At 44.0% G+C, this 71611-nt stretch overlaps 1 protein-coding gene and 1 long non-coding RNA gene across 6 annotated transcripts; one reads left to right on the top strand and one right to left on the bottom strand.

Annotated features, from left to right (window-relative positions):
- Positions 1-45013: 45013 nt before the first annotated feature.
- Positions 45014-51419, bottom strand: CDKN2AIP (CDKN2A interacting protein). Of its 4 annotated transcripts, none has more exons than XM_032298726.1 (3): positions 48450-49104; positions 47849-47979; positions 45014-47118 (listed from the first exon to the last, which is right to left on the bottom strand). In XM_032298726.1, exons 1-3 carry the CDS (start codon positions 48719-48721, stop codon positions 45779-45781), a joined length of 1743 nt encoding a protein of 580 aa, XP_032154617.1. In that variant the 5' UTR covers positions 48722-49104; the 3' UTR covers positions 45014-45778. The 4 variants fall into 4 exon arrangements, with proteins under 4 accessions (XP_032154617.1, XP_032154618.1, XP_032154619.1 ...); XM_032298727.1 differs by having other exon boundaries at positions 47880-47979; positions 48450-49088; XM_032298729.1 differs by having other exon boundaries at positions 47048-47118; positions 47880-47979.
- On the top strand, positions 50935-60275 carry LOC116565235. Of its 2 annotated transcripts, none has more exons than XR_004275340.1 (2): positions 50935-50963; positions 60211-60275. It is a non-coding gene; the product is annotated as an uncharacterized LOC116565235 (long non-coding RNA). The 2 variants fall into 2 exon arrangements; XR_004275341.1 differs by lacking the exon at positions 50935-50963 and adding an exon at positions 53901-53916.
- Positions 60276-71611: the final 11336 nt, after the last annotated feature.

Below are 71611 nucleotides of genomic sequence, written 5' to 3'. Positions count from 1 at the left end.
GAGGCCTGCGGGACTGCGCGCCCCGGCGGGCGGCTCCCGGCATGCGCGGCGGCTGCGTTCCCGCCGCCGCTGAGCTCGCCTGGGGCTGCCGCCCGCCTCCTGCCGGGCCCTCGGGCTCGCCCGGCCCTGCGGAGCTGATCGGGGAGGTGGACAGTGCTCCCTCCGGCCCCGGCGTCGTGCGCCCTGCGCAGGAATCTACCGTGTCATTTAGGGGGACGAGATGCGGGACAGCCTCTGCCTGCCAACGCGTTGGTCCTTAAAAACTACTACGTTTGGGGGGTGCCAGAACATTTAAGCATTGGACGTCGGCGAGGCCTCCAGGGGCACACGCCAGCTTTACGGGAGGTTTTGCTCAATCCTGTCCCGGGACTACAACCGGAGGGGACCGGGGGCGTGGAGACGCGAGTAAAAACCTAGCCACGGGCGGGCCCTCGGCCCCACGGTCTGCGTGATCTCCTAGTGGGGTTTCGTTTCGGTGTAGTGTAAACGAGATGCCCCGCGGAGGAGCTGATTTTAATTACAGATAGACTTTTTTGGAAGAAACGGGTGTCAATAGAACCAATGCCTGGAGAATTTTAATGGAATGCCTATGTAAACACGCCCTATTGTGAGTACTACCTTGGAGTTAAAAAGAAAATGTGAGTGAGCGGCGACAAATTTGGATCTTAGATCCGGTTTGCAGCGTTGGTACACCGGAATGGTGACCTATTTAGAGCACTTTTGAAACAGCTGGTAATAGTAAGTCAAACAGCCTTTGACTTGCAAGAGAAATCTAGCTCTTTATCGAGAGGAAATTTTGTATTTCAAACAGAAATAAAGCACTCCAGGCAATTTGACGTCTTGGGACGTCAACTATGGCAAAGGACTGGGAAGTTGTCTTGGGTTATTATCCTGGACACTGAGGTTTGGGCCAGTATTAAGTCAACCCAGGCATTACAATGTATTGTATTTCTGAGAACGTTTAGGGATTTTATAGTTCTTTAAACCTTTCGGCCGGGTCTCGTCAAAAAATGGCCTCTGTGAAGAACTGAATTGTACTGGTTTTTACTTGAACCCTACTATTTTTGTTTTCTCACAAATTTGAATAAGCTGGTGTTTATCAAAGGCCCAAAATAATGCATGGTGCCTTGTTACAGGTCAAACACCGAATGCACCTATGGATTTTATTCACCCTGATAAGCGATCTGCAGGTAGCTATGTGTTTAGAAACTAGAAGGGAGGGCCAGGCGTGGTGGCTCACACCCGTAATCCCAGGGCGATTTGAGAGGCCCGAGGCGGGCGTATCACAAGGTCAGGAGTTCGAGACCAGCCTGGCCAAAATGGTGAAACCCCGTCTCTACTAAAAATACAAAAATTAGCTGGGTGTGGTGGCGGGTACCTGTAATCCCAGCTACTTGGGAGGCTGAGGCAGGAGAATCGCTTGAACCCGGGAGGTGGAGGTTGCAGTGAGTGAGATCATGCCATTGCACTCCAGCCTGGGCAGCAGTGGGGGACTACATCTCAAAAAAAGAAAGCAAGAAACTAGAAGGGAAAAAAGACAAAGATGCGGAATACCTAGAGCACTTCCTCTAGAAACAGGGCAAGGTGAGAGGAGGGATGAGCATGGGATAGGAGGCATTTTATAGCATTATTTTCACCTTTTATAATTCCGTTGAACAGGCTGGAAAAAAGCAAAAATATCCAAAGAATATTTTAGCTGATACTGATCTAAAACTATAAAACATTGTAACATAACATGTATATGTATGAATTATTTCAGACATGCTTTTCTTGCTAGGTTTATTTTAAAAGGTTAATCTAAGGCTTATTCTTGCCACCCTGTGAAAGCAGCCTGTGTCGGGAGAGCACTTCAGTGGAAAAAAAAAATCACCACAATCCCTAAACCCAACTCTTGACCTTGGTTATTTAGCGCTGTCCTTCCCTTCTGAGTGGTCATTTAACTGGAAATATGGGACCTCTTCAGATTGAATTTCTCGTCTTCTAAATGCAAAATTAAAAATCTCCCATTCTTAGCAACTGAAGTTAATTTATGATATTTAATCCTGTGGGTAAAGCAAAAAGGAATTTTATTTGCTCTACAGTGTATTATCTACCATAAAGCAGCCCTAAGAAAAAGATGAGTAACTGATCTCCCCAAATTAGTCTGAAATTACCTTGAATTTCTAAGTCGGCGACTTGAAGAGGTCCCCGGCAGGAAACGTGTATGCCTCCATACCTGTGTCTTGGGAAGAGCAGCAACTTCAAACTGCTGGAAAACAAACTGGAAAGTTGGTGTGAGAGAGTCATAAAGATGGCTGCTGAGAAAAGTCAGCTTCTGTGGAGTCAGACCAAATATATTTGAAATCCTTTTCTTTTTTCTACTTTTTAATATTTTTAAACTTTAATATGGAAATTTTCAGACAAAGGCAAAAGTAAAAATAATAGCACAATAAATCCTCGTATACCATTTACCCAGCTTCAACAGTTAGCAACATAGGGCTAAGATTAATATACCTCCCTTCACGTTCCCTCACCCTTGCTGGACTTTTATCATTTTATCTGTAAATACTTTAAATATGAACAGGGAAAAGTAACAGTTTTTTGTTGCTGCTGTTGTTTTTGAGACAGTTTTGCTTTTGTCGCCCAGGCTGGAGTGCAATGGCGCGGTGATCTCGGCTCACTGTAACCTCCACCTCCCAGGTTCAAGTGATTCTCCTGCCTCAGCTTCCCAAGTAGCTGGGATTACACATGTGTGCGACGACGCCCAGCTAATTTTTGTATTTTTAATAGTGACGGGGTTTCACCATGTTGGTCAGGCCAATGTCAAACTCTTGACCTCCAGTAATCAGCCTGCCTCGGCCCCCGAAACTACAGGGATTATAGGCGCGAGCTACCGCACTCAGCCAAGGTAACAGTTTTTTAAAATATCCATAATACTATTCTACCTCCCAAATTTTCTTACTATTGTTTAATAACTACACAATTCAGATTTTCCTATTGTCTCATTAAGTCTTTTACATTTGATTTAACAGGATCCAGCAAATCCCATGCTTTTTATTTGGCTAATGAGGTCTTTTCTAAACCAGTAAGAGGCAGTTAATTCCCTGTTTAATTCAGTGAAGCAGAGAGCAATGTTTTTCTGAGGAAAAGATTCGAGTAGTTGAAAATCACTGCTTTAAAGATGGAGACATTCAAGAAGAAATCTTCATAGGATAGGGTCACCAATTGATAGCATGTTGTAAGAAATATAATTGTACCTGATGCAAATAAATAAATCCCTCCTAATTGTCAGGTCTCTATATGCAAGCCTGGAGCCTGAAAGTCTGAAGTCCTGCTTGTCTCCAGCTGAAGTGTCCCACACCCTGTCTGTGTTTGCCATTATCCTGATCGCCCACTGGAGCTTCCCACAAGCCCCTCACCCAACCCTGCCACGTTAACTGTTCTTATGATAATGTAAATACCTCTTACCCAACCTGCCGTTGTAACTGAACTTGTATACTCCTTGCTCCTACCCCCCACCACTATAACTGAACTTACTCTGCAACACCCCCGTCCCCCAAAAAACTACCTAAACCTATAAAACCAACTCCTATCCCACTGCCCTTTGCCAATGCTCTTTTCAGCCTTAGCCCACCTGTGCCCAGGTGAGTAAGCAGCCCTGTTGCTCACACAGAGCCTGTTTGGAAGGCCTCTTCATTCAAAGCGCACTGTTTTTTCAACATTTGGTGCTGAAACCCAGGACAGGGGAACTTCTACAGGAGACCAAACCCCTGTTCCTGTTCTTGTGCTCCCTCTATGAAGAGATCTACCTACCGACCTAGGGTCATCAGACTGGCCTACAGACGCACACCACTGGCTGTTTTGGTAAGCAGTCTCTTTTTTGCTTTCCCATCCTTTTGTCTTTTCCACTTCCTCCCCCTTTCTGTTTTGTCCTTTTTCCACCACAAAGACAAGGAAAATCAGGTAAACCAGGTCCTTCTGTGAGGTTCATGACCGGAAAATCCTATGTAGGTCACAGATCCGAGGACCCAGTTTCCCCAGGGGTTTGACTATCGTGGAGACCTTCACCCTAGTCACTCGCCCACCAGCCTCATGGCCGATATTGGTGGCAGGTCAACAGAGAGGATGCTCTTTGACCACCCACCAACAATGAGGTTCAACCCAGGCTCAACTAGGGACGCCTTTTGAGCAGCTGGGTTGTGTGCCCATTTTCCTTGTCTCTGCTGCCTTTGCAGAACCGTGGGCAATCGTCCGTCCTCTATCCCTCCCTCCTCTCCACTGGCCTGTGTTCTAAAACACCTCAAGCCTCTTCAACTGTCTCCTGACCTAAAACCCAAACGTCTCATCTTCTTCTGTAACACTGCATGGCTACAATACAAGTTAAACAACAGTTCCAACTGGCCAAAAAATGGCACTGAAATTCCCTACGTCCAGGCTTTTTTTACACACCAATCCCTCCCTAATCTCTGCTGCCAACTTAGAGTTTAGTCCCTCGGCTACCTCCTATGCCCCTCCCCAATGATTCCCCCTTGCAGAGGTGGCTGCAGCCAAAGACATAGCTAGGGGGCACATTCCTTTTCCTTTATCCAGCCTTTCCAAATTGGCCACCGGTTAGGCTCCTTTTCATCAAAGCCTCCAATACTTAACCCAGTCCTATAATCTCACCTGGATTGACTTAAATGTCACCCTTACTTCTACTCTCACCCCTAAAAAACGCTTAATATGCATTTTGTCACCCAATCAGCCCGACATTACAAAAAGGTACAGAAATTAAAATCTGGCCCTCAAACCCTACAACAGGAATTAAGCAACCTCACCTTCAAGGGATTCAATAATAGGGAAAAATCTGCCCGGCGACAGCACATCTCAGAGCTACAAATGCTTGCTTGCCTCTTCCGTAAGACAAACCCCAGCCACACCACCGGCTCACAAAGACTTCAAAGCGCCCAGACTGCAGCGCGTCCAGCCACCCCTCCTGGAGGCCACAGGACCAAGGAATGCCCTCAGCCCAGGACTTCTCTTAAGCCCTGCCCTGTCTGTGCAGGGGCTCTCACAGAAAGTCAACTGTCTGACTCCCAGAGCTCCTGAAGCTCTCATCCTTGGCTTGGCGGGTAAAGACTAACATTGCCTGAGCAATCTTGGAAGCCCCCTGGACCATCATGGACACCAAACTTCGGGTAACTCTTACGTGGAGGGTAAGTCCATCCCCTTCTTAATCAACATGGAGGCCACCCACTCCACTCTGCCTTCTTTTCAAGGACCTGTCTCCTTGGCCTCCATAACTGTTGTGGGAATTGACGGCAAGGCCTCCAGGCCTCTCAAAACTCCCCAAATCTGGTGTCAATCAGGCCAGCACCCCTTTCCACATTATTTCCTAATCATCCCCACCTGTCCAGTTCCCCTGTGAGGCCAAGATATCCCAGCAAAATTGTCTGCCTCCTTCACTGGGCTACACTTCATTGTCCCCCTCCTCCCCGAACCATACCTCCCTCAATAGCTCCCCTTATGTCTCTTCATTCAAAGCGCACATTTTTCAACACTAATCTAGGATTTTGTGTTAATTTAGAGTGTAATTTGTTCTAGAAGGTCCAGTGAAGCATCTTAAATTATAGTGAAAAAAACCTAAAACTTTAAATCAATTCATGAGTACAAAAGGCAACTGAAAACTAGTAGTTTGCATCGCCACTGAATTCAGTTTTAAAGCATTTTAATTGGCCGGGCGCGGTGGCTCACACCTGTAATCCCAGCACTTTGGGAGGCCGAGGCGGGCGGATCACGAGGTCAAGAGATCAAGACCATCCTGGTCAACATGGCGAAACCCCATCTCTACTAAAACTACAAAAAATTAGCTGGGCATGGTGGCGCATGCCTGTAATCCCAGCTACTCAGGAGGCTGAGGCAGGGGAATTGCCTGAACCAGGAGGCGGAGGTTGCGGTGAGCCGAGATCGCGCCATTGCACTCCAGTCTGGGTAACAGGAGCGAAACTCCGTCTCAAAAAAAAAAAAAATAAAATAAAATAAAAAAAGCATTTTAATTATTATGTAAGTATTACACACTATTGTAGAAAAATATTTTAATAGAGAGAAAAAGAAGATATATAAAAGGCACCACAAACTGGAGATAACTCTTCTCAATATCTAAATATACTCCAAGATGTAATTCCATTTTAGCAGTTCTTTTGCTTTAAGAAAACACTTCGGCTAGGATTAAAAGACAAAGTTAAGAAACTATCAGATTCTCCAGAAGGAACATTAGAAATCTGAGCAATGTCATCCTGTGCGTGGAGTTTATGTGATAGACCGCACAGATTTAACCAGTGTATGCAGTCAATCCTATTGCTTTAGGTTATAGTACTATTCAGCATTTAGGATGACTACTAAAAGCAAAAAAATGATCCTAAAACATTTTAACGAAGGGACTGTGAATGACTGGGACCGTAGTCAAGAGGAAATTTGGTCTAATAAAATATCATATTTCCCATAACCAAGAAAAAAGGCAAACATAATATCGCCTTAGCTATGCCAAAGAGAAAAAAATAACACATATGGTATACTTTGCATATTGCTGACCAGAAAAACATTCAGTTTTCCCTAGATGGGTTACCATAGTTACATGAGCCCTTTATAACATCAAGAGGGGGAACTAGGTCACAGTATTGAAGGAGTTTGAATTATGCAATTATGTTTTCCAAAAGCAGGGGAAAGGGTTTTTAATTTAGAGAACAGAGATTTATACTCTGATCAAAATTGAAATTTTGATCTAATTTTGCCAGTGAAACCTAAAAATTTGTCCAAAATTAAATAGTGGATATAGTACATATAAATTATTCAGCCTATACAATTAACATAATAGCTAGATCCAAGATGCCAACACGTTCTGTCTTTGTAGAGATCCCTTTTTCTTAGTGAGCTGTGTTACCCTAAAATGTTGTTGCAGGTAATCAGTACACACGACAATTGCCTAGCATCTGAGAGTAGCCAAACCACATGTAAACTAAAGCCTTGAATTCTTCCAGTCTTTGAAAGTGTGGGGTAAAGGTTGGCACAGTGCCTGTCAGATGCCACTCTTTGTTGTACAGTAATATTCCTATTAATTTCATCAAATGGAAGTACATGGCAGGAAGGGAATATATTGAAAGTTGTTGTAGCATAGCCTTCACCCTTCCCTTATGTGTATTATTATAATTATGTTTACTAAGATGTTTTTATTAAAAAAGAAAACATGTCTTCTTTTTTAATAAAAAGTAAACATATGTTTACTAAGAAAAAGATGTTTTTATTAAAAAAGAAAAGAAAAAAAGGCCTGCCCTTGTGGCTCACCTGTAACCCCACCACTTTGGGAGACCAAGGTAGGAGGATCACTTGAGGATAGGAATGTGAAAGGAGCCTGAGCAGCATAGGGAGATGCAGTCTTTTTTTTTTTTTTTTTTTTTTTTTTTAACGGAGCCTTGATTTTGTTGCCCAGGCTGGAGTGCAATGGCACCATCTCGGCTCACTGCAACCTCTGCCTCCCGGGTTCAAGCGATTCTCCTGCCTCAGCCTCCCGAGTAGCTGGGATTAGAGGCATGCCCCACCATGCCTGGCCAATTTTTGTATTTTGTTTTGTTTTGTTTTGTTTTGTTTTGTTTTTTTGAGACGGAGTTTCGCTCTTGTTACCCAGGCTGGAGTGCAATGGCGCGATCTCGGCTCACCGCAACCTCCGTCTCCTGGGTTCAAGCAATTCTCCTGCCTCAGCCTCCTGAGTAGCTGGGATTACAGGCACGCGCCACCATGCCCAGCTAATTTTTTGTATTTTTAGTAGAGACGGGGTTTCACCATGTTGACCAGGATGGTCTCGATCTCTTGACCTCGTGATCCTCCCGCCTCGGCCTCCCAAAGTGCTGGGATTACAGGCTTGAGCCACCGCGCCCGGCCGGGAGATGCAGTCTTTACAAAAAATTAAAAAATTAGCCCGGTACAGTGGTGTGTACCTATAGTCCCAGCCACTTGGAAGGCTGAGGCAGGAGGATCCCTTGAGCCCATGAGTTTGAGGCTGCAGTGAGCTAGGATCGCACCACTGCACTCCAGTCTGGGTAACAGAGTGAGACACTGTCTCAAAAAGAAAATGCATCTAAAGGTTGCATGATTTCGAATGGTGGCTTTCAATCTCAGGATAATTCTAGACTCGTACATTTTTTAAGGCTGATGTAATCTTAGATCAATGATTTCTCCACAGTAAGGAAGACCAGGCAACAGGCAGCCCCACTGAGTAGCTGGAGGAGCCAGCGCTGCTGATGGTCGTTTATCCTAACCATCATCTATGTAGGGATGGGGAAGAGGATGGAGGTCACTATTACAGATTACCTACAGACTAGCTTTTTTACAGGTGACAATAGTGGAACCCAGAGAAGTTAACTTGCCCAGCTTCATAGAACAATCCATAAAATAAGTATACACCTAAAAGTTTAAGAGTAAAACAAATAATTATGTTTTTTTTCTGGCTAATTGTTGTTGAAGGGAGGAAAGAGCCCACGGGAAAAAATTAAGAACTCGGGATATCATAAAATATTTTTCTGTGAAGTCTTGCAGCAAATTTAACATCTCCTCTGAAGGAAAATTAGAATTCCCGCCGGGCGCGGTGGCTCACGCCTGTAATCCCAGCACTTTGGGAAGCCGAGGCGGGTGGATCACGAGGTCAAGAGATCAAGACCATCCTGGTCAACATGGTGAAACCCCATCTCTACTAAAACTACAAAAAATTAGCTGGGCATGGTGGCACGTGCCTGTAATCCCAGCTACTTGGGAGGCTGAGGCAGGAGAATTGCCTGAACCCAGGAGGCGGAGGTTGCGGTGAGCCGAGATCGCGCCATTGCACTCCAGTCTGGGTAACAAGAGCGAAACTCCGTCTCAAAAAAAACAAAAACAAACAAACAAAAAAAAATTAGAATTCCCTGAAGAATAATGTTTGAGGGAATTACTAAGTCAAAAGTACTAGAAACCGTATCCTTTAGACTTATTTGAAAGGATTAATCCCTTATGCCTTCAGCACTAGCTAAAGAATGGTCTTTTAAAAATGAAACTGCTATTGGCTAGGTGCTTTTTGCTAAGTCTATTGTTTCTTTGAAGTACTCGATTATTTAATGAGGTCATATTGGAGCTATTGTTACATTAATTGCACTTAGCATGGTTAATTTAACATTTGGTAAGTATTGATTATCTTTTATGGGTAACAGATTTTTAAAAATTATTTATTTCCATAAATCAACATTCTCTTACTCTTTTATACATGAAACCAGTATATCTCACTTTACACAATACATGTGTTTCTGGAAAATTGTATTTAAACTATCTGATTTTCTTTCTTTTTCTCTGTTGTTACCTTGAGAAAAGATAGGTAGTGTTTATTATGTAACCACAGTGTAGGTGTAATTTCATTTTCTTGTTCTAACTGTAGTTTACATTGCAGACATTTTAGTACAACGTCTTTTCATCATAGAAATGATATCTTCAGGGAAAAGACTTTGAAAAAGTGCCTGAAGTGACAGAACACATGTTTTCTTCTGGTATCTGGCTAAAGTAAGTACTGGAATTAAAAACAAAGATATAAAAGATATGGGGGAAAATTATATGGAAAGTATTAGAAGTTTAAAAGCTATATTAAGAGAAAATAGAAGAATCAGAAAAAGAAATGATTATTTGAGCCCTTACTGATGGTGGTAGAATATTAAAATTAAAATTTAGGGACTGAGATAAATTTTATTTATGGAGACTATTTGTGAGGCTTTTTTGCAATAACAAAAAATATAGTTGCTGGCCGGGTGCAGTGGCTCATGCCTGTAATGCCAGCACTTTGGGAGGTCAAGGTGGGCCGATCACTTGAAGTCAGGAGTTCGAGACCAGCCTGGACAACATGACGAAACCTCGTCTCTATTGAAATGCAAAAAGTAGCTCAGTGTGGTGGCGGGCTCCTCTAATCCCAGCTACTCGGGAGGCTGAGGCAGAATTGCTTGAGCCCAGGAGGCAGAGGTTGCAGTGAGCTGAGATCACACCACTGCACTCTAGCCTGGGCAACAGAGTGAGACTCTGTCTCAAAAAAAAAAAAAAAAAGATGTGTAGATGTGTGTGTGTGTGTGTGTGTGTCTGTGTGTGTAGATATGCGTGTATATGTGTGTGTATATAGATGTGTTATGTGTGTGTATGTATGTGTATATAGATATGTGTGTGTATGTGTGCGAGTATGTGTGTGTATATATGTTGTGTGTGTGTGTGTGTGTGTGTGTGTGTGTGTGTTGTAATGCAGGGTTAGAGCAATAGCATATCTAACCTAGTTTTGATAATTGGCATGTTGATTCAAAAATAATTTCAAAAAGCCAAGTGACTTCCTTATATGACATTATCTTTAGGAATCCTAAATAATGTTAACTTCGTATTCAGGTTAAATATCTCTGGAAAAATAGTCTAGCAATATCTAGAGGCTTCATTTATCCTTTTACACATTTGGCTGTTTTTTTTTTTCTTTTTTTGGTATATGTATTATTTTAACAAAATTGTATGCTTCATCTTATATATTAAAAAAACAAAGAACTGGCCAGGCGCGGTGGCTCACGCCTGTAATCCCAGCACTTTGGGAGGCCAAGGCAGGTGGATCACAAGGTCAGGAGATTAAGATCGTCCTGGCCAAAATAGTGAAACCTCATTTCTACTAAAAAAAAAAAAAAATACAGACGATTAGCCAGGCATGGTGGCATGCACCTGTAGTCCCAGCAACTTGGGAGGCTGAGGCAGGGAAATCGCTTAAACCCGGGAGGCAGAGGTTGTAGTGAGCCGAGATTGCGCCACTGCACTCCAGCCCGGATGACAGAACAAGCCTCTGTCTCAAAAAAAAAAGAAAGAAAGAAAAGAAAAAAGAAACAAAAAACTTTATGCATCTTCTGGAATAACAAGATGCAAATGTTGTATTATCTAGGAAAAGAGTAGTTAAGTAGATACACTAAATATTTGGATTTAGTTCACTTTTATGATAACTTTTTTTACTTCTATTATTAGTAATGTCTGTTCTTTGTATACCAGCATTCTAATAGCACATAAATTATTACACAAATTAAAGCCAAGAAGTACCACAATTGGTAAATTTGAAGCTTCTGATGACTTCTCACTTTAACAATTAATCTGGGCAGTTTTGGCTTAGAAACATATTTTTTGTGAAAAATTTTTAGCAGTATGAGAGAGGTTTTCTCATTCCGTATAGCCCTCAACTTGCTGCTAAGAGCTTTTAACAATTTTTGCAGGATCTCACTTGAGATCAGGTGGAACACTTCTTATCATTTTTATAAACCAGTTAGAATTCATATTTAGATTGATGTTATATGTTAACACCATCTGTAACATCTGCCTACAACCTCAGAAGGGACCTATGAAATATTAACTAGCCGAGGAATCCTTGTCTGAAGTCGTCTGCTGCACTGTGGTCTTTTCCGTAGGAATGAAATTTGGCAGAAATGTTTAATGAAGAGGAATCTGAACATAGCAGTTGAGAAAGGAAAAAGATTGGGAGAAGACTCCAGATATCAAAGCAAAGAGAGGACGAGGCACAGGAAGCAGCTCTTATTATTCCTGCTGCGTGGCTCAGAGAACTCCAAGCAGTTGAGTCTATCTTAAGGATATATATTTTTTTCAATTTGAGATATAATTAATTTGTTTTCCAGTAAAATAGATGTTAGTAGATCTATAACATACAGGAAACAATAGAAAATGGAGACAAGTAATTATAATACCTCATTACATAAGACAGAAATCCTTTTCAGAAAATTATTCTTCAGTGTGTAGTGCTTGCTTTCCAGGAAAGAATAGGAGGGAGAACCCTGCTGAAATGCATAAAGGCCTGCAGGGAGAGCGAAAGAGAAGCAAAAAAGGAGCAGTTAGCAGGGAGATGAGGTCGAATGGAAAGAAGGAAATGGATCAGGGCATTTTTAGGAGGCAATATCAAGTGGGTTTACCGACTGTATTTAGAGGATGAGAGAGAAAGGGATCATCTAGGTTTTGGCTTGGGCCACAGGTAGATCTTGTTAAGGCTGTATGAAATCAAAAATCCAGGAGGTAACTCAGGTTTGTGGGGAAATGATACAAATTTAAATCATGTAAGGATATGAACCCTGTAGATTTTACAACTTTAAGCCATATCCTTCTTAGGCCTCCTCTTCTAAGCACCATAAACTACTGCTTCCTGTGTATTGCCTGTTCATAAAGAACAGCTAGCTATAGAAGTCGGAGGTTAGAATATGTTGGGTAGAGTAGAGAAACTAGAGGGAATGATTTAGTAATAAAATAGTTTAACTATCTTCCCACATCCCAGACTTCATTAGCTTTGTATTATTCCTATTAGTAAGCAAGGATTCGCGGGGGCTTGTGAGGAAAAGAGTTACTGTAGCAGTTCTGGTGGCTTACCCCTTGCATGTCTCCAGGGCACCCATCTTTACCTTGGCCAGCCCCTGGAATGCAGCCCTCAAAGTGTCCTTTATGTTCCTGATGATGATTTTGTTATATATGCTTGGAGGAATGGACCATTCCATGCTGGCTTGCCAAGCTGCGTTGCACAAATAACAAGATTGATAATATGCATCTGGTTTTATTCTTGGGCCCCTGAGCTTTGGTTGCCATAGCCAGTTCCGTAGCAGAGTATGCATACGTGAACAGCCTCCTGCAAAAGCCTTAGAACCCGAGACTCAAGTGGGCTTCTGTGGGCAGAGACATTCCACACATGTCTATAGTTTGCTGAGAAAGAGAAGGGGGGCAGAGAGGGAGAAAAATAGAGAATTCCTGTGTAGTTAGAGAAAAGGACGACAGAATCCCATGCTGGACCTCTCTGGACTCCACTGATACATCTTTTCCTGTTGCATTTGCTCTGTATCCTTTGCTGTCGTAAATCTCAGCCACGTATTACTATATAACCTGCCATTGAGTCTTGTGAGGCCTTCTGTGATCACCAAAGGAAACAACCATATACCTAGTACTCAAGAGATTTAAAACCCAATTTGTTTATTTGAGTCTTGATAGGATTCACTAGAAAAGAATAATCAACATATGTGAGTATCTGCTGTGTGGGGGTTTAAATGAAATCAAGACTTTGGTCTTTGTCCATAAGACATTTACCATCTTTATAGGGACATGACACATGTTAGGGAAATGCCTGTGGGCATAAGTGTAAATAAAAGCAAATTGGCAATGACGGCAGAATTAAAGAGAGATTAAAGTGGTAAAAGTCAAGCAAGGGTAATGAAACATGGTGGGTATTTAAGGAGAGACACAGGACTGCATTATCAAATGATAGCCATAATTTTTCCCCATATGTACTTTAGCAGTATGTAAAAACTATAAAATAAAAAAAACTTTTTCCCTAGATTTTATCCAATATATTCCAAGCTCAAGTTTGATGAATTATTTGTATGGAATCAAAATTTATACTGAACCAAAGTATAAGTGTTTTACGTAACACTTGTTAATGAGCCCGCCAGTTATGGATTTCAGCTGAGATAATGTTCTCATTGTTCTCGTGTATTATTATCTCAAAGACTCCACACCAAGTCCTGTTATAATTAGTCACACCTGGTAATTCCTTTGGCTGTGTGGTTAAGCTGCTTGTGTCCAAAGCAGTTTCCCTGAACTACCCATGTGTGGGGCAGACCCTCAGCAGCCCAGATTACGAAGGAACTTTGAAAGTTCTGCTTCCTGTAATGGCCAGATAGCTCCTATCAGATCAGTGTTCCTGCAAATAACAGCTATAAATTCTCAACGGAATTTAAAAATCTACCAAAAGGCAATGGAGAACAACAAAGAGAAGGCAAATTCTGGACAGGAGTTTGTAGGGGCGAGACCCCATAAGTGCCGAGGCAGGAGTCAGAAGCCTCAGCCTATTTCCATGTAAATAATAAAGAAGAAAATAACTAGAGATGTAACTGTAGTAGTTATTCATACGTAATCTTTGTTATTCATAGGTGATCGTAGTTCTATGCCTTTCAGGTCTCCAAGTGTGAACCTGGGGTGACCTTGTGAAAGGAATGACAGGGTCATTCCTTTAAGCCCTCTGTCACACCCCTGTAAGGGCTGCTGGAGGGTGTCTCGGCTGTGTGGCAGTGCCAGCGCTGGGAAAGCACCCGCTGTTTAGCCAGCTAGGGAAGGAGATGTCCAAGATGGCCGAGACATCTCCTTCCTCAGGGGATTTAGGAGAAAACTCCGCTCCTCCAAGCTCTGGTGGTAGGCCTGGTGGCTCTCAGGTAGGCCTGCAGACATCTGGGGGCTTAATTGTCTCTATGTGATGCTGTGCTTCAGTGGTCACGTTCCACGTCTACTCTCATGTTCCGCTTCTGCACCTGGTTTCTTTTTTCTTAGATAATCAGTAAAAGTAACATAAACCTTAATGTCTTTGTTCTTTCTTGACAAGTATGGAAAAGTGCTGATGCATTATGGTCCTTACCTCATCTCATCTATCTGAAAGTCTTGGGACCCTGCCTATATGACACGTGATGTACTTGACCCAATCACCAACCACCAATGCCATGCCCCACCTACCCAGCCCCCAGCTTTGCACTGTGCCTTACTTACCCTGCCCTCAGCTTTGTACTCAATAAAAGTCAGAGCGTCCAGGCACCCAGGGCCACCGCCGGACTCTGAGCTTTGGTTGGCAGTGGATCCCCGAGCCCAAACTCTTTTCTTTATCTCTGTGTCTTGTGTCTTATTTCTACAGTTTCTCATCTCCACACCAGCAGAGAGGGGCTCAGAGGACCCGGTAGGGCTGAACCCTATAGGAGTTCACACTTGGAAGAAGGGAATGGCAGTTCATGAGTTTCATATAAAAATGTCATTTAGCCTTCTGGCAGGCCCTCATCAGTACCATGTAGAATGACTATAACTTTCAAACGTGCAGACTTACTGGCTTGAAGAGCCAGAGATTGTAGTCCATGTCAACCACAGGGTGGTGCATGCTCTAAAGTTAATACCATGTATTACCTTAATATCTGGTAAAATCAGGAGGCCTAACTACAAGTTCCTGTCCACACTCTGCTCCTTAACTCAGGGATCAGGCACATTTCCTGCTTATTCCTGAGTCACAGGCTTTTGCTGTTCCCTGACAGCTCATGGAATTACTCATTCATACCAGTCATGTCCTCCCTCAGGAACCAGAAGCAACCTCATCCTCTTGATACAAAGCCTGCTCCTGTGGCCGTTCACTACTTCAAAGTGCAGGCTCCACCTGGACCTGTGTGAAGTAGCTGTTCTCCTCTGCCAGGCTGTGAGTATATGTGACTAGTACTGGGCTGTCAGTCCCATCTGTGTAGTGTCTAGTGTCATGTTTAGCCTATTCCCATAACCTTATAGTAGAAATCCCTCCCTCACCAAAGAGATGAGGAGGAAGGGTGCAAACACACAGCAACGGGAAGTAGAGGGGAAATCACAGAAAAGGGAGATCCACAAAGGAGGAAACTTAAGACTATATAGAAACTGCCGGAATCTCTTGCTGAACCTACACTACACATATGGAGAGCAGACTCCCAAGCAGCCCACTTAAGGCTTAAATAACTGAACTGAGAAGTTTGAGTTCATCAAAGTGTCCGGGATAGAATCTAAAATTTCCAGGCATGTGGAAAAATAAGAAAATGTGACTCAAAGTCAGTCAGTTACCCCAGGATGAACCAGATGGGAGAATTAGAGGCAAAAATTTTAAAGCAGCTGCCAAAACTATGCCCAAGGATTTAGAGGAAAATATAGTCATAATGAATGAAAAGATAGGAAATCACAGAAGAGAAAAAGAAACCATAAAAAGGAACCACAGGTTAATGCTAACATTGAAAATATAATATTTGAAATGAAGTTTTGCTGGGTAGCCTTAAGATCAGAATAGAGGCCAGGCGCAGTGGCTCACATCTATAATCCCAGCCCTTTGAGAGGGTGAGGTGGGCAAATCACCTGAGGTCGGGAGTTTGAGACCAGGCTGACCAACATGGAGAAACCCGTCTCTACTAAAAATAATTAGCCAGGCATGGTGGTGCACGTCTGTAATCCCAACTATTCAGGAGGCTGAGGCAGGAGAATCACTTGAACCCAGGAGGTGGAGGTTGCAGTGAGCCAAGATCACGCCATTGCACTCTAGCCTGGGCAACAAGAGCAAAACTCCATCTCAAAAAAAAAAAAAAAAAATCAGAATAGAAATAACAGAAGAAAGTATCTGTGAATTTGAAGGTAAAGCAATAGAAATTATTCAATCTGAAGATCAGAGAGGAAAATAAAATAAGAAACAGTGCCTACGAGACAGGACAATGCAAAAAGATCTAATATGTGTAGGGTTCCAGAAAGGAAAGAGAAAATGGATGCTTATTATTTGCTGCTGCCATGGCACGGGGTACCCCTGTCCCCAGACAAATTGCGCCCAAAAGGCAACATAGAGGAGACTGAGGAGGAGCTGGAAGAGGACAGCCACAAAGAGCTAAATGAGACCCGTCATGACAATGGCGTCTAACAGAGATGATCCCAGAGAGGCCTGATCTGTAGCTGGATCCATTTCTGATCTCTCCCTCTTCATGACTCGAAAGATACACAGATTTTCCAGAGCAGCCTTGTGGATTGCAACCACTTTTTTTATACTCCTGGTTCTTCTGTTGTCTTTGAGACTAGCTCACAAGTGGAACAACAGCAGGAGCCAAAGCAGCAGGAGATACTTTCCAGGGCCTGCAGGGCCTACCGCAGGCTCTCCCTTCAATCGTGGAGAGGTCTCGATTCTTCCTGCCATATATGAGCCATCTCGGTGGGAGGTGTTTGAAATTCAAGTCTCTAGATTGCTGATTATTTGGATTTTTTTTTGTTTTCTTTGGCACATTAATCTATCTAAAACAGGCGAGGAGAATCCTCCCCGCAGTGTTTCACAGAGAGATTCCCAACCTGCAACCGTGCCCTCCCTGCCTCTCTGCCTTATTCTGTGTCTCCTCACTCGGATCCCACGTGCATCAGTGCAGAGGGTTACTCCATCCTCAGCCACCCCACCCCTTTTACTAGATTGTTCCTAACTGGTTGACCTCCTCACTGTCCCATTGCAGGGCAGGAACGTTTGCTAGTGGAGGGATGTACCCTTGACCATCAGTCGGAATGAAGAAGGATGTGCACACAGCGTGAGGCAGACGAAATGCGTATCAGCTGGAGTGTAAAGTGGGTGCTGTGGATTCCTGTGTGTGTCGTACCGGAGGAAGGTCAGCAGCAGCTGCAACCACAGAATGGGAACCTGGGAGGACAGAGTAGGAAGCAGCTCGTTTCCTCTGCGCATTTTGGCTGTTAGACTTGTGTGTATGTTTTTTTTTTTTTTTTTTTTTTTTTTTTGGAGACGGAGTTTCGCTCCTGTTACCCAGGCTGGAGTGCAATGGCGCGATCTCGGCTCACCGCAACCTCCGCCTCCTGGGTTCAGGCAATTCTCCTGCCTCAGCCTCCTGAGTAGCTGGGACTACAGGCACGCGCCACCATGCCCAGCTAATTTTTTGTAGTTTTAATAGAGACGGGGTTTCACCATATTGACCAGGATGGTCTCGATCTCTTGACCTCGTGATCCACCCGCCTCGGCCTCCCAAAGTGCTGGGATTACAGGCTTGAGCCACCGCGCCCAGCTTGTGTGTATGTTTTATTTGCTTCTTTTTTGAGACGGAGTCTCACTCCCTCACCCATGCTGGAGTACAGTGGTACAATCTTGGCTCACTGTAACCTCCACCTCCCAAGTTCAAGCAATTCTCCTGCCTCAGCCTCCCAAGTTACTGGGATTACAGGCACCTGCCACCACACTCGGCTAATTTTTTTGCATTTTTAGTAAAGATGGGGTTTTGCTTCCTTGACATGTACAGGTTAAAAAAAAAAGATAGGGTTTTGCCATGTTGGCCAGGCTGGTCTCGAACTCCTGGCCTCAGGTGATCCACCCTCCTCTGCCTCCCATAGTGCTGGGATTACAGGCGTGAGCCACCACGCCCAGCTTATGTGTATGTTTTTAAAAAACCAGTGCTCAGGCCGGGCGCGGTGGTTCAAGCCTATAATCCCAGCACTGTGGGAGGCCGAGGCGGGTGGATCACGAGGTCAAGAGATCGAGACCATCCTGGTCAAAATGGTGAAACCCCGTCTCTACTAAAAATACAAAAAATTAGCTGGGATTACAGGCATGCGCCTGCATGCCCAGCTACTTGGGAGGCTGAGGCAGGAGAATTGCTTGAACTTGGGAGGTGGAGGTTACAGTGAGCCAAGATTGTACCACTGTACTCCAGCATGGGTAAGGGAGTGAAACTCCATCTCAAAAAAGAAAAAAAAAAAAAAAAAAAAAACAGTGCTCAGTTTTTTGTATTTAAATTTCAAAAATGAGGCTGGGTACAGTGGCATGCACCTGTAGTCCCAGCTACTCAGGAGACTGAGGCGGGAGGGTCACTTGAGCCCAGGAATTTGAGACCAGCCTGGCCAATATAGTAAGACTTCATCTCAGAAACAAAAACAAAACAAAACAGAGCCAAACTATTGAGAAGAAAACATAAAAATAACATTTTTAGAGTAGCCAAAGGAAAATGACACATGAGGGTAACAAAGATTTGAAATGCCTTTGACTTCTCATCAGAATCAAGTGAGATGATGTATTTAAAGTTCTGAAAAAAAGAAAACGTCAACCCTTTACCTGGAAATAATCTTACAGATGAAATGAAAATATCATACAATCATGAAGGCAAGTTAAAGACATTTTTACTTAAAACTTAGACTCTGTCACTTGCAGACCTGTGCTATAAGAAATGCTAAATGAAGTTCTTTAGACAGAAGGGAAATAATACCAGATGGAAACCTGGATGTTCAGGAAGGAAGGAAGAGCCTCAGAAAGGTAAATATGTGGGTAAATATAAAAGACTCCTTTTCCTTGTAATTTCTTTAAAACATGACTGTTCAAAGCAAAAATTATAATACTCTGTAATGAAATTTATAATGTGAAAATGTAATGCATTTGACAACTATAGCTTAAAGTACAAGTAGGGTGCAAGGTTCTTGTATTTTATGTAATACGGCACAATATTAACTTTAAAAACACTATAAAACGCCAGGCACGGTGGCTCACGCCTGTAATCCCAGCACTTTGGGAGGCCGAGGCGGGTGGATCACGAGGTCAGGAGTTCGAGACCAATCTGGCCAACTTAGTGAAATCCTGTCTCTACTAAAAATACAAAAATTAGCCAGGTGTGGTGGCACGCACCTATAGTCCCTGCTACTCGGGAGGCTGAGGTGGAAAGATCACTTGAGCCCAGGAGGGCGAGGCTGCAATGAGCTGTGAGAGAACCACTGCCCTCCAGTCTGGGTGACAGAGTGAGACTGTGACTCAAAAACCAAACTAACAGTGGTCCTCAAGGTCCAAGCCAGGCTTCTCTCTACCACGCTATGAGGTACGGAATTTTTCTTTTTTTATTTTTCAGAGATAGGGTCTCTTTCTGATGCCTAGGCTGGAGTGCAGTGGCACAATCATGGCTCAGGGCAGCCTCCAATTCCTGGGCTCAAGCCATCCTTTTGCCTCAGCCTTCCAAGTAGCCGGAACTACAGACACAGGCCACCACACCTGGCTAATTTTTAAATATTTTGTAGAGATGGGGGCCTCACTACCAAAGTGCTGGGATTACAGGCGTGAGCCACCACACCTGTTAGGTACAAAAGGTTGAGGGCTGTAGTTGAGAGCTTTTTTTGCTCAATACAGTAGATCTAAACCTATTATTGAAAGCATGGCTGGGTGCAGTGGCTCACGCCTGTAACATCAGTACTTCGGGAGGCCAAGGCAGCAGATCCCTTGAGCCCAGGAGTTCAAGGCCAGCCTGGCCAACATGGCGAAACCCTATCTCTCATAAAAATACAAAAATTAGCCAGGTGTGGCACATGCCTATAAACCCAGCTACTTGGGAGGCTGAGGCACGAGAGCCACGTGAACCCAAGAAGTGGAGGTTGCTGTGAGCCAAGATCGTGCTGCACTCCAGCCTGGGCGACAAAGTGAGACTATCTCCAAAAAAAAAAAAAAGGCCGTTGTCTCTCTTTTGCAATCCCTCTGCAGTCTTCTTCCATGTGGAGCCATGCAGGCCTTCCACCCTGCAGGAAACACAAATTTCAGGCCCTTTAATTTACATAAAGAAATTTCCTGCCAGGCGTGGTGGCTCATGCCTATAATCCCAGCACTTAGGGAGGCTGAGGCGGGTGGATCACCTGAGGTCAGGAGTTAAAGATAAGACTGGCCAACATGATGAGACCCCATCTCTACTAAAAATACAAAAATTACCAGGGCACAGTGGCAGGTGCCTGTAGTCCCAGCTACTCAGGAGGCACTGGAGAATCGCTTGAACCCAGGAGGCAGAGGCTGCAGTTAGCCAAGATTATGCCACTGCACTCCAGCCTGGGAGACAAGAACGAAACTCCATCTCAAAAAAAAAGAAATTTCCATCTTACCACCTACAAATCTGAAACCTGAAATGATTAGATCTCCTTTAATCAATTTAGATATTTTCCATGCATTTATTTTTTTCAATAACTTTTTTGTTGCTTTTTTTTTGTTTTTGTTTTTTTAAAGATGGGGTTTCACCATGATGGCCAGGCTGGTTTTTGAACTCCTGACCTCAGGTGATCCATCCACCTCGGCTTCCCAAAGTGCTGGGATTACAGGCATGAGCCACCACACCCGGCCGATTTTTTTTTTTTTTTTTTTTTTTTTTTTGAGGGTAGAGAGATCATAAAAATGATATTGGTTACGAGTAGAAATTTTCAAAATAGGAACTAAAATGAATATTGAAATTCCACAGTCATAATTTATCACATAAAAATTAAGTACTTGTAGTGCTGTTTTGTATTTCTTTCTAGTTTTTTTTCATCTGTATCCTTTTTAAAAAACAATTGAGTTGATAATGTATATACTAAGTTGTATTATTTATAATGGCTAAATAATATCTCATGGCCACCTATGTGCTTGTTTTTATGTATTTAGGATTATTTCCTTAGCATAGGCCCCTTAACGCAGAATTATTGGGTAGAAGTTCTTGCTACATGTTAAGAATCAGCCAGGGCCGGGTGAGTGGCTCACGCCTGTAATCCCAGCACTTTGGGAGTCCGAGGCAGGCGGATCACAAGGTCAAGAGCTTGAGACCATTCTGGCCACATGGTGAAATCCTGTCTCTACTAAAAATACAAAAATTAGCTGGGCATGGTGGTGCAGGCCTGTAATCTCAGTTACTCGGCAGGAGAATCGCTTGAACCTGGGAGGCAGAGGTTGCAGTGAGCGGAGATCCCACCACTGCACTACAGCCTGGTGACAGAGTTAGACTCGCTCTCAAAAAAAAAGAATCAGGCAGATTCTCCTCCTTCCCTTCCTGCTTTCTGCCCTCTGAATCCTTCAGCAACATCCACAATGGTAATTGCCTCCTTCTGTGCTTTTATTTTATACTCATTGGGATCTTATATTTTTTTCAAATTCCTCTTTTGGCTGCAAAATCTTGTGCAAAGCCTACCAGCTAGCACGATGGGACCCCTGGATACACCTATGGCACCCCCACCTAAAGGAAAAGAGAAAAACGCAAGACTTATATTTTATCCATCCAGCTTTCTAAATGCACCTCTTTCTAACAATCTTAGCCACAGAGATACTCATCACAATTTAGGAACTAAATGTTACCCATCTTCAACTTTGTGCTAAGTATTTTACATGTTTCATTTTACTGGACCTTCAATAGCTGTTAGAATAAATAGGCCTCATCTTTGTTTTACAGATGCAGAAATTGAGGCACAGATTTAAATAACTTGCATTAAATAATAGGTTCGAGATTTCAATCCAGGTTTGTGTAACTTCAGAGTTCTTTCTCCTTCACCAGTATCCCTTCATAGTTAAAAGAAAACTGTGGTTGGGTGCAGCAGCTCATGCTTGTAGTCCCAGCACTTTGGGAGGCCGAGGCTGGAGGATTGCTTGAGCTCAGGAGTTTGAGATCAACCTGGGCAATACAGTGGGACCCCATCTCTACAAAAAATTAAATAAAAATAAATTAAACAGGCATGGTGGCACGCACATGTAGTCCCAGCTACTAGGGAGGCTGAGGCAGAAGGATTACTTAAGCCCGGGAGATTGAGGCTGCGGTGAGCTATGATTGTACTGGACTGCAGTGCAGCCTGGGTGACACAGCAAGATCTTGGGGGGGAGAAAAAGAAAAGAAAGAGGAAAAAAGAGGAGAGGAGAGGAGAGAGAAAGGAGGGAGAGAGATAGGGAAGGAAAGAAGGAAGGAGGGAGGGAAGAAAGGAAGGAAGGAAGAGAAGTAAGGAAGGAAGAGAAGGAGGGAAGGAAGGAAGGAAGAGAAGGAAGGAAGGGGGAAGGAAGGAAGGAAGAGAAGGAAGGAAGGGAAGGAAGGAAGGAAGGAAGGAAAGAAGGCAGAGAAGAAGGAAGGAAGGAAGAGAAGGAAGGAAGAGAAGGAAGGAAGGAAGGAAGGGAAGGGAAGAGAGGGAGGGAGAGAGGGAAGGAAAGACTGTGAGCTAATGTCCAGTGGATTAAGTTCTGAAATAATATTGTAGGGGATGAAAAACTTTTCCTGTGTCCACTTAAGTTCAGTAACTGGCCTGTGAATTAAAGTGGCAAAAGACACAAGCATACAAACTTATTTGATGTTAATATTTTAATTGTTTTTTATGTGCTCAAAAGCATTCATAGAAGTAAAGACCCACAGAAGTGGTTAAACTCGGGGCACTTCAGTACCATCTTAAAAAGGGCAATAAGATGTGGAGAAATGATAAGACAAAGGACAGGGGAGCTGAGCTTCCAGGGTGGCAAATTATGGGGGAAACTCATGGGAAGATAAGGTTAATTCACACAGCTGCATCTCGGGACAGCTCCATCTCCAGAGATAAAGGTTGTTTTTCGCTTCCCGGTACAATGGTGGGGATACTTTCACAAGGGAAAACTTGTGCCCTGCTTTTAGGTAAAAAGGGGAGGACAGAGCATATTTCCTGCACCTGCTGCATCACAGTTGCCTTCAGTTCAAAATAATGCTTTCACAAAGCGGCATATCTTGGGATACCAATTCTGCGCTTCTTAAATTTATAGCTGTTTTTTTGGGGGGTAGTGGGGTGATTTTTGTTTGTTTGTTTTTGTTTTTTGAGACAGAGTTTTGCTCTTGTCACCTAGGCTAGAGTGCAATGGTTTGATCCTGGCTCACTGCAACCTCCGCCACCCAGGTTCAAGTGCTTCTCCTGCTCAGCCTCCTGAGTAGCTGGGATTACAGGTATGTGGGACCACAGCCGGCTAATTTTTATATTTTTAGTAGAGACGGGGTTTCGCCATGTTGGCCAGGCAGGTCTGGAACTCCTGATCTCAGGTGATCCACCTACCTCGGCCTTCCAAAGTGCTGGGATTACAGGCGTGAGCCACTGCACCTGGCCTATGGCTGTTTTTTTTTTTTTTTTGAGACGGAGTTTCACTCTTGTTACCCAGGCTGGAGTGCAATGGCGCGATCTCAGCTCACCGCAACCTCTGCCTCCTGGGTTCAGGCAATTCTCCTGCCTCAACCTCCTGAGTAGCTGGGATTACAGGCACGTGCCACCATGCCCAGCTAATGTTCTTTTTTTGGATTTTTAGTAGAGATGAGGTTTCACCATGTTGACCAGGATGGTCTCGATCTCTTGACCTCGTGATCCACCTGCCTCGGCCTCCCAAAGTGCTGGGATTACAGGCTTGAGCCACCGCGCCCGGCTTATGACTGTTCTTTAATGTGCTTCGATAAATAACTCAGATCCAGCTTCCTCTTATTCTTTGCTTTCTTCTATTACATTTTCCTCATATTCAGGTCACTTATTCTTGTGGTTTTCCCTTTAGCTTTCGCTCTATCACTGTAAAATTGAAACTTTAATTGGTAGCATAAAATAATTTTCTAAGAAGATTGCTGTTGATTGCTGTTAATTGCTGTTAATTAATAAAAAGCATTGCTGATGTAGGTGCTGTTTTTAAATTAAGAGGATGCAGGCAAATTGTGTTTGTGTTCCAGCAGTAAACAAGCTGATGCAAAAGAAACGACTCTTACCAAGACGGATCATATTTTCTTACATTTTTCTTCATCCTCAGTAGTATTAAATTGTCACTGTGTCATTATAAACTGCTCAGGCCAATGCCATCTGATTTTAATGATACTATTCATGCTCCTGGAAACCGACCAAGTAGTCAGAATTTACAAAGACCATGAAAACGAATCATAATCACAGGTGAGACCATAGAACAACATGTGATCATGAAAGCTCATGGGAAGAGTGTGTATCATCAAAGCAGAGAATGAAAAGAAAGGCCGTGTGGAGTTATGGTATATTTATCTGGTTGGTACATGAAAATCTTTACTGAAGAGAAAATCTTTACTAAAAGGCCAAATGTTAAATAGCCAAATCCAGGGAACAAATTATGGCCAAACTTAGAAAAGGGGTTTTCAGCCAGTGCTGCCCTCATTGGGGTCTCAGACCGCCTGCATCAATCAGAGTCACCATCAGCACTTATTAGAAGTGCATGTTTCTGCACCTCAGCCCAGGCCTAGCCTGAAGTCTCCACAAATGAGGCCCAGGAACCTACTTTTTAAACAAGCTCTTTCTGGGCCTGGCATGGTGGCTCGTGCCTGTAATCCCAGCACTTTGGGAGGCTGAGGCAGGAAGATCACTTAAACCCAGGAGTTCGAGACCAGCCTGGGCAACATGGTGAAACCCTGTCTCTACAAAAAATCCAAAAATTAGCCTTGTGTGGTGTACACCTGTAGTCCCAGCTACTCAGGAGGCTGAGGTGGGAGAATCGTTTGAGCCCAGAAAGTGGAGCCACTGCACTCCAGCCTAGGTGACAGAGGGAGACCCTGTCTCAAAAACAGAGTTCCTTGCGATTCTTTCACCAAGTGGAGAACCATGGACACAGTCGCTGAGTCTCTACCAGTTGCTGAAAGAAGTATAGTCACCTCCTAGTCCAACAATTTTTATCTTGTTAGTGGCTAATTGTTGACAAATATTTTCCTTCAAACTTTGCATTCTTGAAATAATCAGACATTGAAAAATTCTTCTAAAATATTCAATTTAAAATTTGTATTATTAATGAAATGCTTTCTACCATATTATATGACAAATTTGCAGATATGAATCTGATACCAAATTCAGCTAAGAAAACTCTTCCTCATAAAATGTTAAGACATTCAAACCCTTTACTAATCTGTTAGGGAGACATTTGAAATGCAGACAACATGATGTGCTTTGCTTCACAACGAACTTAGTTGCCCCCAGCTTAGCAATTATATGTGGGTATGATGTATTGTATTTTGTATATATATATATTTGATATACTCCATAATTTAAAAGTAAAAAAAAAAAGCTGTCCACCGGAAAGCTTTGTAAAGACTCTGTCATTAAGATATATAATGTACCTGGTATTTGTTATTAGTCCCCTTGTTTTGCTAGTTAGTAGGTATTTTGGATAGAAAATTAAGCACATACTAACTGAACATTGATTGTAATTGTTAAGTTCAGTTAAGCCAAATGGCATTTAAAAGCCCCAGGGAATGTTTACAATTGATGAGATGATTATTATTATTATTTTGAGACAGGGTCTTATTCCATCACCCAGGCCAGAGCACAATGGTGTCATCATGGCTCAGACATGTAGCCTCCATCCCTGAACTCAGGCAATCCTCCCTCCTCAGCCTCCTGAGTAGCTGGGACCACAGGTGCACAACACTGTGCCCAGCTAATTTACGTATTTATTTTACTTTATGTATTCTTTATTTTCTATCGTTGTTGGTACATCCTTGTAGAACACGACTAATTTTTTTTATTGCATTTTAGGTTTGGGGGTACATGTGAAGAACATGCAAGATTGTTGCATAGGTACACACGTGGCAGTGTGATTTGCTGCCTTCCTCCCCATCACCTATATCTGACATTTCTCCCCATGCTAACTCTCCCCAACTCCCCACCCCACACTGTTCCTCCCCTATTTCCCCACAAAAGACCCCAGTGTGTAGTGCTCCCCTCCCTGTGTCCATGTGTTCTCATTGTTCAACACCCGCCTATGAGTGAGAACATGCGGTGTTTGATTTTCTGTTCTTGTGTCAGGTTGCTGAGAATGATGGTTTCCAGGTTCATCCATGGACAAACCTGACAAAAGGAATGGGGAAAGGACTCCCTGTTCAATAAATGGTGTTGGGAAAACTGGCTAGCCAAGTGCAGAAAACAGAAACTGGACCCCTTCCTGACACCTTACACTAAAATTAACTCCAGATGGATTAAAGACTTAAACATAAGACCTAACACCATAAAAACTCTAAAAGAAAATCTAGGCAAAACCATTCAGGACACAGGCATAGGCAAGGACTTCACGACCAAAACACCAAAAGCATTGGCAACAAAAGCCAAAATAGACAAATGGGACCTAATCAAACTCCACAGCTTCTGTACAGCAAAAGAAACAGTCATTAGAGTGAATCGGCAACCAACAGAATGGGAAAAAATTTTTGCAGTCTACCCAATCTGACAAAGGGCTGATATCCAGAATTTACAAAGAGCTAAAACAGATTTACAAGAAAAAAAACAAGCCCATTCAAAAGTGGGCAAAGGATATGAACAGACACTTTGCAAAAGAAGACATACATGAGGCCAACAAACATGAAAAATGCTCATCATCACTGGTCATTAGAGAAATGCAAATCAAAACCACATTGAGATACCATCTCACGCCAGTTAGAATGGCGATCATTAAAAAATCTGGAGACAACAGATGCTGGAGAGGATGTGGAGAAATAGGAATGCTTTCACACTGTTGGTGGGAGTTCAACCACTGTGGAAGACAGTGTGGCGATTCCTCAAGGACCTAGAAATTGAAATTCCATTTGACCCAGCAATCCCATTACTGGGTATATATCCAAAGGATTATAAATCGTTCTACTGTAAGGACACGTGCACACAAATGTTCATTGCAGCACAGTTTACAATAGCAAAGACCTGGAACCAACCCAAATGCCCATCGATGATAGACTGGACAGGGAAAATGTGGCACAAATACACCATGGAATATTATGCAGCCATCAAAAACGATGAGTACATGTCCTTTGTAGGGACATGAATTTTTTTTTTAACTTTTTTTGTAGAAATAGGGTCCCATGACATTGCCCTGTCAGGTCTCAAACTCCTGGGCTCACACAACCTCCAATGTCAGCCTCCCCAAGTGCTAATCCTAAAGTGAGATTACTGGTGTAAGCCATTGCACATGGCCAATTTTTTTTTTTTTTTTTTTTTTTTTTTTGAGACAGAGTCTCGTTCTATTGCCCAGGCTGGATGCAGTGGCATGATCTCAGCTTATTGCAACCTCCACCTCCCAGGTTCAAATGATTCTCCTGCCTCCCAAGTAGCTGGGATTACAGGCATGTGCCACTACGCCCAGCTAATTTTTGCATTTGTAGTAGAGACAGCATTTCACCATGTTGGCCAGGCTGGTCTCAAACTCCTGATCTCAAATGATCCACCCACCTTGGCCTCCCAAAGTGCTGGAATTACAGGCCTGAGCCACCACGCCCGGCCCAAGATTATTTTTTAATACTGAGAAAGTCTTACAGTGTCCACTGACAGATGAATGGATAAACCAAATGTGGTATGTACATAAAAAGGAATATTATTCAGTCTTAAAGAGAAAGTAAAGTCTATACATGCTATAACATGGATAAACCTTGAGGATATGATGCTAAGGAAAATAGGCCAGTTGCAAAAGGACACCTATTGTATGATTCCACCTATGTGAGGGACATAAAGTAGCCAAATTCTTAGAGTGTAGAATGATGGTCGCCAGGGAAGGTTGGAAAGGATGCAATTGGAAGTTATTGTTTAATAGATTGAGAGCTTTAGTTCGGGAAGATGAAAAGTTCTGGAGATAGGCCAGGCACGGTAGCTCACGCCTGTAATCCCAGCATTTTGGAGGCTGAGGCAGGCAGATCACCAGATCAGGAGTTCCATACCAGCCTGACCAACATTGTGAAACCCCGTCTCTACTAAAAATACAAAAATTAGCCGGGAATGGTGGCACGCGCCTGTAATCCCAGCTACTCAGGAGGCTGAAGCAGGAGAATCGCGTGAACCCAGGAGGTGGAGGTTGCAGTGAGCCGAGATTGTGCCATTGCACTCCAGCCTGGGTGACAGAGCAAGACTCTGTCTCAAAAAACAAAAACAAAAAACAACTTCTGGAGATGAATGGTGGTGACGGTTGCATAACAACTTGAAAGTACATAATGCTGCTTGCTGAATCATACACTTAAAATAGTAACTTTTGTTATGTACATTTCACCACAGTTTAAAAAACATATTGAGCACCTGTTATGCGCCAGTCACTGTTGAAAAAGACAGTGAGGTGCCTGAGCTCATGGATCTTGCATTCCAATGAAGGAAATAGATAATGGTTAAGTAAAAGATAGATAAATGAGATAATTATGAAGGAAATAGAGAGGGTGATTTTGCAACAGAGTAAGTAGGGAGGGGGATATTTACTCTAGATAGCTGTGTTTGAGATGAGGTTTAAGGGGTGAGAATGAGCCTTTAAAGGCATTCCAGATAGAGGATGCAGCAAGTCTAAAAGTCCCGAGGAAGGGAAGTGTTGTATCTGAGGATGAGCAAAGAGGCCAGGAGGTTGAAGAAGCAGACACAGCGCCTCGAATCTTCTGCTGTGCAAAGAAGAGAAGATGGTGGGGCAGATCGAGGGGTTGGCAGGCTTTTTCTGTAAAGGACCAGATGATAAATAATTTAGGTTTTGCAGGCCAAGAGAAAAAAAAAGGAAAAGAAATTTCCGTAATGACATTGGTAGGAAAAAAGTCTGCCATGGTGTCTATAATTTTGAGAAAGGAGTGGCCAGTAGCGACAGTTTTTTGCTCCACATAGGAAATGATCAGAGCCTCACTTGAACTATTATCTATCCAAAAGTGGGATTAATAACAGGGAGAGGGACTAGACGTGAGAAAGAAGTTAAAAATATGTTTGTTGAAAGACCACCATAGGTATTAGGAAGAGGTGATGCTAATGAGGTATTCGTAAAATTGGAGGTAGGCAACTTTGCTTTTGATACCAGTTATCCATGCCCCCGTAAATGTAAATTCCTTAAGGGTTTGGCACATAAGACATCCAATGCATATTTGTTGAATAAGATGTTATCTTTTTTCATTCTTTTTATTTTCTGAGAAATAAGTGCCCCGGTGCTGCCCCCTGGTGGCTAAAAGATCCCTTCATTGGCCCTTGCTCCTGAGCCTAAACCCTCCTGGGCAGTTTGCTGGGCTGGGGAACCGTGGCTCTGTTTCACTGTGTAGTTCCCCTTCCCTACAAAGGATATTAAGGATGTTAAAGGTTATTGGTAGTATAGATAAGAGACTACGATTTTCCTTCTTTTAAAGTTTGTATTTGACTTTTAAAAACTTTATCCAAGTGGGTCTGAAAGTCTGAATAAAAATTTCTACTAATAAAAGGGTTAATGGATATGTACAAGAGCAGTTCCTCCTTCCATTTAAAACTAAAAATTACTTTTTAGCCAAACTTCCTTTTTACAAAACTGCTATATTTAGCTTTCCTTTCTTGAGATGAATCTTTCCTTTCTGTGTGTGTGTGTGTGTGTGTGTGTGTGTGTCAGAGTCTCGCTCTGTCGCCCAGGCTGGAATGCAGTGGCACAATTTCGGCTCACTGCAACCTCTGCCTTCCAGGTTCAAGCAGTTCCTTGCCTCAGCCTCCCCAGTGGCTGGTATTACAGGTGCCCACCACCATGCCCAGCTGTTTTTTGTATTTTTAGTAGAGATGGAGTTTCACCATCTTGGCCAAACTGGTCTTGAGCTCCTGACCTCGTGATCCACCCACCTCTGCCTCCCAAAGTGCTGGGATTACAGGTGCAAGCCACCACCCCCGGCCCTTTTCATAAATTTTTAAGACAAAATAAGTAACTGGCTTAAGCCAAAATTGGGATTTAATTTTTTATTATTTATTTTTTTTATGTATTTTTGAGACAGAGTTTCACTCTTGTTACCCAGGCTGGAGTGCAGTGGTGTGGTCTCGGCTCACTGCAATCTCCACCTCCCAGGTTCAAGTGACTCTCCTGCCTCAGCCTCCTGAGTAACTGGTATTACAAGTGCCCGCCACCCCTCCTGGCTAATTTTGTATTTTTAATAGAAGGGTTTCACCATGCTGGTCAGGTTGGTCTTGACTCCAGACCTCAGGTGATCCGCCCACCTTGGCCCCCCAAAGTGCTGGGATTACAGGCATGAGCCACCTCGCCCAGCTGGGATTTAATTGTTTAAGAGTAGTTTCAGTAGATGGAATTAAATTAAGGTTGTAAATTGACTTAAATTACTGTTATTGGCAATGTTGAACAGTAAAGCTACTGAAACCTAAGTCAAAGCAATACTAATAAAAATCAGTTCTAAAATTCAATTTTATATTACTTTGAAAAACATTTTCTATTGAGTGACGTTATCAGACCCACACATAAGCCCATCCATTACAAAATTATTGTTTCTTGATCTCTTTTATAGGCCTGTTTATGCATGAAATATTACTTTTGAGATTAAAAATAAAGAATAAAATTTGCCTCTTTAAGTGGATACCTGTGCTTAGTTTTGGTACCACAAATACTGGATCCTGGGATGGATTTGAGCTAAGCACCCACAGATTTCATTTTCAATTGAAATGAGAATTTCTGTCTGTGTTCTTCAGGCTTGTTAAATTGGAAAGAGCTTGCTTATATAAGAAATTGAACATTGCAGCAAAACTTTCATGTTATGCATATGAATAGCAGGATACTCTTCTTTCACAGAAACCCAGAACTTGCCTCAGGAGAGATCAGTGATCTCATCTTGAACGTACTATCAGATTGCAGTTTACAATGTTCTTTCTCTTCTCTCAAAGTCAAGTTCTCAAGCTGAGTAGGTTTAAAGAAAAGGCCCCTTGGCCGGTCACTCTTTGGTGTTGAAAGGCAGAGAAAATGCCCTTTCATTTTGTCCTGAACTTTCTCCAGGAGGTTTTCAGTAAGATGTGAGACTTACCGATATCTTGCCTTGCTCATAAGGCCAAACAACATTGGAAGCATTTTAAGATTTGTTTAGCATGATTTTTTCAAAAATTCCGTTTCCTTTTAAATCCAAGAATCTCATGACTTGGAGTCAAAACATTTTCTCCTGGGGCCTAAAAGATACTTGTTCAACTAGTTTATGTGATGAAGATTTGCTGAATAGGCTAGTTTCTGCTGACTTTCTTATCTTCAAAGCACTCAGAAAAATCTGGCTTTCCATTTTCTTGAAAGTACTCCTGCAAGTCACCTTTGAGCTCAAACACCGAAGAACTCTGAGAACTCTTCCTCTGTTAAGCCACATGATTTCTCTATGTACTGTTGTCTAGGTTTTCATAGTTTTTAAAGCATACTCAAGTGAACTGGGCTTTTTAAAATGTAGTTTGTCATGTTTGAAAATCACTCAGAACCTTTGTCACTTCACCTCCAACTTCAATTCCTTTCTATCAAGAAAGTAATGTGTTGTGACATTGTCAGAATTTGCTTTTCTTAACAAGAGGTGAAAATTATGGTTTTTTTTGAGACAGGGTCTCGCTCTGTTGCCCAAGCTGGAGTGCAATGGTGCAATCTTGGCTCATGCAACCTCTGCCTCCTGGGTTCAAGCGATTCCCCTGCCTCAGCCTCCAGAGTAACTGATATTACAGGTGGCCATCACCACGCCCAGCTAATTTTTGTATTTTTAATAGAGACAGGGTTTCACTATGTTGGTCAGGCTGGCCTCAAACTCCTGACTTCAGGTGATCCCCCCACCTTGACCTCCCAAAGTGCTGGGATTACAGGTGTAAGCCACCACGCCTGGCCGAGAGGTGAAAATTCTTATGGAACCATCCATGCATGACCCTACGGGTCAGACTGAGCATAGTTCCTCTAAGACAGAACTTTTGTTTCCGGTAGGAAGACAGAACATTAAATGTATCTTGGCCTTGAGGTGAGTTTTCACAGCAAGAAAAAGGTTTCTTGAGATTCATCATGACTTACAAATCTTCCCAGTGCTACCCAGTGATATTCATTGGTGACGTCTGTTGACTCATCAACCTGAATAAAGAAGCTACTGTTTTTCAGTTCATTACACAAAATTCTTCAGCATTGTAGGGAAGGAATATAAACTTTTTCCTCTACTCCTTTAGGTTCATTGTCTGGGGCCCTGAAGATTATACAGATGAAAGACAGATTAATAGGAAAAAAGACATACAAATCTTATTTGATCTTAATCTTTATATATAAGGGCCTTCCTGGAAAAGAATGGAAGAGACAAAGAAGCAGACAGATCTGAGAGCTTATATGCCATCTTCAACAAAGAGCAATAAATTGTAGAAAAGCGACAAGACAAAGGACATTTTTTTAAACAGAGATGGAGTCTTGCTGTGTTGCCCAGGTTGGCCTAGAACTCCTGGACTGAAGTGATCCTCCCACATCAGACTCCCGAGTAGCTGGGACTGCAGGTAGAGCCACCACCAGCAGGAAAAGGGTTTTAAGCTTCTAGGGGCTGCACTCTGTGGGATCATAGACATATGGGGGAAACTAATGGAAGTTAAGGGTTAATTTAGTAAGGTTGGTTTGTGCAGGTCCATCTTGGTGTCAATGTTCTGTTTTCTTCATCGTCATAAAACATCCCTGGAAGAGATTTATGGCAGTCCTCATTTCTCAGGCATTTCTGCTTTTAGTCGGATAAGGAAAGCCCCAGGAAGGTTCTCTCTGCATCTGTTGGTTCTCAAATGCCTTCAGCTCAAAATAATTCGTATGCCAAAGTGGCACATTTTGGGGTAGCATGTTCTAATCCCCTTCCACATCGCATGACAAGTCATTACTATGTTGATGTATACTGCTGAAAGTGGAACCTTGTTCACTTCTCATACTGCATCTTGTCTTATTTTACTCACTATCATTTTACATGCTGGCCTAATAAGATTCTCACCAATGTTGTGACATTTCCTTTTTTGAGCAATTAGTCCAGCTAGTAAATAAATTGCTGTGAGTCTTTCCACTGAATGTGATTTTCTTTTTTTTCTTTCTTTTTTTTTTGCAAGAGCCTTCCCTGTTTGGAATTTCCAATAGCCATTTTTTTTTTTAAATAAGCACTTTCACTATCAAATGGCTGTGATTTGTAGGTAGGTTCTTTTCCAATTTTTGGAGCCACTGCTATATTTGTAAGATGACACACAACATATAACAGACTAGGCCAACTTGAATTACCAGCCCACCTAAAACTCACTGACAAGTAACTTCCATTGTTACTTTTTGGTACATCCTTAATCATATTAATGCTGAATCATGAAATGACTCAGAAGGTTTTAATTAGCTTTAATCAGAATAATCCACAGGCATAAGCCTATGAATACTGCTCTTCCATTTAATATCTTTGCCTTAAAAACTGCCACTTTGAATCATTGAACTTTATTTTATTTTATTTATTTATTTTTTTTTTTCTGAGACGGAGTTTCACTCGTTACCCAGGCTGGAGTGCAATGGCGCGATCTCGGCTCACCGCAACCTCCGCCTCCTGGATTCAGGCAATTCTCCTGCCTCAACCTCCTGAGTAGCTGGCATTACAGGCACGCGCCACCATGCCCAGCTAATGTTTTGTATTTTTAGTAGAGACGGGGTTTCACCATGTTGACCAGGATGGTCTCGATCTCCTGACCTCGTGATCTACCCGCCTCGGCCTCCCAAAGTGCTGGGATTACAGGCTTGAGCCATCGCGCCCGGCTATTTTTTGCAGACTTTTGTGTTCACTGAATGCAGCATAAAGTTGTATTTTTCTTTGTGATTCAATCTGAAAATAGTTTTCTGTACATAGGTAGGTTTATTGATTTATACTTTTGATGAGCCACATACGTTCGGTGTTGATTCTATCCTTTATTTTGTGCTTTCTCTTTTTACATCTTTCAAAAGATGTCACTGTATGACCTATTTTCTATGTTGTGTGTGTGTGCTTTTCTTTTGATAAGTAGTAAGATTTGGGTTTTTCCTCCCAGAGGTTACTTTTATAAATGTGACTTTATATTGTGCCCTTAATCTCTCACTTCTTTAGATAGTATCCATTTATTTATTCTTGCATTTGTGATAAAGGAATACATGAGGCTCGATAATTTATAAAGAAAAGAGGTTTAAGTCTGGGCATAGCGGCTCACGCCTGTAATCCCAGGACTTTGGGAGGCTGAGGCGGGCACATTACCTGAGATCAGGAGTTTGAGACCAGTCTGGCCAACATGATGAAACCCCATCTGAACTAAAAATACAAAAATTAGCTGGGTGTGGTGGTGAGCTCCTGTAATCCCAGCTACTCAAAGGCTGAGGCAGGAGAATCACTTGAACCTGAGAGGGTTGCAGTGAGCCAAGATCGCACCACTGCACTCCAGCCTCGGCGACAGAGCAAGTCCGCCTGAAAAACAAGAAAGAGAGAAGAGAGAAAGAGGAAAGAAAGAAAGAAAAGAAAAGAAAAGAATAGGTTTAATTGGTCCCTGGTTCTGCAGGCTGCACAGGAAGCATGGTGCCCGCACCTGCTTCTGGGGAGGCCTCAGGAGGCTTGCTATCATGGCCCAAGGCGAAAAGGAGTCAGTGTGTCACATGGTGAGGGGGGACAAGAGTGACAGGGGGCAGTGTCACACTTTTAAACGACCAGATCTCATGTGAACTCAGGCACCACTTCTAAGACTGGGGATCACATTTCAACATGACATTTGGAGAGGCCAAACATCCAAACTATATCAATACTATTCCCAAATTTAGTTGATTATCTTTCTCAGTATTTGCCTTTCAGTGTGTTTTTTAAAAACCTAAAACCCTCTATTATTTGACTTGCCAGCATTGAATGGTAAATGCTGACCCCATCTATGAAAGATTAGTAAATTTGCACACGTATTTCTATCTTCTTTCTTTTCTGCTCCAACTTTTATTAATTATATCATTTCTACATTATCAGAAAACATGATATTTACTTTCTTTCTGTCACTTTAATCCCTGAGTTTGCTTTCATCTTGGTTATACTAGAGTCAATGATTGCTTCCCATCCCTTTGCTTTTGCTGGCTAAAACTTCCTTACTTATGCAGAGTTCATGGAACAATATCCTTGAGTTCTTGGGTGTTAAAAATTTTGTCTGTATTGGAATCATTGTTTGCTTGGATATAAAATAATTCTTCACATTTTTTTCTTAGTGTCTTCTGGTGCTTTGTGTTGCTATGAAGAAGTTTGAGGTTACCCAGAGTTTTTTCTTATACATGGCTTGATCTTTTTGCCTGGACACCCAAAGGATCACTTCTAAAATCTGTGAAGTCCAATCACTTCATTAAGATATATGTAAATATTTAGAGCTGGTGTGACGGCATGCTTCTGTAGTCCCAGCTTCTCAGGAGGCTGATGCATGAAGATCTCTTGAGCTTGGGATTTCAAGACCATTGTGGGCAATATAGCAAGACCCCATCTCAATATATATGTATATGTGAATATTTAGTATTTTAGGCCAGTTTTCCCTGGAATGTGGCGTGCTCTTTCAGTATGTTGATCCTACTTTTTTATTTTATACAATTTTTTTTTTTTTTTTGAGACGGAGTTTCACTCTTGTTACCCAGGCTGGAGTACAATGGCGCGATCTTGGCTCACCGCAACCTCCGTCTCCTGGGTTCAGGCAATTCTCCTGCCTCAACCTCCTGAGTAGCTGGGATTACAGGCACACGCCACCATGCCCAGCTAATGTTTTGAATTTTTAGTAGAGACGGGGTTTCACCATGTTGACCAGGATGGTCTCGATCTCTTGACCTCGTGATCCACCCGCCTCGGCCTCCCAAAGTGCTGGGATTACAGGCTTGAGCCACCGCGCCCGACTATTTTATACAATTTTTTTGGCCAGGCACAGTGGCTCATGTTTGTAATCCCAGCACTTTGGGAGGCTGAGGTGGGCGGATCACCTGAGGCTGTGAGTTCAAGACCAGCCTGATCAACATGGAGAAACCCTATCTCTACTAAAAAATACAAAATTAGCTGGGCATGGTGGCGCATGCCTATAATCCCAGCTACTCAGGAGGCTGAGGCAGGAGAATTGCTCAAACCCAGGAGGTGGAGGTTGCAGTGAGCCAAGAGCATACCATTGCACTCCAGCCTGGGCAAAGAAAGCAACACTCCTTCTCAAAAAAAAAAAAAAAAAAAAAGGAAGTATTATTAAATACTTGTCCTGTTCAACATTTCAACTTTCTTGAGACTCCAGTTATGCTGTTCATCTCCTCTATTTTCTCGATCATTTCGCTGTAACTTTAAAATCCCATACTGACGTTTCCTTTGATCCACTTTTATGCTTTCTACTCCCTGCTTCTGTGTCGTTGGCAGCATCTTCCCTGCTGGTGCTTCTTACCATCTCGTTTTCAATTCTATGCTGACTTGACTTCTTCCTCTCAGTTCCTGAGTTCCTCCAGCCTATGTTTTATGTATTCCTGTTGCGCGTTCTTTCCTCCCGAGCTACTGCACTTCTGCTTTAAGCTCTTGCTTCGTAGGACTGATTGCTGTTTTAAGTTGCTGCTGTGTTGTTTTGAATTCATGAAGTAATGTTTGGCCCCAATTTTCAGACTGATGTTGTTGGCTTATGATGTGACCCATAGGGTAGAAGAATACAGGACTGCCTGCTGTATATACCTCAGGGCTCTGCAGGCTCCTAGGTTTCTGGGATTTTCTGATAAGTGAAGTGTTTTGGAGGACATGGGTGAATATGCCTGATGTTAGGACAGGCACCCTGTGCACACTTAGGACGTGCTAGCACGCCATGAGCATCATTAACACTCAAGACTGGTCAGTTTCTGCCTGCTAAGTATTCCAGCCAGCTCCTGAAAACAGTGTTGCTAGAATACTAACCATGTCTCGTAGAGGGTGGAAGAAAACCGAAGAGTTATGCCGCTACCAGACTCTCCTGAGATAGACTTTGTCTAAAAGGGCATAATGTTGTGAGTCTGGCTCTTTCATCTCTTGAGGAGGCAGCAGTTTTCATTTTCATCAGTGTGACACCCATTGGCTGTGAGTGATCGCACAAGTAATTTTTTGCTAATGATAGAATAAGGGAGATTGAACGATCTATTCTTTTTATGGATTACATCAGATTTAGAGGCACGTACTGTATTTGTGATGACCATCTATCTAACTGTTGGAAGAAAGAAAACATTAGATTATCTTAGTAGAAACAGCTTTCCAAGGAAGGGAGTGATAACGAAAAAATTAGAGCAGGGAACTAAGCGAGACCAAGTCAACTGTAAGACAATTGTTGGCATTGTTCAGCGGCTGTTTGTTCACCTTGAGTCATTCTACGGGACATCTATTTTGGTCTACCCAGCACATTTTTCTTTTTATGGTTAACAAATCCCTCTGGAAAGTCATCCCTGAGGCAATAAGAACTTTCAGGAACTCTCCCCACCACCGCTACTGCCCAGTCACCGACACCCAGGTCATACAGTCTCAGTGGGGATGGCAGTCAAGGTGCCCAGCAGATGGGCACTTTAGCTGGTTCAAAGGTATGTTGTCCAACTCTCAGGGACAGATAAGTTAACGAACCTTTGTTCTGGCCCCATAGCTTTGATTTCAAGTATGTTCTTGGCTCAGGCCATGTTATATTGGGAAAGCTAAGAGCAATAGTTGAAAATGAAACTGAGCAAGAGATGGTGGATTTACACCAAATGTTCAGAAACAAGTGATGTGATAAATTAAGGTACATTATCTATTTGTAAGAGAACACAAAGCAGACACCCAAGTTTTATTCCATATCTGAGCCAACACAACTCTTCATCTGCCTAGTTCCTGAATTTCCCCCAAGGTTTGGGTATAGAAAACAAAACAAAAGAAACATAACATAACCCGAGCAGCCTCCCATTATCCCACATCCTTTGATTTTAGGACTATCTTGAAATAATCCCTCCTGTAGAAGAATGTGTTGGGCAAAGTAATTCATGACCAAGTATAAATAGCATCAGCACATAACTAGCATATGCTACTTCCAAGAAGAGTTTCTTAGAACTTATGTACTATCAATGCTGCATAGACCATTAATACTATTTTTTTTTTCAAATTCCTTTCTTTAGCAGCTCTTTCCATACTACAGAATCAAATTTCTTTTTAAAGTAAGGTTTTAAAAACAGCAATTACAGGGATTCCACAAAGGGGCACCACTCGTGGTAAAATGGCGTCTATTACATTCCTTGTGAATGGCTCCCCCTGGTGTGTACAGCTCTGTGGCTTTGTATGTACGGTCCTGATGCTTTCACTATTTCTTACCCAAGCCCTTTTTGCTTTGCTCTCTTGGACCCTCCTAAGAAGTGATGCATTCTTTAATTATAGCCAGGGAATAAAAGCAGCAGGCTCATTGGATGAAAATTGTCATTATTCCCATCTCTGCAATATTGACACAGGTAAAATTCATGCTATACCACAGAGCGGGGCAGGGCAGAGCCCAACCCCCAAGCCTCTGGTACCAGGATGTGGCCTGTTAGGAATGGGGCCACCCAGGCAGGTGAGTGAGTAAAGCTTCATCTGTATTTACTGCTGCTCCTCATTGTTCACATTACTGCCTGAGCTCTGCCTCCTGCCATATCAGCGGTGGCATTAGATTCCAACAGGAGCACAAACCCTATTCTGAACTGCACATGCAAGGCATCTAGATTGCACACTTCTTATGAGAATCTAATGCCTGATGATCTGTCACTGTCTCCCATCACCCTCAGATGGGACCATTTAGTTGCAGGAAAACAAGTTTAAGGCTCCCACTGATTCTGTGTTACGGTGAATTGTATAATTATTTCATTATGTATTACAAAGTCATAATGAGGGAATGTGTTCTTTCCGGGTCCACAAGGGGACATTGTTTTAAGGGCAAGAACTTCCCAGCGCCATGCCCCCCTCCCATCTCTCTCCACCTGGGAGATTTAACGGTTTATGTTTAAATTTCGCGGGTGCTGGAAGAAACTAAGAGTCAGTCATCCAGCGGAAGTTCTAAGGAACTCCTTTCATTGCCTGGGGTCTTAGAGAAGGTGGGGGTTCCTCCAGTTTAAAAGTCCCCTTCCTCTACACCCCTTAGGACTCCATGTTTGGGTCCCCTTCCACGAACACTCCATGGAAGCTGTTTTTCTCTCTCCTGGATTTCCCCTCTGGAGTCCCCTTCCACACTCTCTCGTGGAAGTCTGTCTTCCCCTCCTAAACTCCATCTCTATTCCCTTCCACTCAGTGTGGAAGCTGCTTTCCTCTCCTGGATTCCATCTTTCTGGATTCTCTCACTTAGTTTGAGAGTTGGCTGTTTCTCTCTCCTTCTCTGGTTTCTCTCTAAATAAACCATTCTACAAACACTTTTGAGTCCGGCATGTACTGTGCACTGCACCGTGGTCCCCTCTCTCATTCTTGAGAAGGCAGGATACCAAGAATGTGGAGAAACGTCCTCTCAGGGGAGCTGAAGGCACCCTGAACCCCGATATAACAATAATAATAGAAATAAAATGTACAGGCTGGGTGTGGTGGCTCACCCCTGTAATCCCAACACTTGGGAGGCTGAGGCAGGTGGGTAATGTGAATTCAGGAGTTCAATCAAGACAAGCCTGACCCCAACATGGTAAAACCCCATCTCTAATATACAAAAATTAGCCAGGTATGGTGGCTCGTGCCTGTAATTCCAGCTACTCAGGAGGCTGAGGCAGGGGAACTGCTTGAATCTGGGAGACGGAGTTTCCAGTGAGCTGAGATGACACCACTACACTCCAGCCTGGACAACAGAACGAGACTCTGTCTCAAAAAAAAAAAAAAAAAAAAAGTGCATAATAAGTGTAATGTGCAGTGTAATGTGCTTGAATCATTCCAAAACTATCCCCCACCCACCGTCCATGGAAAAATTGTCTTCCCTGAAACCAGTCCCTGGTGCCAAAATGGTTGGGGACCCCTGTCATGGAGGTCAGGATCCACAGGGCTCAAATGTCTGCCTCCTTAACCTCCTCGACATCCTTCCCTATGAGAACCACTGTGTCAGAATGACTGCTAGAGAATGCAAATTACGGGGGAGTGGAATGAATATTTTCAAAATAGTATCCTTATTGTACCCCTATCTTATTTTGCTTGTTAATCACATTTAATGTTATTTTGAAACAAAAAACAAAGACAGAAATGTGCACATATTTCTTCCCCATACTGGTTTCCAAATAGCAGGCTGAGCATGCATGATAAACTCCTGCATTAAGTATATATGACCTACTATCAGTACACATAGGTAAGATACACTAGAAATGCTTCCCGGGAACTCTGTTAGATTTTATTTCATGAGAATCATTTTTTCCTTAGCTATTATAGAAAAATATTTAATAATATGCAAATGGTGAAGACTAACAGACAGCAATCATAAGACACATCATGCATCTGGAAGCATTGGTTTTATCATTGCCTCTGTAAATTGTCCCTGAACTCTACAAATAGAATGTCTAGAAAAATTTTCTAATGATTCAGATAATATTTTTCTTTAAAGTTTACTTTTTTAGAAGCTTCCTAAAGAGTTGAACATAAAATTTCTCAGATTTTGCTCTAAGTGTGAATTCCACTTACTATTTTCTGGAAATAGGAAACAAGTATCACGGGACAGCATGTCTCACAGGCATTCACATTCAATGCCCCAAATTAGAACCACACCACGGCTTAAGTCTTCTGTAAGAACACTGGATGTGAGTCCCTGCAGTGCTGATACGGTTTTATTTTTTGGTCTACATAATTATTATGTGGGTATCAACTGTTGGACTTTACATGTGTGGACTTCATAGTGGTTTTTTTCCTGCAATTGTATTTCACAATAAAAAGAAATAAAAGGCAGTTATTCTCAGTATTACGTAAATGTTAATGTATGTAATAATCAATTAAACCTGACCTGAGTCCCCACTCGGCTAAATTTTAATATGGCATACTACTTTGAACACTAATTAGTTCCATTTTGTAGTAAACTGGCCGCTTCGACCCACATCCACTCTAGAATCTGCTGGAGGAGGCTGGCTGCTTACACTAAGCCTCTTTGTTGCTGCATCCCATCTGCTCATAGTCCAAGGAGGTAGCTCAGAAACTTGAGAACAGAAGCTGGGGGCAGTGGCTCACACCTGTGATCCCAACACTTTGGGAGGCTGAGGTAGGAGGATCACCTGAGGTCAGGAGTTTGAGACCAGCCTGGCTAACACGGTGAAACCCCATCTCTACTAAAAATACAAAAATTAGCCAGGTGTGGTAGTGCGCACGTCTAACCCCAGCTACTTGGGAGGCTGAGGCAGGAGAATTGCTTGAACCCAGGAGGCGGAGGTTGCAACGAGTCACCGCACTCCAGCCTGGGCGACCAAACTTATAAATTGAGTTGTGGGGTGTGGCCATCCTCTTTTGACCAAAGTAGTTCCTCTGTTTTATGTATACAATACCCCCATTTTTCTTTGAAGAAATATGACTAAAATAAAGTTTTAAAACCACTGATCACATATTCAGAACTTCGGTTTTATCATTTTTAAGTGTCTAAGCCCTGGTACACTGAAAACAGTATAAGGCAATCACTAGGTAATTCTTAACCTTCTAAACCACCTTCTTGTACATTTGTCTTCAGATTCCTTTTCAAGTTATATACATTGCACATAATAGTCCCACTTCAATATAATGATAGTCTTTAGCATATTTACTGTTTATATTGTTTAGTTTGGTTGCTTCCTAAGACTTCCAAGGATTCTGATTCTATTCAATAAAGTTTTAGTCAGGATGTATTTCTGATTGCTTCTTGTTAAGTATTAGCATATAAAATCTCTAGTTCTTACTAAAAAGAATGTCCTGTATCCAGCCCTTTGTTTTTAGTATTACTTTCTTTTGACACGGAGTCTCACTCTGTTGCCCAGGCTGGAGTGCAGTGACATGATCTCGGCTGACTGCCACCTCCACCTCCCAGGTTTAGCGATTCTCCTGTTTCAGCCTCCCAAGTAGCTGAGATTACAGACATGCACCACCACACCCAGCTAATTTTTGTGGTTTTATTAGAGATGAGGTTTCACCATTTTGGCCAGGCTGGTCTCCAACTCCTGACCTCAGGTGACCCGCCCACCTCTTTCTCCCAAAGTACTGGGATTATAGGCATAAGCTACGATGGCTGGCCTAATACTATGTACTTTTCTTTTTTCCCTTCAAAGTTAAAGTCCATTTAGTTTGAGGCCCTGTCTACTATTTTTCTGGCTGAAGAGCCAAGAAACAGAAAAAGAACTTTAAAAACTAATAATTTTCAGATAATGACCTTCCTTTTTTTAAAGGAGAAAAATCAAGAGATATTAAAATTGGTAATAAGAAACGGTTCTAACTGGATAGCAACACTAAGCTGTATTTAGGGACGCCAAGGAAATGTGATCGGTAATTTTCTTGGGGAAGAGTAGTTTGGACAATAAATGGCTTGACTTCATTCAGCTTGAACATTTTGTTCTAGTAGAAAGTGAAATAATCTATTCGACAATATTAAAAATATTGCAAATAATGCAAGAATGGATAAACAATGCCTAGATTTGCCCATGTCTAGAAAGTAGGTCAATATAGGACTCTAGCGCAATTTTTGAGGACAAAGCCCACAAAGTAGTAACACAATACCTATAGGACTGACCTGGTTCCCAACTGCTGCTTGCTTTCGTTACTTTCTGCTATTACTCAAAAATCTAAACAGCAAGGAGAAGTGTGTACCAAGAAAAGCTGCATTTGGCAGGGAAAACAATGGCCCTGTTACACATAATTCAAATTAGAACAGGCTCTTGATAATACATATCAAAGGCCTTAAAGTTACACATATCCCTATGACAATTATCCTAGCCAATGACAGCAGTGACAGGTTCCAAGAATTTAGGTCAAAAACTCATGACAATGCCATTTTTCAAAGTCAACTAATTTTACCATCAAAAAAAAAAATCTGGCCGGGCGCGGTGACTCAAGCCTGTAATCCCAGCACTTTGGGAGGCCGAGGCGGGTGGATCACGAGGTCAAGAGATCGAGACCATCCTGGTCAACATGGTGAAACCCCGTCTCTACTAAAAAAATACAAAAAATTAGCTGGGCATGGTGGCATGTGCCTGTAATCCCAGCTACTCAGGAGGTTGAGGCAAGAGAATTGCCTGAGCCCAGGAGGCGGAGGTTGCAGTGAGCCGAGATCGCGCCATTGCACTCCAGCCTGGGTAACAAGAGCGAAACTCCATCTCAAAAAAAAAAAAATAAAAAACAAATTCTGATTTCAGCATCAAGAAAAATCTTGATGTCAAAGAAAATGATCTCACCTCACTGACCTAAAAAAAAAAAACATTCTTTTGCATCTCAGTAACCAACTTGATTCACTAAACTTGATTATATGCTATTTTGGGCAGGTATGTTTGGTTTTTTGGTTTGGGAGGGGACGGTTTGTGTGGATTTGGTGTGTGTGGTCCTTTTACAAACTTCCACTGCATCCATATGGGATGGTTCACTAGTTGAGAATATTCAACATCTGCAAGTATTAGAAGCAACAATAAAGAGACTCCGAAGTGACCCATTTCAAGGAGGCTTCAGAAAGATATGATCACTTAATCTGGCAGAAAACCATGTTCTAAGGGGGATTTTCAGAAATTTCAGCATATGGAGAAGTGATAAAGATAATAAGCAATACAACACACTTGGGCTTTAATCTTTGACCAAATTACTCGGTGTGCTTTAGTTTCTCCATCTGAAAAGTAGGCCAAATGAGAAAAGCTCCTCATAAGGTGGTGAGGAAATGAGAATATATCAATAAACTATGGGATGCTTGCACCGTGCTGGGCACTAGAAATGTATCATCTCATCTGACTGCCATAGCTCTATGAGACAGCTATTAGTCCTATTTCACAGATAAAGTAAGGTTAAAAGGTGAAATTCCCAGGTTACATGTCCGGTAAGAGGCAGAGCCAAGATTCACTTTCAATAATAAAATTCTAAAATATGCACTTCTCTTAAATCAGGATTCTTTAAATGTTATAAACAAAGAGCATTTTTCTAGGTTTTTAAATAGGATCACTACAAATTTACACAATTTCCTCCACATTAAAGATCACTATAAAATATTTTCAATAACCTTTGTATTAACTTGAAACAAGCCAATTTAGGAAGTTACCAAATCACCTAATTATATTACACAAATTTATTTGTTCTTTGTAATTTTTTGCTTTTCTGATCATCATTATCCCACAAAATACACATTCCAAGACTGCGGAAAGTGAGGTAACTAAAAGTACATTCACAATGCATTCCTGTTACTATATCCAGCCATCTATAAAGGCAATCCACTTACAGTATATGGGATTTTGGCTTTGGTATCCAATTAAATATTATATGGTAAAATAAAAACATCTCTGGTTATTTAATTCAAGCATAAAAAACTAAATTATCTTGTTTTTATTCCTAGAATACAAAATAGGAATAACTTCTACATGCTTAAATTGCGCTTAAGTTCAATTTTCCTATTCCAACACAATTGGCCCATAAAAGGTCGCTTCTGTTCTCTGTATATTATCACCATTATTGCTCATTGTGCAGGAACTAAAAATAGAATCTAGAAAGCCAGAAACCGCAAAAATAACATCTTGGGGCCAGAAGCAAAACAAACAGAATATACAACAGACAAACACAGACAGAATCTATCACCTAAGACAAAACCAAATTCCACTTCATTACTAATGAATGTAGTTCAATTAAATAGGCTCATTATTAAGAGGTGAACATGGCTCTCTATTCTTTCCAGTATCCTACAAGATTTGTAAACACAAAAACCATCCAGTTCTAGATTTGAAAATTAAAGGGAATCACTTTGAATCTATTCTGGTTCAGGGGGTTGATGTAAAAAAATAAATAAATAAAAGTATATACCACAGAATTACCTGGTTGTCCAATTTATCATGACAAGTCATGGGAAACCTATTTGCAGGAACTGGTTCTGACTTGGGGGAGAAAAAAAACACAACTTCTTGAAAAGGTAAAATAGCTTAAAGCATTTAATGTCTAAACAAATCAATCTGTTAATAGTAGTCACAAAATATGCTTAATATAGAAACCCACATTCATGTCTTTAAGAAAAAGTGTAAATTGTATTCCACCTCAAAACATAAATTAACCCGCCTAAAGAATCTGCAGCGGTCAAAGTCATGGTGAATTTTAAACAACTTCAGAATAAAATAACAATAAGTACTTTATACTGCTTTATCTCTAAAAAATGCTTACAACTTCTCATAAAAATAGTCTGAATCAACTATTTTTTCTTTTATTTTTTAACAGACATGTTCAACATTACAGTCAACATTTTTAAAACCTTAAGCTTTACAGACTTTCAAACATTCAAATACTGTGGTCCCTTTTCTTTGATGTGGTTTATTCAGCTAGAAAAGAAAACATGGTAGACAACTTAATAGGTTTTCACCAAATTTGAAAGTAGTACAAAAATTTTAGGACTCTACTGAACTACACATCGTACCTAAGGTATCATTAAAAATAGAAGACAGTATTTTCCTCAGCAAATCAAACAGCATACTGATATGCTGTTAATGCATACCTTGTAATGTGTACTGTCACTCATAAATTATTCACAACTTCTACTGTGTGAGAACTAGAATGTAAATTTTCTGCAAAACTGGAAAAAAGCAATACAAAATTTGTGAAAGCCTGTTTTATACTATACAAAAGTCAGTTTTTCTCTTCAAACACCAGATACTGTATGCAGTGATACTCTGGACCCATTACAGTAATTCTTGAGGATGTTTTAATGCTGGAGGTAAGTTTACAGGCCTTGATTCTTCATCAAGGAGTACTAGATCTTCTATTTCACTGCCTCTGTATTTCCTTTTACATATTTTTACCACCACCTTTTTCTTGAGAAATAACTTCAATGCTTCTCTTGATGCAACTGCTTTTGCATTTTCTTTGCTTTTTCCACAGCCAGTGCCCAAATATACAGACTTGCACCTCAATTCACAAACAATACTTTCTTGAGAGCTCTTATTTTGAGGCAGATCTGCCAATTCTTTTAGTGGGACAAAAAATACATCCAGTGTTGCTTTCAGAGCCTCAATAGCTGCATTTAGGAGCTCTCCATGATTCACATTGGGACTAAAGCCACCAACAGCTACCAACTTCCACGCCACCGTTTTATACAGTCTATTGAAAAAAGGCTGCTTCTGTTTCACATCTTCATTGGTTAACTTGCAAGAGAATTTGACAGAACTCTCACTTGACTGTGAAGTACTTTTAGAAGGCAACTGTGAGGTGCTTGTCTGAGAACTACTTTTAGAAGCCAACTGGGACACACTTGCTAAGGAAGTGCTTTTGGAAACCAGAGATCCACTGGTCTGGGAGCTGCTCTTGGAAGCTAATAGTGACGCAGCTACCTGGGAAGTGCTTTTGGAAGTTAGCAGCGATGTATTTGTTGAAGAGCTGCTCTTGGGAGTCAGTAAGGATGTGCCTGATGAGGAACTGTTTTTAGAAACAGATGATGAAACACTTGCCTCTGAACTAGGTTTGGAAGTTAACCCACTTGAAGCTGTCTCTGAACTAGGTTTGGAAGACAATAATGGCAACTCTACTTCTGAGCTTCCTGAGGAGCCCAACAAGGGCACCTCGATCTCTGAGCTGCTTTGAGAAGCTGGGGCTGAAGAGCTTTCCAAAGCACTCTTTTTAGGTGATCCACTTTGTTGTCTAGAATCAGTGGATTGGGTCATGTGACTATTCACACTGGATTTCAGCAAGGAAACAAATGATGCAGAACCGTGTTTATCTGGAGCTTCTGCTTCAGAAGCTTTCCCAGATCCTGCCGATGTTACCTGAGAGGAAACGCTGCTGCTGCTTTGGCTGGAAACAGACCGATCTCCATCACTTGTAGAGCTATTCTCACTGGAGATGCCAGAGCTCCGAGTTGAGTTCCCACTCTCTGATTTGGCGGCCGACGCTGTACATGCTGAACTGTTTTCCTGCTGAGCTGATGCACGTTCTGTCTTGGCAGGAGTTTTTGCGTGATCTTGCTCAACTGCAGAACTGTTTTTTCCTTCTAGAACTCGTTTTTTGGATGGCTCTTCTACCCCTTCTAAAAAGAAGAAAAACATAGATACGTGACTAAGAATACCTCGTACAAAATAGGTGATGAGACAAATACACATTAAAATAAAGGCATGAGGTGAAAATATTTCAGGACTAATCGTTTCTTTAAAAAGTGTGGAATCATTAATTTCTTTTTTTTTTTTTTTGAGACGGAGTTTCACTCATGTTACCCAGGCTGGAGTGCAATGGCGCGATCTCGGCTCACCGCAACCTCCGCCTCCTGGGTTCAGGCAATTCTCCTGCCTCAGCCTCCTGAGTAGCTGGGATTACAGGCACGCACCACCATGCCCAGCTAATTTTTTGTATTTTTTAGTAGAGACAGGGTTTCACCATGTTGACCAGAATGGTCTCGATCTCTTGACCTCGTGATCCACCCGCCTCGGCCTCCCAAAGTGCTGGGATTACAGGCTTGAGCCACCGCGCCCGGCCGGAATCATTAATTTCTTAAAACAGTGTTGAATAACATCACGAATGTCAAATTTTAAAAAATTAACAGCACCAGACAACAGTAGACACTTCAAAATCTAAAGCAGTCAAAGCAAACTATCAAATTCAAAGCCTAAAGATACAGATATATAGTTTAGATTTAACGTTCCAACTTTATTAATAATATTAGAAAAATTCTAGCTTGTTAAAAAATTAGTAACAATCATTCCTAATTACATCAAACTTATGCTCTAAACTCCTATGTATGTTCACATCTATGATCTGCTAACCATTGCTACTCGATATCCCTCTTTTCTTCACCTTGGCAACCAGTTCGTCTCTTGTTGTATAGGTTGGAGCATCTGTCACTTTGATGCCTTCAGCCATACTAAGTATTTTATCCATAACTTTTTGAGGGTATCTGAAAAAGAAGGAAAAGTCACTTTAACAAAGTGTTTTCTCTAAGGTACTACTTGTGCTGTGCAAACACAGGCCGCAGGAACTGCATTTCCTGGCTGCAATCAAGAAAGTGCACCAACCGCCAAGAAGTGTTTCCTGGAACCCCATCAACAAGCGCCCTAAGGTCTGGGAGGCAGGGTACCTCCTCACTAATCTTAAACCTAGCGCCCGTCCCCGAGAGCATGGTCAGCCAACACCAGCAACCCTACCAGCAGCCCCCCACGGCACGGGGCACACAGACGTCCGGGAATCCCGTCGGCTCCTCGCAGGGACGCCCTTCTCACCCTTAGAGGGCAGCCGGGCCTGCGGATTCCCGCGCTTCACAACTTCCCCTTCCCCGCCCAAGCCGGTGCCGCCGAGGGCGCGACGGGCCCCGGTCTGCAGGTGGCAGACAAAATGGGGCGTGCTGTTTAGGGACGCTGCCTCACTCACCGGCACCCGAGGAAGACGTGGTTCGCCCAGGCCATGGAAAAGGAGATGAGCTGCTGCAGCTGCCGGTTCCGGGTCCCGCTCTCGGCGTCGGCAGCTTCATCCGTGCTAGCGCAGGCAGCGCCGCCAGCGGGGGCCAGGTCCCCGGCGTTGCGGAGCAAAAAATCCCGGCGGTGGCGCCAGTGTTTGTCAGTCTCGCCGTCGCAGCGCAACGCCTCCACCCAGGCGGCCACCCGCGGGTTCTGGCTCAGGTACTCCGACACGTCCTGCGCCATGTTGGGCCTACAGGCCGCGAGCACAGCTGCACCGGGAGACAGGCGCGGCGCGCGGGAGCGAGCGGCCCTGTCACTGCGGCCTGCACCGGCGGCCCTCTAGAGAACGCCCCTCCGGAGGCCCAAACACCAAACAACAGCGCCCGGAGCAGCCGAACCGCCCACTTCCGCCCGCCGCCGGCTTCTTCCCTTTTATAACCTCGCCGCCGCCGAGCGCCCTCGCGTTCTTCCGGCGCGAGCCGGCGCTCCCAGGATGCTTTGCGGCGTCGGGGCGGCCGCGACGCTGCGTCCCCGTCTGGCCACGGAGGGGATCGGGGGTGGGCGGAGTAGGCGGGCGTGGGGCGTGGGGCGCCTCCCGCCCGCCGAGGGCGGGCTGCAGGTCCCGCTGGCCCCGGACGCCCAAGTCTCGGCGGAACCCCAGGCGTTCTGGCCTCGCTTTGTGACGCCGCGCTCTCCTGCCGCCCTACCCCCACGCCGGGCCAGCTGCGGCGCTGGGAGAAGAGGCCAGCGGGGCTGGGCCGGGGCAAGCGAGGCAGCCGGGCGCGGCGGGCAAAGTCCTCCTGGGCGGCGTCCCGGGGGACCTTGAGCCGCCGGCAGCTGCGGGGCCTTTGGTGTCCGCCCTGAGACTGCCTGTGGGTGAGCTGGGCCAAGACACACAAAAGCCGGCCTCCATGTTCGTAGAGTGTCGGGCACGGCGTGTCGCGCTGCTTTCAGTGTGCCCGAGCGGAGCGTTCCGAGGCCGCCGGGTCTCGGCGCAGTCGGGAGGGCGGGGGTGCCGGTCCCCTTACACAGCAGCCGTAGACAGTAAGGTCACAAGAGGCCCGGCTCCGTGTTACCGTGAGGCTTGCAGCCTTTGAGGCTGTCCCCGGCCCCGCAGCGGTTGCGCTTTTCTCGCAGTTCCTTAGGTCTCTAGTTAAGGCAGGCATTGCCTTCCTGTTTTGGTCAGTAGCAGAACGACTCCACTCCGACAACGTTCTGTCTCTAGGATTTCCTAACGTCAACAACTTTACCTCCGACCGGCAGATGTCCGGAGGTGGAGTGGAAATGTGCCTATTTTATCTGTAGGGCCCCAACCCTGTCCCTCTTACAGCTATTTTTTCCTTCTGTATATATTTTTAACACTATACATTTCCCACAGTTATGTACTCTTACGGCTGGCTTGCTTATTGTTAGGTTTTCTATTTCGGGTATACGTGCGCTCTAAGATTAATTTTAATACAGTGATATAAATTATGAAATTTTTCTTTCAATAAATGTAGACTTTCATGTAAAAATGCTTGAATCAGAATAATCAAGCCAAAAAAACGGTCACTTTAGGTAAGATCAGAGTTTAACCGGGTAATTTATGTACATACTGGAACAATAAAATACAGCTATTATAAGAAACCAGTATTGTCTCTTCCTGTCATACCAAACGAAAATGCATAAAAATGGGGGCACAAAGAAATTTTGAAGCTTATGATTTTTCCTTATAGTTTGCTATTCTTTCCTCCTTTTCACAGATAATTGCTGCAAATGTAGAGGGGTGGACGGATTGCAAAAATCTGGCTGTTTAAAAGATGGAGAAATCATGGTTTCTCCTTTCATGAATTCATTTGCTGTTCAGTTCCTTTCACGAATTCATACCATAGCAAGTGAAGAAGCTGTGTTCACATACCTGCGTGATATGTGTGAGGTTTTTTTGTTTGTTTGTTTTGTTTTGTTTTTTTTTGAGACGGAGTTTCACTCTTGTTACCCAGGCTAGAGTGCAATGGCGCGATCCCGGCTCACCGCAACCTCCGCCTCCTGGGCTCAGGCAGTTCTGCTGCCTCAGCCTCCTGAGTAGCTGGGATTACAGGCACGCGCCACCATGCCCAGCTAATTTTTGTATTTTTAGTAGAGACGGGGTTTCACCATGTTGACCAAGATGGTCTGGATCTCTTGACCTCGTGATCCACCGGCCTTGGCCTCCCAAAGTGCTGGGATTACAGGCTTGAGCCACCGTGCCCGCCCGATATATGTGAGTTTTAAATCAAGGATGTTCCCACAGCTGGGCACCGTGGCTCACGCCTGTAATCCCAGCATTTTGGGAAGCCGGAGCGGATCACGAGGCCCGGAGTTAAAGATCAGCCTGGCCAACGTAGTGAAACCCCATCTTTACTAAAAATAAAAAATATTAGCCGGCGTGGTGGCACGCGCCTGTAGTCCCAGCTACTAAGGAGGCTGAGGTGAGAGAATCGCTTGAACCTGGGAGGCGGAGGTTGCAGTGAGCCCAGACCATGCCATTGCACTCTGGCCTGGGTAACAGAGACTCTGTCTCAAAAAATAATGAATGTTCTCAGCTTTTTTCTTGTTGCCTTATAGTCTTCCTCCCACTCATGGGCTTCATTGCCTTGAAGGGAGAACAAATAGAGCCTGAATTTCAAAATATTTTTTTAATTATAATAAAAGCAATAAAGTCTGAAAGGTGGCATACTCATTTGCAAAAGCCAGGTGCTTGGCAGAAAAATGTACAGGTATTTTTCTTTTTTGATTCTTAAAAAGTTGACTTTCTGTGTAAAGATTCAGAGACACTGAACCACAAGCAGCTGGGACTGCAGGCAGGCGCCACTATGATGGGCTAATTTTTTATTTTTTTTGTAGAGACAAGGTTTCACTATGTTGCCCAGGCTGGTTTTGAACTCCTAATCTCAAGCAATCCTTCTGCCTCAGCTGCTGCAGCTGCTTTTTTTTTTTTTTTTTTTTTTTTAATAGAGACGGGGTTTCACTATGTTGGCCAGGCTGGTCTTGAAATCCTGACCTCATGAGTCTCCCACCTCGGCCTCCCAAAGTGTTGGGATTACAGGCGTGAGCCACCACACCCTGCCCTCAGCTTCTTAAAGTGCTGGGATTATAGGCATGAGTCACTGTGCCTGGCCTCATTTTTTTGGCCTCTTTTTTTTTTTAAAGACCTTCCGGGCCAGGCGTGGTGGCACTCACGCCTGTAATCCCAGCACTTTGGGAGGCTGAGGTGGGCGGATCACAAGGTCAGGAGTTTAAGACCAGCCTAACCAATATGGTGAAACCCCATCTATATTTAAAAAAAAAAAACCTTCCCACCTACAGAGACAAATTACTCTCTAAGCTGGGGAAGACGTTCAGAGAGAAAGGATGAGAGGAGAACTTAGATGATAACTAGGAAAATCTATGGAAGCAGGAAATAAGATGCAAGGAGGGAAGTGTTGGCTGTTATAAATTGCTGGATAGGCCCGGCGCGGTCACTCACGCCTATAATCCCAGCACTTTGAGAGGCCGAGGCGGGTGGATCACGAGGTCAAGAGATCAAGGCCATCCTGGTCAACATGGTGAAACCCTGTCTCTACAAAAAATACAAAAATTAGCTGGGCTCTCTACCCTTACACAGCATGTATATATATACACACACACACACAGACGCGTGCAGATATATCTCACAGGGCCTAGAGGAGATCCAAAAAGTTCCCAAAAGAGAGTTGAATGGTGAAGTGCCTACCAAGTACCAAGGTCAAAGGTGAATGATGCTGGGGGTGGTCAGCCTGTCAGCAAAGGAAGATGCAATGAGTTTTCAGCAAGTCATCAGACCAATGCCCATCAGGCCACATCTGTAGGAGAGGACCCTCAGCCTCTCCTGAAATGATCAGTGTGCATTGCTTGTGCTGCGAGATCAGGCAGTTACACTCTCAGCAGAACCCACAGGGAAGAAGGCACAAGACAATGCTAGAATGGTAACCAAGCCTCGCCCCACCACTGCCCTCACTAGAAATCTGCTCAGACCAGAAAAGGGAGAGAATTCTAATGAACTGAGAGAGATCCACTATCATCCCAAATTGAGTTTCAAACCACAAGTGACTGAGTTCACAAGATGGAATTTCCTGCTCTAAGCAGAAGCCCATTCATTGAAACTGGTGCTGTAGCATGTCTCTCTCTCTGAAGACATCCAATAAAAGTTCTAGCGGCAAGCTGGCCTTTCTGCAGATGACTTTCCGGTGGAGCAACATGAAGGGATTGCCCCTGTTCCTGGATGTGATTACAGAAGCAAGAAAGCCTTGGCAGGAAGGTCTGCATGTGGGGTGCAGAGGCTTGTGAGGGGCAAATACTCCAGTCATGGCCAAGGTTAGACTTGATGTGAGACACACTTCATCGGGAGGGGAAATCCTTTACACAAATGATGTGTGAGGACAAAATCTGCCAAATTACAGTGATAAGGTGTGATGTCCTGAAAGTTAAAGCAAGATAATGTTTTAAAAGTGTGATCCCTTGTGTCAGAAGCTTCGAGAAATCAAATAGGAGGAAGATTGGTAGTAACAGTCTGATTAGGGATTGGAGCCACATGTGAGCTTAGCAAAAGCAGTTTTACTGCAGTGATGAAGACAGACTCCATATCAGAGTGAGTTCAGGAGTCGGAAATGGAGATATCTAGCTGTAAAGGGGAGAAGAGAGAGGAAGCTGCACAGGGTCATGGGGTCAAGGTGGCTTTTCAATTTCAGATGGGAATAGCCTCAACACGTGCCCCACTGCTTGAGGGCAGCTCACAGAGAAGAGGAGTTTGAGGATCCTGAGGAGAAAGAAGGTAATTAGCAATTTCTGAAGACATAGGTGTGGCTGGGATCCACACCCAGGCGGAGAGATTACCCTTAGCTGGGCAGACACTTCCTCTATTTTAAAAGAAGAGGTTTAGGCCGGGCGCGGTGGCTCAAGCCTGTAATCCCAGCACTGTGGGAGGCCGAGGCAGGTGGATCACGAGGTCAAGAGATCGAGACCATCCTGGTCAACATGGTGAAACCCCGTCTCTACTAAAACTACAAAAAATCAGCTGGGCATGGTGGCGCGTGCCTGTAATCCCAGCTACTCAGGAGGCTGAGGCAGGAGAATTGCCTGAACCCAGGAGGCGGAGGTTGTGGTGAGCCGAGATTGTGCCATTGCACTCCGGCCTGGGTAACAAGAGTGAAATTCTGTCTCAAAAAAAATAAATAAATAAAATAAAAGAAGAGGTTTGTGGCCTGTAATCCTAGCACTTTGGGAGGCCAACGTTAGTGGATCACCTGAGGTCAGGAGGTCGAGACCGGCCTGGCCAACATGACGAAACCCCGTCCCTACTAAATATACAAAAATTAGCTAGGCTTGGTGATGTATGCCTGCAATCTCACTACCAAGGAGGCTGAGGCAGGAGAATCAGTTGAACCCGGGAGGTGGAGGTTGCAGTGAGCCAAGATGACTCCACTGCACTCCAGCCTGTGTGATGGGAGCAAGACTCTGTCTAAAAAATAAAAAAGAAGAGGTTTGTAAGTTTGGAGGTGAGAAGTTGACGTGGAGGCCGTCTGATGGTGCAGAGAATGCTTGAGGTAGATATTTTAGAGGGCAGGAGAGGAATCTGCCTAGATGAACATAGTTTTTCTGGCCAATTTAAAATTACAGGCTGGGCGTGGTGGCTCATGCCTGTAATCCTAGCACTTTGGGAGGCCTAGGTGGGCAGATTGCTTGAGCCCAGAAGTTCAAGACCAGCCTAGTCAACATGGCAACCCTGTCTCTACAAAAAATACAAAACTAATTTGGGTGTGTTGGTACATACTTGTAGTCCCAGCAACTCGAGAGGCTAAGGTGGGAGAGCCACCTGAGCCCACGAGGTCAAGATTGCAGTGAGCTATGATGGCGCCACTGCACTCCAGCCTGGGGAACAGAGGGAGACTCTCTCTCAAAAAATAAATTTAATAAAATAATAAAATAAATAAATGCGCACACAAAAATGAACATCTACATAGAAAAAAAGAAGCATAAATGAAAGTAAACAATCTCTCTCACTTGCCCTAGTCCCACTCTGTGGACATCAGCATTCATGCCATTTCTATCTTTATTTCTTTGGGTGATTATTGTCAGAACTACGAATTAAATGCTTATACATCAATTTCTTAATTTTTAATTATTTATTTATTTAGAGATAGAGTCTTGCTCTGTCACCTAGACTGGACTGCAGTGGTGCCATCTCGGCTCACTGCAACCTCTGCCTCCCAGGTTCAAGCCATTCTCCTGCCTCAGCCTCCCAAGTAGCTGGGACTACAGGTGTGTGCCGCCACACTGAGCTAATTTTTTGTATTTTTAGTAGAGATGGGGTTTCACCATATTAGCCAGGATGGTCTTGATCACCTGACCTCGTGATCCACCCACCTTAGCCTCCCAAAGTGGTGGGATTACAGACATGAACCACCGTGCCTGGTCCATTTCTTCTTAATTTTTCAACTTTAAGCAGTACTTATTTCACTCCTGAATGTTGAGGCTGAGAAATTCATATCATTTACACTACCCTTTTTTCTCATAATTTTGTTATCTTTTATTGTTTTCCCATTGGCTCCCTGCCATAAATTCAAATATTATACTTAATCATCAGTTTTTAATCTGTCAACTTAAGGCAGGTAGCTCTTGATTTCCACATCATGTAAGAAAATTCTGAAGGAGAGACCATATTACAGATATTTGGATATTCCAAAAATATGCCTTTAGGATAAAATCTAGTCTCTGGTGATAAATTGACAGCAGATGGATAATTCTAAAGTTTTCCTACTTTCCTGCGGGATTTATGCCATTGTTTTTACATTAAGCCTTAACATTAATAAATGTTAATAAATTTGTTTGCTGCTGTGAAGATTAAGTAGATTGTGAAGTTAAACCTTTCATGGGGGTTAGATTCTAAAATCAGCATGTAAATGGAAGTCAGATGTGATTCCACTTTACCTTCTTTTCCTGTAGTGTAGCAATTGACCTCTATGTGGTGGCTTATGCCTGTAATCCCAGCACTTTGGGAGGCCAGGGAGGGTGGACCACCTGAGGTCAGGAGTTTGAGTCCGACCTGGCCAACATGGTAAAACCCTGTCTCTATTAAAAAAGTACAAAAATTAGCCAGGCATGGTGGTACGCACCTGTAATCCCAGCTACTCGGGAGGCTGAGGCAGAAGAATCACTTGAACCTGAGAGGTGGATATTGCAGTGAGCCGAGCTCGCACCACTGCACTCCAGCCTGGGCAACAGAGCAAGACTCAGTTTCAAACAATTAAATGAACAAACAAAAACAACAACAAAACCCAGAAAGGCCCTTGGGCATCTACTGATGAGAAGTTTGAGAACCATGGGCTTTTTCTACAGGTTTAATTAATCAAAATCTCATTTGATTAATTTCAGTTGCTAGTAACAAAAGATTATGGTTTAACATGGTGTCTGCTAAAACACACAGGGAATTTATTGGCTGTGTTATTGAGTCTGGAGGTAGACCGTGGGATCCAGGTACTCAATCAATATAATCAGGAAACCTGTTTCTCTTGTCTCTGCAGTCTCAGGCAAGGTCTTCCTATATCGTGGCAAAATGGTTTCTTTTTTTCTTTTTTTTTTTTTTTTTTTTTTTTTTGAGACGGAGTTTCACTCATGTTACCCAGGCTAGAGTGCAATGGTGCGATCTCGGCTCACCACAACCTCCGCCTCCTGGGTTCAGGCAATTCTCCTGCCTCAGCCTCCTGAGTAGCTGGGATTACAGGCACGCACCACCATGCCCAGCTAATTTTTTGTATTTTTTTTTTAGTAGAGACGGGGTTTCACCATGTTGACCAGGATGGTCTCGATCTCTTGACCTCGCGATCCACCCGCCTCGGCCTCCCAAAGTGCTGGGATTACAGGCTTGAGCCACCGCGCCCGGCCAAGCAAAATGGTTTCTACTAGCTCACAGCATACATTTTTCATAGCTCAGCAACTCAATAGCGAGAGAGCTTCTCTTCCTGATAGTTTCCAAGGTTCTGTTGGGAGTTCTTTGGTCCTGCTGAGTAACGTATCTGTCCCTTACATACACACTCTAGCCAGGTGTATGAAATGATTGTTCAGGCCTGACTCATTCATTTGCCCTGAAAATGATAAAACATCTGAGTAATGTCAGTGTCTTGCAAGGAAAATAACAAACTCAATAAATAAAAGAATTTATACTCAAGGAAATGAAGATTACAGCAATATGAACAGAAGGATGACCAAATACCAGAAAAGAAGTTAAAGAAAGGATGGTAGTAAGGTTTAATGGCACAAGACAATTCTTTTTTTTTTTTTTTTGAAATGGAGTCGCACCCTGTGGCCCAGGCTGGAGTGCAGTAGCTCAGTTTTGGCTCACTGCAACCTCTGCCTCCCAAGTCCAAGCGATTCTCCTGCCTCAGCCTCCTGAGTAGCTGGAATTACAGGCATGCACCACCACGCCCGGCTAATTTTTGTATCTTTAGTAGAGACGGGGTTTCACCATGTTGGTCAGGCTGGTCTCAAACTCCTGACCTCGTGATCTGCCCACCTTGGCCTCCCAAAGTGCTGGGATTACAGCATGAGCCACGGTGCCCAGCGAGACACAAGACAATTGTAAGAGGTGCTGCTGTCAGGATGGCTTCCTTATTTCCCACATTTTAGCCAAAGTGAAAAACCTTTTTATAGCAATCTTTACATTTTTATATAGTGCTTCCTAGAGCCTTACTGGAGACAATTTCATCTTTTTAGTCTTCATGTTTCTCCTAACACCAGCAAGGTGAGGTATTATTAGACACTGTTGAGGTTTTTTTTTATCTTTATTGAGTTTCCCTCTCGTTAGCGAGGGTTTTTATTTTCGCGATCTCGGGTCACCGCAACCTCCGCCTCCTGGGTTCAGGCAATTCTCCTGCCTCAGCCTCCTGAGTAGCTGGGATTACAGGCACGCGCCACCATGCCCAGCTAATTTTTTGTAGTTTTAGTAGAGACGGGGTTTCACCGTGTTGACCAGGATGGTCTCGATCTCTTGACCTTGTGATCCACCCACCTCGGCCTCCCAAAGTGCTGGGATTACAGGCTTGAGCCACCGCGCCCGGCCGGTATTATTAGATTTTATTTTCCCATCCTTTTGTGAAGCTCTACACCTGTCCCTTATCCCAGAATGTAGGAGAGAGATGGAGTCCAGAGAACAGCTGGTATTTGGAGAGCAGCAGTTCACCTTCCCATGAAACAATAAACTTGATCCTAACTCTTCAGAATCATGGAAAGTTTGAGCTGGAGGGGGACTTTGCAGATTGCACTTATAGACAAAGAAACCTAGGTTCAGCATGGTTAACTTATTGCCCAAGGTGAAACAATTGGTTAATGGCAGAGCAAGAATAAGAAACCAAAGAACATAGTTGTTCTACTGACTTCTGGTCTAGAACTCTCTCCCGTCACCTACTGCTTGGCGAAGTTTAATGAATCAGCAGTTTTGGTTAACTCATCAGTGTGGTGACTGAAAGATAAACAGGAACTGAGCTAGGACTTGTTAAATCCAAAAACTAAGATTATGACCACAACCATCCACTTCATTATTGGGCCCTTTGGAAATTAGGAGCAGGAAGGGTAAAAAAAATCTCTGCTACTTTGTACCCAGGGCTCCCGTTCATGAATGTGTCATTGCCTTGTAAATGTGAGCAGCGGAGGAAACAGAAAGGAATGTTCCTGGGAGAATCTAGAAAGCCAAAGGAAAGAACAGCGTAGAGCCTAATTTAGCGGTCAAAAATATCAATTTAGGAGTCAGACGTTCCTAAGTCGGAGTTCTGGTTCTATATTTACCACCACTGAGGCTATGGGTAAATTATTCCTATTTTCTAAGTCTTCATTTTCTTATCTGTAAAAGTGGATACAAGCACCTATGAATCATAACAAATAAATTAGAGACCTATATAAAGTCACACAGCTGAAATCTAATTAATGAACTTTAGAAACACCTAAGGTTTTGGCCGGGCGGGGTGGCTCACGCCTGTAATCCCAGCACTTTGGGAGGCCGAGGCGGGTGGATCACGAGGTCAAGAGATCGAGACCATCCTGGTCAATACGGTGAAATCCCGTCTCTACTAAAAATACAAAAAATCAGCTGGGCATGGTGGCACATGCCTGTAATCCCAGCTACTCAGGAGGCTGAGGCAGGAGAATTGCCTGAACCCAGGAGGCGGAGGTTGCGGTGAGCCGAGATCGCGCCATTGCACTCCAGCCTGGGTAACAAGAGCGAAACTCCGTCTCAAAAAAAAAAAAAAAAAAAAAGAAACACCTAAGGTTTTATTTGATAATACTGACAACATTTAATAATTGTTTCTTTTTTGTTTCTGCAGAGAACTTTTTTTTCAAATAAATTCTGAGTATGGTAGGTACAAATCTCTGTCCATAATTTCAAGGTGTGTAAACAAATGTAGCTACAATATTTTTCTCTAATTTAATTTGTTTTCTATTTTAAGATCCCATTCTACCAAATGGTGGAAACCTAATTTCTGTCACCTCAAGATCTTGCCTCCTTCTCTATGAATTTGAGAATCCATTCCAAGGAGCGGACACAGTGTTGAGACACAGGGGCAGGGGCAGGGCCAAGGTGAGGCGCTCCCAGGCATCCCCTGAAATAGCCATCTTTCCACCAGGTTTCGGCCCACTAAGCCCACGTGGGCCGCTGCTGCTCCCTCCGCATCCCTGCAGCCGGGCCTCTCGAGGTCAGGCGACTCTCTCTGCTGTGCTCATGCCTCTCAGGCACAGCAAATGTCTCATAACCTACTGTACCTTGCTGGGGAGTACGTGTTCTCTGTGAGGCCCTCTCAGTCCACTTGCCCAGACGTGGCCCACATCCTTTCTAGTCTACTCCTCCTGCCATGCCAGGAAGAGGGAACGGGCTAGTCTTGCAGCTTCGCTGGCTGCTTCTGGGAATGTGCATGGTCACCATACTCACGGATCCCCTAGACCTTCTAAGGTTGCCGTCATCCTTCCTCACCTCTCAGTTTCCCTTTCTTCTCCCCTCCCGTTGCAGTTCAGCCTTGCAGGTACAGGTAGGCAGGACATGGGGCCTCTCTTCAGGGAACAATGTCAGCAGCGGAATTCCCTAGCCTCCCCTCTCACCCTTCAAGTTTTCCTTTCCATTGGGTAATTTCCTACCTGGATATGAGGTAGCCTGGGTCTTCGTTTGTTCTTTGAAACCTACTGTTACTATGCCCATAAAAGTCAGGGCTCTGCTTCTTTTGCCTTCTGTATTCTGCTGCATCTTGCAAAAGGCAGTGGCCATAGAACACCCGTGTCTCAAGCAGAGGCAGGCAGTTTTAAAGGTTAGAGCCGCCTCTGGAACCCCCTGAGGAAATGAGGGAAGGGGGCACTGTTAGCCATATCTGCCGAAGCCCCCTTAAATATTAACACTGCCGACTGGTTTTAATTTTTCATAAATTTCTTTAACCTTAGAGAATAGGTAGAGCAGCCTTGTGGACAATTTGCAAGCTAATAAAGAATATGTGGATCAGGCCAGGCACGGTGGCTCACGCCTGTAATTCCAGCACTTTGGGAGGCTGAGGCGGGCGGATCACCTGAGGTCAGGAGTTCACGACCAGCCTGGCCAATATGGTGAAACATCATCTCTACTAAAAATACAAAAATTAGTGGGTGTGGTGGCGTGCGCCTGTATTCCCAGCTACCCGGGAGGCTGAGGCAGGACAATTGCTTAAACCCGGGAGGCGCAGATATAGGGGAGCCAAGCTTGCACCACTGGACCCCAGCCTGGGTGGCAGAGCAAGACTCCATCTTAAAAAAAAAAAAAAAAAGAACTATGTGGATCAATGTAGTCATTCCTTCATTCCTCCATGCATCCTAGCAAGGATCTCATGTTTAGCTCCCTTCCAAGGACTACACTGAGCTTCTAAGGCCCTTTCCCCTTTAGCCTTCTACATTGCATCTCAAAAGGAGAAGTTAAAAGTCAGCCAGAAAGGCCGGGCGCGGTGGCTCACGCTTGTAATCCCAGCACTTTGGGAGGCCGAGGCGGGTGGATCGCGAGGTCAAGAGATCGAGACCATCCTGGCCAACATGGTGAAACCCCGTCTCTACTAAAAATACAAAAAAATTAGCTGGGCATGGTGGCGCACGCCTGTAGTCCCAGCTACTCGGGAGGCTGAGGCAGGAGAATTGCTTGAACCCAGGAGGCGGAGGTTGCAGTGAGCCGAGATCGTGCCATTGCACTCCAGCCTGGGTAACAAGAGCGAAACTCCGTCTCAAAAAAAAAAATAAATAAATAAAAATAATAAAAGTCAGCCAGAGGAGGGACCAGTTGGCACCTCCAGTCAGATCTAAAGGATTAAACCCCCTAGTGCTAACCACACTCCTCTCTCTAGATCACGGATATGAAGTGGAGGAATTTTCCCCAGAAGGTACTGTTCTCGCATAATCACGATTAGACCCCCCACCTAAGTCACGTGCTCCACTTACCTCATCGATCACGACCCTCCCACATGTAACCTCTAAGACTGTGAGCCTTTAAAAGAGGACAGGATTTTCTAGTCGGGGAGCTTGGTGGTTTTGGCATCTATGCTGCTGCAGCTCCCGGCCGAATAAAATGACCGCCTCCTTCCCTGTAAGTGTTCCAGAGGTTTGTTTGCAGCTCGCCTGCTTCACAATGAGGCCAAGGTTATAAAATACAGTGGGGGAAGATGAAGCAAAGGCGAAGAAACGTGTTCAGCAAGTGGTCTAAACAGGAAGAATGAGCTGACAGTGTTTGATGGGCCACCAGAGAGAGCATTTTAAAATCCCATTTTCGCCTCTTCTCCCCCTTATGTGACTGTTGGTTGAATAGGGATAAGTTTTTAAAGCCTCAATTAATTTTAAGGAAGGAAACAAAGTAAGTGTTTTTCTTCCCACCAGGCAAGGCAGTTTTGATGTTAAAAACCTCATTGATAGTGGTAATACTATGCAGTTCATTTCTAAAATGGGAACAAAAGCACTGTTTTCGTTCTCACTAGGGAAGGCAGTTTTAAACACCTCATTGAGGGCAGCACTGCCAGGCTCATTTAGGACTTGGTAATAGCTCCTCTCGACAAGACAGTGCTGAGAACACAGGGTGAAACCTACAGCTCTCAGACGAGCTTTCCCCCACCTACTAGCAAAGGCACATTTTCTCTGTTTCCTGAAAGGAGTGTCTGAGTGCCATGCAATCCAATGATCTTCACGATGCCAAGTCCCATGGAAATGAATGCGGGAGCTTCTGCTGTTGACTTCAGTGAGTCTGGGTGTGGTGAAATGGCTTCCCCAAGGCTTTGATACAGAATGAAGAGGGTGGGGGCTGTCTATTCACATTCATTTATTCTTCCCATCTAGAGTTTAAGAGGAGGAGAACACTCCTTTTATTACTGCCACCCGAAACTAGAACTAGTAGAAAGGCAGGGAAAAGAACATGGTTGTATCACCTGCAAGGCTGGGAATTTACTCCTTATCGTGGGGGAAGACCTCTGGTGGCATGTTTTAGTAAGCATGTAGGTAGAGTCAGACACTGCGGCTGAAGGCATCAGCTTAGACTCACGAGAGAGCTTGATGTGTGTGGGCTGTCCTGCTGCTCACTGGGCGCTGGCCTGGCCTCAGTGGCTCTGGGTCCTAGCTTTGTGGACTTCGCATCACCTCTGGTTGTCTTGCAAGACAGAGATCACATATGCTTGAGTTACTGGTTCAGAGAGAGGAGATGTAATATGCCCACTGGGGGATGGGAGAAAGAACTATTAGAAAAAAAATGAAAGTAATTCAAATCTAATTATTCAATTCTAAACACTTCAATTCTCTTCTAGCAGGGGTCTGCCCCTCAGAGCTGCAGGCAAGTGAGCAAAGCTTCATCTGTATTCACAGCCACTCCCCCGAGTGCTCGCATTACCGCCGGAGCTCCTTCTGTTGTCAGATCAGCGGTGGCTCCTAGCAGCCAGAACCCTATTGTGAACTGCGAATGTGAGGGATCTAGGCTGTGTGCTGCTTATGAGAATCTAATGCCAGATGATCTGTCACTGACTCCCATCACCCCTAGTTGGGACCATCTAGTTGTAGAAAAACAAGCTCAGGACTCCCACTGATTCTACATTATGGTGAGTTGTTATCATTATTTCTTTACATGTTACAATATAATCATAACAGAAATAAAGTACGCAACGAATGTGATGCGCTTGAATCATTCCCACACCACCCCTCACCCCATCCATGGAAAAATTATCTTCCGTGAAACCTGGTCCCTGGTGCCAAAAAGGCTGGGGACTGCTGTCTTATGCCATCATAGATTCATGGAATTCTTTTATAGGTAGGTTCTTTAGGGGTAACTGAAGCTGTTTCCTCATTTTTAGGAAATATAGGAAAGAGTAGGAAATTGAGGCTCAGAAAGGCCATTTAGCAGCGACTAACACAAGCTCCAGGTCAGTATTGCTTCTATGAGCCCTGGTCTCCAGAATAGAAAAGGCCAGTCAAGGCTACCACTGGAAGTCCCCTAGTCAGATGCAAAGAGAGGATCCAGGATCCAAGCTGATTTACGGTTAACTCGTTTGGGGAATTCACAATGCTCCAAAAGGCAAGAAGAAAACAACACAAGACCGTACACACGACAGCAAAGAGTCTTAACAAACAGCAGCACCTTCTTCAGAGTCTCACTGGCCACTGATGTGTGACTTCTTCCCCTGGCCCCCCCATTCCAAGCTTTCGGCACGGAGACCCACGTGAGACCTGTGGGAGAGCTGTGTGGAGCCTGGGAACTGTATTTAGTCTCCTACCTTTTACATTTAAAAATGCAGTTTCAGCTGGTGCTGTGGCTCACATCTGTAATCGCAGCAATTTGGGAGGCCGAGGCGGGAGGATCACGAGGTCAAGAGATCGAGACCATCCTGGCCAACATGGTGAAACCCATCTCTATTAAAAATACAACAATTAGCTGGGCATGGTGGTGCGCACCTGTAATCCCAGCTACTTGGGAGACTGAGGCAGGAGAATTGCTTGAACCTGGGAGGCGGAGGTTGCAGTGAGCTGAGGTCACACCACTGCACTCAAGCCTGGCACCTGGTGACAGAGCAAGATTCCATCTAAACAAAAATAAATAAATAAAAGGAACTTCGGCTAGCGCAGTAGCTCACATCTGTAATCACAGCACTTTGGGAGGTCGAGGCAGGCGTATCACCTAGATCAGCAGTTCGAGACCAGCTTGGCCAACATGGCAAAACACAGTCTCTACTAAAACACACACACACACACACACACACGCCAGGTGCAGTGGCTAGTGTCTGTAATCCCGCTACTCAGGAGGCTGAGACAGAAGAATCGCTTGAACCCAGGAGGCGAGGTTGCAGTGAGCCGAGATCGCGCCACTGCACTCCAGCCTGGCAACAGAACGAGACTCCGTCAAAAAAAAAAAGAAAAAAAGAAATGCAATTTTATCCTTATAACTTTCTGGAATCAAGAAGGTGGTTTTGAACATACAAAGGGAAATGTTTTATAAAGGAAACACGAGAAAGCAACAAGACGTTGGCCGCTTTGCTACTGAAACCCTTAACAAGTAAGAGCGCTCTAGAAATACAAGGTATATTATTCTACTTATTTTGTTCCAGAATAATGCATGCTATTATGTTAGCTTTTTCCATAACAGGCCATTTTTCTCTGGGTGTGGTGATACCTCTCCCACCGCAGCTGAGCCTGAGCCTCAGTAGCTTCGAATGTGAATATAACTTTTTTTGTGAACTTGGTCACATTACTGCGCATAGAATCTGCTTTTGTTTCTCCCAGGGTTAGCCAGAGACTTTCATTGCTTCTTTGCACTTTCCCCACACTCAGGAATCACAGGGAAGCTGTATTGTTCTAGGCGTTAGTTCTTTATTAGCACTCAATCTGCTTCACACTCCACTTGTGTGCCGCCTTTGAAGCCTCAAGAAATCTCCTGCCTGGCAGGAACTGCCAGGCCCAAGCAGTGCAAAGGAAATCACACCCATCGTGGCCCCACCAAAGCGCAGGCCTGGCGCTCACTCCATTTCTCCCGGTGTTTCTAACAATTCTGAATTGAGATGGGAGGAGAGGTGCACTGGAAGGCGCTATATATTCCTAAGAAATTGCATTCACGTCTGCTGACCAGGGCCTGCCCTCCCCTGAGGCTAGTCAATCCCTGCTCCTGGGGGACTGAGAAAGCTGTCCTTGGTGCAGACCCTACAGAGCCCTGTCTTAAGACTTTCTTCTCTTGGCTGGGCACAGTGGCTCACGCCTGTAATCCCAGCACTTTGGGAGGCCAAGGCGGGCAGATCACTTGAGGTCAGGAGTTCGAGACCAGCCTGACCAACATGGAGAAACCATCCTACTAAAAATACAAAAAAATTAGCCTGTCAAGATGGTACATGCCTGTAATTCCAGCTACTTGGGGCTGAAGCAGGAGAGTTGCTTGAACCTGTGAGGCGGAGGTTGCCTTGAGCTGAGATCGCATCACTACACTCCAGCGTGGGCAACAAGACGGAAACTATCTCAAAAAAAAAAAAAAGTTTCTACTCTCTGCTGTTCACACTCAGGCCAGCCCTGCTCCACCCTGCTCTGCCCTGCCCATGCAGAAAGGCTTCCAATCCTACGAGGAACTCCTCAGCATGCCAGCTGTTTGACCTCAAGGGAGTTACTTAACCTTTCTGAGCCTTGCTTGTTTCATCTGTAAAATGGGACGATAGTGGTGACTACCTCATAGGATTGTTGTGAGGATAAAATGAGATAATCCAAAAACTAGCCAGGCGTTGTGGCATACACCGATAGTCCCAGCTGCTCGGGAGGCTGAGGTGAGAGGACCGCTCGAGCCCGGGTGTCAGCTACAGTGCACCGTGATGGCACCACTGCACTCCAGCTGGGTGACAGAGTGAGCCCCGTCTCAAAATAAATAAAAATAAAAATAAAACAAATTAAAAAATGAGATAATCCACATAAATGTCTTAGCATTATGCCTAGCATTTTGTGGATGTTTGATGAATAGTGCTACTTTTTTTTTTTTTTTTTGAGGCAGAATCTTGCTCTGTGGCCCAGGCTGGAATCCAGTGATGTGACTTCGGCTGACTGCAAAGTTCACCTCCTGGGTTCAAGTAATTCTCCACTTCAGCCTCCCACGTAGCTAGGATTACAGGCACCCACCACCACACCCGGCTAATTTTTATATTTTTAGTAGAAACAGGGTTTCATCATCTTGACCAGGCTGGTCTTGAACTCCTAACCTTCTGATCCACCCACCTCGGCCTCCCAAAGTGTTGGGATTACAGGTGTGAGCCACCGCCCTTGGCCAATAGTGCTACTATTAATAATAAATAATTTTTATTAAATTAAGGAATGTGTATCCATGAGAGCTGGACTTAGCAGATCACAGTGAGAAAGAAACATCTAGAACACTTGTGAAAGAAGGAGTCATTGGTGAAGTATGTGGCCCCAGTGGTTGTGTTTTCTCCTGTTTGTTTCGCCATACCATTTGTCACATGTGAATTTTTTTTTTTTTTTTTTTTTTTTTTTGAGATGAAATCTCACTCTTGTTGCCCAGGCTGGAGTGCCGTGGTGCAATCTTGGCTCACTGCAACCTCCACCTCCCGGGTTCAAGCAATTCTCCTGCCTCAGCCTCCCGAGTAGCTGTGATTACAGGTATGTGCTACCACATCTGGCTAATTTTTGTATTTTTAGTAGAGACAGGATTTCTCCTGGCCAGGCTGGTCTTGAACTCCTGACCTCAGGTGATCCACCCGCCTCTGCCCCCCAAAGTGCTGGGATTACAGGCATGAGCCACCGCGCCCAGCCAATCACATGTGAGTTCTTACAGCCCTCAGTGTGTCTGTGTCTGTAATTTCCTTGACCTCTTCTTAAATGATTAAAGCAGCTGACCAAATAGAATGGATTTGTGTTATTGTCCCCCCTTGGTCTGACAACAGTTCCCTGATTTCCCCTGGATTCTGCTCCTTTCCCCCTTGCAGTCCCTGTGGTCTGTATGGGCTGGCCCCAATCCCTGGATCCAGGGGACACATCACCCAGGCCTGGCCACTGAAAGCCAATTGTGAGACTTTTGCTGGGGCAACCAGGAAAAGAATATGTGTTTCCTTTGGATGCACAGGATGCAGAGCATGGAATGCAATCCTGGAGGGGCAGGCAGCTACAGAACCCCGAAATGGAGAGAGAGAGGGTCAGTCCCCAGCATCTGCTCTGTGCGGGCACCAGGATTCAGCAGTGAACAAGTCCCTGTCCTTGTGAAGCTCTGGTGAAGAAAACATCAAGACATAGTGCCAGGTGGGTGGGTGGATAGATGGGTGCATGCATGGGTGGATGGACACATGGATGGATGTGTAGCCCTATAGATCATTCTGGTAGTGCTACAAGCTATTAAAGAGAAAGGAACAGATTGAGAAACGCATCCGGGGCCGGGTGCAATGGCTCCTGCCTTAATCCCAGCACTTTGGGAGGCCAAGGCAGGTGGATCACCTGAGGCCAGCAGTTTGAGACCAACCTGGTCAACATGGCGAAACCCTGTCTCTACTAAAAATACAAAAATTAGCCGGGCGTGCTGGCAGGATCCTGTAATCCCAGCTGCTCATGAGGCTGAGGCAGGAGAATCGCTTGAACCTGGGAGATGGAGGTTGCAGTGACCCGAGATCACACCACTGCACTCCAGCCTGGGTGACAAAAGCAAAACTGCTACAAAAAAAAGAAAAAAAGAAACACATTAGGGCGGTACAATTTTAGATAGTGTCATTGTTGAATACAGTGATTTCCAAATTTCTCTTCAGAGAATCAGTTTGCCAGTATGTTCAGTTTCTGTGTTCTTTGTTCTCCGTTTTAAAGTTTAACTTCCTCATTCTTTTCCCCTCCTTGCCTCTAGTTTCAGTAAACAGCCTTCCTGCCAACTCTAATCAGTTGTTCATATCTGTACCTCTGGTCACCTGCTCCATCCTGAGTCACTCCTGGTCACTCCTGGCCACTTTCTCTGTCCTGAATCACCCATGGTCACCTGTTTCATCCTGAGTCACCTCTGGTCACCTACTCTGACCTGAGTCACCTTTAGTCACCTGTTCCATAACCATCTTTTCCGCCAAAACTGCTCACCCCAGGGATACTCTGGCTCGTATCCCTGCTGTCTTTAAAATAGCCAATCAGAATTAGCTTAGACTGTGCGGTCCAACCCTAGCCAATAGGGGAACAACACAGCCGTAGGGACAGCTTGTGTCAGGGATAAGAGCTCTTTCCCCTCCCTTGTTCGCTTGTGCTCTCACCATTGCTCCATCCACGAGACACACCCTTCTATACAAGTACAAATTGTCTTGCTGAGAATATTTATGTTCAAGTGCTTTTTCAGCACTGAAACTTTGTTTCTAACAGTCATGAATGATCCTGTTGGCCTAAAGAAAGAAACTGAGGCAAAACTGATATAAGTAGAGAGTTTATTTGGGCCAAATTTGAGGACTGCAACCTGGGAGACAGAGCTTGAAGTTGCCCTGTATGTTCGCTCTGATTAGCAGCAGTTGCCAGTAAGTTTTTTTTTTTTTTTTTTTTTGAGACAGAGTTTTGCTCTTGTTACCCAGGCTGGAGTGCAATGGCGTGATCTTGGCTCACCGCAACCTCCGCCTCCTGGGTTCAGGCAATTCTTCTGCCTCAGCCTCCCGAGTAGCTGGGATTACAGGCACGTGCCACCACACCCAGCTAATATTTTGTATTTTTAGTAGAGATGGGGTTTCACCATGTTGACCAGGATGGTCTCGATCTCTTGACCTCGTGATCCAACCGCCTCAGCCTCCCAAAGTGCTGGGATTACAGGCGTGAGCCACCGTGCCCAGCACCAGTAAGTTTTTAAAGAAAAAAAAGAAGGGGCAGTTCTTACATTGGTTCATTAAAATAACATAAGCTATTGATTTGCTACACATTGTTCTTTGTATCACAAATTCTAGGAACAAGAAGATGATAGGTGAGGGTCACATTGTGCAACTTGAATACATTTTTTTTTTTTTGAGACCGAGTCTGCTCTGTTGCCCAGGCTGGAGTGTAGTGGCGTGCTCTCGGCTCACTACAACCTCCACCTCCCAGGCAATCTCTGTAGGTATCAGTCCCTGCACAAGTGTCAGCCATCCAGCACCATGTCCTGTCTGAGAATGTAACTGGGCCTAGGATGGTTAGCCACAGTCAAACAGTGGGAGAAACAGGCCAGCCCTTGACAAAGATCCTCACGCTGAGATGGATCAGGCCCATGAAAAACAGTGAATCTTCACTGGTAGGGACCACAGGGAAATTCAGTCCAGCAGACTAAATATTTGGAACCCACCTGCCTGGAAAGCAGCTGGTATCGTAGGCAAGCAGTCAGTGGGGAAACAGAGGGGGTTTATCAACTATCTGATGGGTCCCAATACAAATAATGTCCCATCAGATAGTGGGATGGAGGAGTGGGACTTGCAGGATGGGTAGTTTCAGGGAGGACCTTCTGGGGTCAGGCAGCCTTTAGGAGAGACGTCAGCTCAAGTTCAGGGACAGACAACCGCTCCTAGGTAGAGGCATCCTGTTGGGAGCCCTCCCATGTGAACACCTCAGAGCAGGTATTCACTATACGGGAGGTTGAGCCCAGGAGCAGGGCCTCCAGGCAGAGGGAAGTCTAGATAGGGATGTTGGGGACAAAAGAAAAAGGAGAATCTAGTTAAAAGATAACCAGACGGGCGAAACCAGATGGCCTGCATTCATGAGGAACAGGGTTTGTTGCTACAGAAACTTGCTTATGAGCACCAAAGATATTATTATCTTCTATAACCACCTATTGCTTAGCTGTCAATTTATTGTATAGAATTGATGATTTAGCTACTTGTTTCTCTCCTTACCATGACGTCAATCAGACCCTGAAAATGTATATATATTCTGAGCCTTGAGAAATAAAGTTGATGATTGAGCATTGTCTCTTCATCCCTCCTGACCCCGCTTCCTGTCTTCTTTTTTCCTGTGCACTCCCCATTCAGGCTGGAACCCTCTTGCTGGTCAAGAGTTCCCGGCAGCATCCCATTTTCATCAAATGTTTGTGGAGCACCTTCCCGGAGCCTGCAGCCAGGCAGGGGCAAGCCAGTGCTCACCACGGTGATGACCCGGCTGGAGCCTGGGGCGGGACCCTGCATCCCAGATTACTCAGTGCTGAATGCCAGAGCGTGCGTCCTGTCCACAGGCAGGGTTCAAATCACAATGATCGTCGCTAACTTTCTGCCACTTAACTTCTCTGAGCCTCAATATTCTTGTTTCAAAAATAAAAATGATGAATCCCAGCTCGCGGGGTTGCCGGAGTGTTCGTGACTGATCCCAAGTACTGAGCAGGCGCTGGACCACGCAGCGAGCTCAGTGCTCGCACTGTGGGCCCCTGAGATGCAGGAGGTGGATGGGCTTTCCTGTGGAGTAACCGGTTTCAGAGAATGCCGATGAGTCCTTTGGAGACGTGAATAGCTCACACCCTTCGAAGCTCACCTGGGCCTGAGGGCAATCTCCAGATTCGATTTAGAGTATTTCAAGGAAGGGGAAAACAAGAGACATCTGAAGCCCTTGAAAAGTATCCTGTTAGCCTGCCATATACGTGGAGTGAGAGGGAAACAGTGATCTTCCAGGCTCCCAGGCCTTTCGGACTTTGGCAAATTCCAGCACAAATAGGGAAGGAAAATGCTGAGAGCTGTCTCTTGCAAGTGAAGGGAGTATAAACCATAGTGCTTCTTTATCTGGGCCTTCTGATCTCAGGATTTCAAAGAACGCTAGACAAGTACCTAGCGGCAGATAAGATTTTTCTCTATTTTCTATATGGGTAGTTGGAGCCTCAGTTGATAGGAACAGAACCAAGAATGCAATGTAGGTCAGATGCTTTAGAGCCGAGAAAAGGTGTTACAGATGCAGGAATGCGGTGGCTTTTAAAGTTAAGTGTTCATCAAAATACCTGAGACTCTCTCTCAAAATGCACACTCCTGGGCCCCACCCCAGGAAATTGGGATTCAGGAAATCTGGGCGTGGGCCTTGGATTTTGAACCTTAATGCTGGCTTTCAGGTGCTGTGTTTATCATACTCTGAGAAACTCTGATCTAGGGAGAGTCAGAAGGCTGTGCCTTCTGTTTAGGGCCTGGCCGTGAGTGACGAGGCCCATCTCTGGGTATTTTATCCAGGGATAGAAATCTGTAACAATTATACTATTAAATTTTATCTTCTAGAGGGAAAGGCATGACAGAATACACGCTCAAGAGGCTTAGCCTAACTCAGTGTTTCTTTTTCTTTTCTATTTTATTTGAGACAGGCTCTTACTCTGTCTCCCAGGCTGCAGTGCAGTGACCTCATCGCAGTTCACCGCAGCCTAGAACTCCTGGGCCCAAGTGATCCTCCCACCTCAGCCTCGCAAGTGACTGAGTCTACAAGTGTGCACCACCACGCCCAGCTATTTATTTATTTATTTAGAAGGATGGGGTTTCACCATGATGGCCAGGCTGATCTTGAACTCCTGACCTCAGGTGATCCACCCACCTTGGCTTCCCAAAGTGCTAGGATTACAGACGTGAGCCACAGCACCCAGCCATTTATATTTTTAGAGATGGGATCTTGCTACATTGCCAGGCTGGCCTCAAGCTCCTTGGCTCCAGCGATCCTTAGCCTCCCCACATATCGGGACTTGCAGGTGGGCCACTCCCACTGCATCCAGCCAAGACTCTTTTTATAAGGCCACATTCACAGGGCTCAAGTGCATAATTTTTTTTTTTTTTTTTTTTTGAGACAGAATCTTGCTCTTGTCACCCAGGCTGGAGTGCAATGGCATGATCTCAACTCACTGCAACCTCTGCCTCCCCAGTTCAAGCAATTCTCCTGCCTCCGCCTCCCAAGTAGCTGGGATTACAGGTGCCCGCCACCACGCCCAGCTAATTTTTGTATTTTTAGTAGAGATAGGGTTTTGCCATGTTGGCCAGCCTGGTCTCGAGCTCCTGAACTCAGATGATCTGCCCACCTGAGCCTCCCAAAGTGCTGAAATTACAGGTGTGAGCCACTGCGCCTGGCCAAGTGCACACATCTTTTGGGGGGACACCGTTCAACCTTTACACCTCCCCCAACTCCCTGTCACTATGATCAGTAGTTCCTGCAGCGTCCCTGAGGGTCAGTCTCCAC

Source organism: Sapajus apella, unplaced genomic scaffold (assembly GCF_009761245.1).
Source record: "Sapajus apella isolate SASKATOON/1434 unplaced genomic scaffold, GSC_monkey_1.0 scaffold39, whole genome shotgun sequence".
Taxonomy (NCBI): Eukaryota; Metazoa; Chordata; class Mammalia; order Primates; family Cebidae; genus Sapajus; species Sapajus apella.
The sequence above is the reverse complement of the archived record's forward strand: the minus strand, read 5'-3'. Positions and strand labels throughout refer to the sequence as shown.

Excerpts from the sequence above, each read along its gene's own strand:
- CDKN2AIP (XM_032298726.1), bottom strand. The coding sequence starts at position 48,721 with ATGGCGCAGGACGTGTCGGAGTACCTGAGCCAGAACCCGCGGGTGGCC. Across the intron at positions 47,980-48,449 it reads CACGTCTTCCTCGGGTGCCG|ATACCCTCAAAAAGTTATGG; the intron begins GTGAGTGAGGCA and ends CTTCTTTTTCAG. Across the intron at positions 47,119-47,848 it reads AGGGATATCGAGTAGCAATG|AAGGGGTAGAAGAGCCATCC; the intron begins GTTAGCAGATCA and ends TCTTCTTTTTAG.